At 30.5% G+C, this 72,089-nt stretch overlaps 4 protein-coding genes and 2 non-coding genes across 7 annotated transcripts; 1 reads left to right on the plus strand and 5 right to left on the minus strand.

The window, feature by feature from the left end:
* Window positions 1–13,948: 13,948 nt before the first annotated feature.
* LOC124938587 (homeobox-leucine zipper protein ROC1-like) lies at window positions 13,949–17,947 on the plus strand. The gene is made up of 10 exons (XM_047479059.1): window positions 13,949–13,987; window positions 14,453–14,928; window positions 15,038–15,155; window positions 15,449–15,646; window positions 15,714–15,742; window positions 15,835–16,426; window positions 16,502–16,603; window positions 16,676–17,320; window positions 17,408–17,506; window positions 17,591–17,947. Exons 1-10 carry the CDS (start codon window positions 13,949–13,951, stop codon window positions 17,945–17,947), a joined length of 2,655 nt encoding a protein of 884 aa, XP_047335015.1.
* A 26,462-nt stretch (window positions 17,948–44,409) lies between these two features.
* LOC124922594 (spastin-like) lies at window positions 44,410–48,123 on the minus strand. Its single transcript, XM_047463315.1, has 11 exons — window positions 48,108–48,123; window positions 47,651–47,861; window positions 47,476–47,571; window positions 47,276–47,391; window positions 47,119–47,199; window positions 46,465–46,588; window positions 45,957–46,006; window positions 45,776–45,866; window positions 45,177–45,212; window positions 44,885–44,982; window positions 44,410–44,721 (listed from the first exon to the last, which is right to left on the minus strand). Exons 2-11 carry the CDS (start codon window positions 47,784–47,786, stop codon window positions 44,605–44,607), a joined length of 945 nt encoding a protein of 314 aa, XP_047319271.1. The 5' UTR covers window positions 47,787–47,861; window positions 48,108–48,123; the 3' UTR covers window positions 44,410–44,604.
* A 12-nt stretch (window positions 48,124–48,135) lies between these two features.
* LOC124922595 lies at window positions 48,136–48,580 on the minus strand (the record flags this gene model as incomplete). Its single annotated transcript, XM_047463316.1, has 2 exons — window positions 48,371–48,580; window positions 48,136–48,292 (listed from the first exon to the last, which is right to left on the minus strand). Coding segments are annotated over exons 1-2 (354 nt in total), but the record flags the coding sequence as incomplete, so codon positions are not given.
* A 1,120-nt stretch (window positions 48,581–49,700) lies between these two features.
* On the minus strand, window positions 49,701–56,671 carry LOC124919432 (growth-regulating factor 9). 2 transcript variants are annotated; one of them, XM_047459669.1, is made up of 4 exons: window positions 56,157–56,671; window positions 54,288–54,847; window positions 49,898–50,297; window positions 49,701–49,859 (listed from the first exon to the last, which is right to left on the minus strand). In XM_047459669.1, the coding sequence occupies exons 2-3, from the start codon at window positions 54,796–54,798 to the stop codon at window positions 49,909–49,911; spliced, it is 900 nt and encodes a 299-aa protein (XP_047315625.1). In that variant the 5' UTR covers window positions 54,799–54,847; window positions 56,157–56,671; the 3' UTR covers window positions 49,701–49,859; window positions 49,898–49,908. The 2 variants fall into 2 exon arrangements, with proteins under 2 accessions (XP_047315625.1, XP_047315624.1); XM_047459668.1 differs by having other exon boundaries at window positions 49,701–50,297.
* TRNAT-UGU lies at window positions 52,745–52,816 on the minus strand. Its single transcript has one exon. It is a non-coding gene; the product is annotated as a tRNA-Thr (tRNA).
* TRNAT-UGU lies at window positions 53,672–53,743 on the minus strand. The gene has a single exon. It is a non-coding gene; the product is annotated as a tRNA-Thr (tRNA).
* Window positions 56,672–72,089: the final 15,418 nt, after the last annotated feature.

The raw sequence follows: 72,089 nt of genomic DNA on the forward strand, positions 1-72,089 counted from the left end.
GGAAAAGAATCTTTACCTTTCCAAGTTGCATGGGGAAGCGGCAGATTGCGAAGCCCGAGGTAGGTGTTAGTTGGGAAGTAACCAGGTTAGTTGGATATTAAATGTTTAGGTGGTTGGGGATTATCTCATTAATTAGGGATGCACTTAAACATAACCGAGATTAATTAGATGAGACCGAAAATAACATAGAACAATGCCGAAATGGCATGAATAACAATGAGGGGGAACATGAAATCAAAAGAAACATAACTGAAACCGAAGGAAACACGGATGAAGCCGAAACGATCAAACATGAGTTGGATAAAGATGCACCCGGTGCATGAAGCAAAACGACCGGGTGCAAGGAGTGACTTAGTGTGCATAGGAGTTGACGACACCGTTGTGGCGGTTTCTCCTCCTCCAAGCTCTCTCGAACCGCTCATAAAAGGAGTCGGTTACTTCTTTAGTCAGCACCTGGGCTTGGTTTAAACCTTCTCCTGGACAGGTTGGAACACCAAGCTCCACAAGGAGACAACTTAGTTGGGGAATGAAACTGACTGATCGAATGCCAACCATCCAGATAAGGATGTCAAACAGCACCCTGGACCAGTTCACTGGTGTGCCGGTGATTATAGCCGCCATCATGTTAAAGTTCGAGGTACAGTAGTTATTTGTGACATCCTTTCCGAAGATGCTCTTACCGATCACATCATTTAGGAGCTGATATTCAGCTCTCAGGCGTGATTTCGAACCGTGATCCTCAACCGGATCGTCAGAACGTGCGAAGGCGATGGAGATCTCGGCTTTTATGTCGGCTGGAACTTCTAGATCTGTTATCCCGTGCTTTGGCAGGCTAAAGCACCGCGCAAAGTCCCTTTCGGTGAAGTCAAAGACAATACCTCCCACTTTCGATTGAATGTGAGTTTCAAAGTGGGGGTGCCTCTAAACACCCTGGCATGATAGAAGAACTCTAGAATGGATTCAGGATAGATGGTGTGTTTGTCGTCTAGGAAGTTCTGAAGACCGGTTTCCTCTAGAGATTTGATTATCTTGTAAATCTCATAGTGCTCTGTGTTTGAACAGGATTGAAAATCGATCTGAAGGATGTTGGGAAACTGAGACATTTTTGTCTTAGTGAGAGGATAATATTTTGTCTTGTGAGTGTTGTGGTGAATGGTTACTTCACTTAAATACTAGTTTAGGGGCTATCCTATTGTCCAGGTATTAAATGAGATGACATCTATTAACTGCAGGATAAGAGATTTTGCATGAAATAGGCAGGTTTGCAGTTTAGGATGTTGGTCATAGGCCTGGACTGTGAAAGATATCAAAAGATCTTCACGTCTTTTTAGGCGCGACCATTTTACTTTGAAAGGGCAATGTTGCAGAACAAACATCTATAAACACTGATAATTATTCCACTTCTGTTTGAATTTCAAATAATCTAAGATGACCTGCTTCCGAACCGGTCAGTCATCAGTTGTTCATCCCGATGCGGTTATTTGATGCATGCACCAAGTAGCCGGTCGGTTTACTCAGTCTGATGAGCTGGGCGGTTCTTCCATAGGTAACTCGAAAATTTGAAGTCCAACAGTTTAGGAGGAATTACCGGTTTTGTCTGTCTGAACCGATTTCCTTTTAAGCATCCTTAGGAAGGATCTGGCTAATGTCGGTTAAGCCGAGAGTAAGTCTGAATTGAGAGAACTTAGCTTCCTGTAGAGGCTTAGTGAAGATATCGGCCACTTGTTGATCTGTCGATACGTATTCCAGCCGGATATGCTTCAGCGTGACATGTTCCCGGATGAAGTGGTGCCGTATGTCGATATGCTTGGTTTTGGAGTGGAGAACCGGGTTGTAGGTGATTGCAATGGCACTTGTATTGTCACAGAAGATCGGGGATTCTTCGGCAATGATTCTGAAGTCCTTTAGTTGTTGTTGGATCCAAAGTAATTGTGAACAGCAGCTTCCGGCCGCCAGATATTCAGCTTCTGTAGTGGATGTGGCCACCGATGTCTGTTTCTTGCTGTGCCATGAAACAAGTCGGTCACCTAGGAATTGGCATGTACCGCTTGTACTCTTTCTGTCAATCTTACATCATGCATAGTCTGCGTCTGAGTAACTTGTTAGATTAAAGGACGAGTCCTTTGGGTACCACAGACCGACATCAGGTGTGCCCTTTAGATACTTCAGTATCCTCTTTGCGGCTGTGTAGTGGGATTGTTTTGGATTTGCTTGGAATCTCCCACACACACCAACTGCAAACAGGATGTCCGGTCTACTTGCTGTCAGGTATAGTAGAGATCCGATCATCCCCCAGTATGCAATCTGGTCTACCGATTGGCCCTCATCATCCCTGTCCAATTTAATCGATGAGCTCATTGGAGTAGCTGCCGAGGAGCAGGTGTCCATCCCGAACTTCTTTAGTAGCTCCTTGGTGTATTTAGGTTGGCTAATGAATGTTCCTTCTTTAAGTTGTTTAACCTGAAGACCTAAGAAGAAACTTAATTCTCCCATCATACTCATTTCAAACTTGTCAGTCATCATTTTTGAAAATTTATCACATAACTTAGGATCGGTTGAGCCAAAAATGATATCATCTACATAGATTTGAACAAGTAGGATATGTTCCTTCTTTTCAAATTTAAACAACGTTTTATCCACCGAACCGATGGTGAATTCATGTTGTACTAGAAATGCGGTTAGTGTATCATACCAGGCTCTAGGTGCTTGCTTTAGACCGTATAAAGCTTTATTTAGCCGGTATACATGGTTTGGAAATGCAGCGTTTTTGAAACCGGGTGGTTGTTCAACATACACTTCCTCACGTAGATCACCGTTCAGAAATGCACTTTTGACATCCATTTGAAAAACTTTAAAGTTTTTGAAAGCAGCAAAGGCTAGAAAAATCCTAATGGCTTCAATCCTAGCTACAGGAGCAAATGACTCTTCAAAATCAATGCCTTCTTCCTGTTTGTAGCCTTGAGCCACTAATCTGGCTTTGTTCCTCGTGACCAAACCATCCTCATTGAGTTTGTTTCTAAATACCCATCTTGTTCCTATGACCGATTGATCTTTCGGTCTAGGGACTAGGTACCAGACCTTACTACTCTCGAACTGGTTTAGCTCTTCTTGCATTCCCAAGATCCAATCCGGATCTGACAATGCTTCATCTATTCTTTTCGGTTCAATCTGGGATATGAAAGCGGAATTGAAATATCCTTCCAGAAGTTGACCCCTAGTTCGAACAGGTTCTGAAGGGTCACCTATAATTTGCTCAGGAGGATGTTTACTGTTTCTTCTGAGATTCAGTTCAGGGAAGTCTACCAAATTATCGTTTACTTGATCAAGGCTAGACATGTCGGTAGGCTGAACAGGATTGTCAGACCGACCGACTTCCTCGGATTGGACCGAAGTGTCAGCTTCCTGTTGTGGAACAGCTTGATCCGGCTGGGCTTCAATGTTACCCATTTGGTCATGGACAAACCGCCTGAAGACTGGAGTCTCATCTTCACTGTCAGAATGAATATCGTTATTTTCCAATCTGTTGTGTAGATCAAAGCATGAAGCAGTATTGCTCTCAACCGATTCATCGAAAACAACGTGAATTGTTTCCTCCATGGTTGCGGTTCTATTATTGTATACTCTATATGCTTTACTTACTGCTGAGTATCCTAGCATGATCCTGGTATCGGTTTTTACATCAAAAGCAGTGAGTTGGGTTTTACCATTTATGTGTATATAACACTTACAACCGAAAATCCTGAGGTACTTGAGTTTGGGAACCCTGTTAAAATAAACCTCATACGGTGTTTTGTTGTGAAATTTGTTTATTAAAGACCGGTTTTGTGTGTAACATGCAGTGTTGATAGCCTCAGCCCAAAATTTCTGAGCAATGCCGGAATCGGCTATCATGGACCGTGCAGCTTCCTTGAGAGTCTGGTTTCTTCTCTCGGCCAGGCCATTTTGTTGAGGAGTCCTAGCACTAGACAACTCGTGTCTAATGCCGAATTCATCAAGATATGCAGTTAATGTACTGTTGGTAAATTCGGTACCTCGATCACTTCGAATACTATTAATGCGAGTTGATTTTTCGTTTTGTAGGCGCTTAAGAAGTGTAATCAGGTTTGATACGGTTTCACGTTTAGATGGTAAAAATATTACCCATGTAAATCTAGAGTAATCATCAATAACTACCATGGTGTAAAGCATACCTCCTAGGCTAATTACCTGAATCGGTCCAAATAAATCCATGTGAAGAAGATCTAAGCATCGGCTAGATTGAATATTTCCTTTACTCTTAAAAGATGACATAGTCTGTTTACCCATTTGACATGCTGAGCAAACCTTATCCTGGTTAAATACTATATCAGGAATGTCCTCAACTAGCTTTTTACCACGAATGTAGTCTCTTATGCCACAACCAGGTTTGATCAGTCTTAGCTATCATGCATATAGGATATTCTACTCTAGTTTTCCAATCTACCTTGTAAATGTTACCTATCCTATTTCCGGTTAGCAGTACAATACCTTGAGAGTTCTTAACTAAGCATGCATGTTTAAAAAATTCTACCGTGTATCCAGCATCACACATCTGACTAATGCTAAGTAGATTAAAACGTAGGTTTTCCACTAGAAGTATATTATCAATAGTTAGGTTACCATGGACAATCTTACCCTTGCCCACAGTTTTACCTTTTGAGTTGTCACCAAAAGTGATTAAAGCACCGGTTGCAGCTTTGATGTCAGTTAACATATTGATGTTTCTGGTCATGTGCCTGGAGCAGCCACTGTCCAAGAACCATTCAGAGTTTCCTAGTCGTTTCTTTGGGTCCTGCAAAATGTACATATTTACAACTATTTGGTACCCACATTTACTTGGGTCCACATGCGATTAGTCCCTTGGGTACCCAAACCTTAATAAACCGGACGGTTTTCTTTGCTAGGGTTTTAACTGTCCTTTTGGCACTCGGTCTCGTGTATCTCGGCTTTCCTACAAAGGTCTTAAATGGTGATGGTTTGTAGTTTGACCTACGTGGTTCAGGGAAGGCTTTCTTATGTCTGAGGATTTCGGCTTTTCTTTTCACAGGGTCAAGCCATGATTCGGTTGGACCAACATAGTCGTATTTTAGCTTTTCTTCCCTATAGTATGCGGTCTCCTCTTCTTCAGCGGTCCAGGAGCTTTTAAGAAATTTTATAAAGGGAAGGTTTCCTCTTGTAAGCCTTGCTTTCTCTATGGGTTTTCGGTCTTTGGAGCTATCTTCTGTGTATCCTAGGCCACGCTTACAACGAGGATGCCTGTAGTGTCTATTCAAGTTCTTTACTATATCGCTAGATCTTTTATATGCGGACATCTTATATTGAAGTCGGGCATTTTCTTCCTCGGTTAATTCTCTAGTCGGTTCACTAGATTGTTCGGTCTTAGGATCTAATTCGGTCTCTAAAGTGTGGGTATCATCAGGTTGTACGACCTCCGGTTCGGTTATGATGAGTACCTCTGGTTCTGTCGGAATGGGTACTATGGGATCGGTTCTAAAGTTGAGATGCTTAGGTAGCATAGTTAGTAGGTTCTTATATTCTTCTACCATGTCATTCAATGCATTGTATAATTCATCTTTAGTAAATTCCTCACAAGGAGAGTCAAATACCTGTTCTTCATTTACCATGAGACATGTGAGTTCATCATCACTGTCACTGTGAGCCCATAGACTTCCTCCATCGTCGGCTATCAGTGCTTTTGGTACCTCACTTCCTTCACCGATTTGTTGATAATTGTTTCTGTCATTTTGATAGTCCGGTTTCTGGGTATCTCTTCTTGGTTTCCTGCATTCCCACTTAAAATGTCCCAAACAGTTACAGTTATAACATCTTACATTGGATTTGTCACCATAGTAGTTGTTCGTCGGTTGGCTTCTTTTCATGAACCTTCCGAACTTCTGTGCAAGCATTGCCATGGCATCCTCGGTGAACTGTTCGGCGGTTCTGATCGGTACGGGTGTAGGAACCGGTGCTGGTGCAGGTGCAACCGGTTCTGCAGATGTGATTAGTGCTCTGGTTGATGTTGAGGCCGAGACTTCCTCTTCAGTTCTAGATCTCATTTCGAACTCATATGCCTTAAGATCTTCGAATACATCGTGTAGTTTCATCTTACGTAGGCTCTTTGATTCCCTCATTACCATTGTTTTTATGTCCCAAGCACTTGGAAGAGATCTCAAGGCTTTCATAATGACCTCTTTGTTCTCATACTTCTTGCCCAGAGTTGCTAATTCATCCAACACACCATTGAACCGGTCACTGTATTCCTTCATAGTTTCTCCTGGTTTCATTTTGATTCTCTCAAACTTCTGTGTGGCTACCATTATTTTGTTCTCCCTTGTTCTTTCATTTCCCTCAAAAATCTGGATGACCGTGTTCCATGTCTCCTTCGCAGTTTTGCAGTCTCTGATCTTGCAGTATGTGTTTCTGTCCACACTGTTGGAGATCCGGTTTCTAGCATGATTATCCAGGTTGTTTCTTCTCCTATCTTCAGCCGTCCATTCCTTTCTGTCCTTATCAATGAATATCGGTCCTTCGGTCAGAATGGACTCCATTTCATCATCCAACGTGACTAGGTGCAGGTGCATGCGTGCCTTCCAGTTGGCAAAGTCATCACCTTCTAGAATTGGAGGCCTATCCTGATACATGCTTGCTTGAGTATTGAAACTAATTGCTCTGATACCAATTGTTAGGATCTAGGTTGCCGCTAGAGGACCGGGGGTTGGACCGGTTAGCGGTTCTCACTCGAAGGGTGGTGGTTAATCCGGTTAGAGATTAACACCGGGGTTTCAATACTACACAACCTGTCACAAACCCTTGAACTAGGTTCAAGCGCGGAAGAGGTTTGCTTTCAGGTTGAAGCAGCACACTTGTTTGATGGACAAGGCCGGTTTTGGATGATGGAGATTTGAAAATGGTGGGTCGGTTTCGGTAATCTGGAAATTCGGTATGGTTAGTATAGAGTAGGTTTAGAGCGGTGTAGTTAAGTTAGTCGGTTAGACAATGGAGCCGGCAGAGAGTAAATAACAAGACATATTTTATGGATGTTCGGAGATAAAACTCCTACGTCACCCCTTCCTCTCGAAACCGCGAGAAGGATATTCACTAAGAAATACACGTACAATCCGATCGAGACTTATTTCTGCTCGATAACACTCTTACAATTTACACCGAAATTGTAAGACACACTTTAACTCTAGCACTTAGGCTTTCTTAGAATAACACAATCTTATCACTTGTAGAATAAATGCTCTTAGAGTTTCTCACTTGTCCACTGTGTCGCTTGTTGTTGTCCCGCATTTACTCTTCTTCAACTGCCCCTTTTATAGGTGAAATATGCCAACGGTCATATTTCACTGCCTTGAATCTGATTGGCTGAACAGGGTGCAGTGATTCAGTGTTTTCAGAGATTCAGACCTGCGGTCGTTTCCTCAGACCTGATGGTCAACCTCAGACCTGATGTTCTGTCTCAGACCTGGCGGTCTGTTCTTCCGGTATGTAAGACAAACCTGCTGGGTTTGTCTTTTACTTGATGTAGACACTGTCTGTTGGACAGTTGTCTGTACTAGGAAGATCTTCTTTCTGACTTATCCCGAAGTAGAAAGATCCGGTAGTACTGTCTTCTGCAGCCTACAGTCTTTCCTCAGACTTGCATGGATATGGAAGTGTTCAGTCTGTTCCTTTGATATCATTCTCAACAAATACCCGAATTTTCTCCTTGTTCTGGTCGGCTGCTTGACTTAACCGAATGGCTTTTGGTATGAGTGATGTAACCGGACTTCTTCCGGTTATTCCTCTGCCTTGTGGATGATCGGCTGTTTGATGATTCCGGTTTTAAGCTTTGGCCGATCCTTTCTTTGTGCGGTCATGTTCCGAGTTTTCTTGATCGGTTTGGTAGCTTGACCGGTCCGGTTCCTTGTTCCTGCATGGGAAGTTTATTTAAGTTAAGTTTATTTGAACCGGTCTTATTTTATCTAACAGTTTATCTAATATTTTTATTCTCTATTTCTCATCATATTATAATCCTTCAATAAACATACATTATTATAAACATATTAGTAGTGTGTTACTTTTTTTTTGGGTTAATAATTGCATTTTTTTTAATAATTGCATTATATTTTAAAAAAATAGTTATTATGAAAAAGAGAAAAAATGATAAAATGAGGTGATTCAGAACAACAACAATGCACGTCAAGACTCATCATCAAGTTTAAAAGGGTTGACAAGTTTAAAATATATATGAATTCTCCTGAAATCGGAATGACATTTTCATCCGAAGATGAAGTGCGTGATTTTTATAAATTTTATTCGGAGAATATTGGTTTTGGTATTTCTAAATTAAGTGATAAAAATAGAGTCGATGGAAAACAAAATTATTTTTTTATTGGATGCGCTAAGAGTCATAACAAAGTATATATGCATCCTCTTGAAGGATTCACGGAAGGAAAACCAACCAGGTTTGTCGTCTCTCTAAAAGTCTTTATGGTTTAAAACAAGCCTCGAGACAATGGAATTTTCAATTTTCTAATCGTTTACTTGAATATGGATTTATACAGTCGGTTAACGATAATTATTTTTTCATACTAAAAACATAAACAATGTTACTGCATTATTAGTTTATGTTGATGACATATTAATTGCAGGAGATAGTATGAAAATCATTCAAGATATTAAATGTTTTCTAAATCAAAAGTTTTCAATTAAAGATTTATGAACTACAAAATATTTCTTGGGTCTTGAATTAAAACGAACTTGCGATGGTTTATATGTAAATCAACGCAAATATGTTCTCGATATTTTGGCTGACACAAGCTTAACTGGTTGTAAACCAGCAGATGTTCCTATGTCAAAAGGGATTAAACTTAACGATCAAAATAGTCATACTATGTCGGAACCATAAAAAATCAGAAAATTGGTTGGATAACTAATATATTTGAATTTTTCTCGTCCTGATATTGGATTTAGCGTATAACAGCTAAGCCAATACATGCAAAAACACCTTTTAATACATTGGGAGGCTGCCCTTCAGGTTGTTCGATACTTGAAAGATACTCCTTCACTAGGGTTGTTTTACTCTTGTGCTTCTAATGGTTTACTTGAGAGTTTTTCAGATGCTGATTAGGCAATTTGCTCCGATAGTCGACGATCCGTTACAGGATATTGTGTTAAATACAAAGATGATCTAATTTCCTGAAAAACTAAGAAACAAAATACTGTGTCTAGATCTTCTGCTGAATCTGAATATCGAAGCACGACTACTATAGTTTGTGAACTCAAATGTCTAATATATTTGCTAAGAGACTTTCATATTCTTGTTAAGTTGTCAATTCCTTTAAGATGTGACAATCAAGCTGCAATTCATATTGCCGAAAATCTTGTCTTTCACGAAAGAACGAAGCATTTGGATATTGATTGTCACCTTGTTCGCGACAACTTCAAACAAGGATATTTTACCACAACACATCTATTCTAAATCATAAAAGGTTTACATTTTTACAAAACCTTTGGATCGTGGACTATTTTATAATCTTCGAGACAAGATGAATCTTAAAGATGTTCATATTGAAGAAAGGATGTAAAAATATAGAATTAATTAGATGTATTAAAAGCTAAAGGAATTAGTAACTAATGAGTTTATTAAGGACTAAAATTAATTGTAATTTGACCTATATAAAAGGGTTCATGATCTTAGTAATTAATAATTAATAATGATTTTTTCTTAACTTATTGTTTGGTTTTCTCTCAAGAAACCGATTTCAGTTTTTCAAATTATATAATTGATCAATTTAAAAATATATGTAAACATTAAAATTGGATTAAACTTAATTTTTATTTATTAAAACTAATTCAAATATTTGAATAATATTATTTTTATTTTAAAAAATTTATATAAATAATATTATTTTATATCTTTACTCGTTTATAAGATCTCTAAGTTATATAATATATATATATATATATATATATATATATATATATATATATATATATATATATATATATATATATATATATATATATATATAATAGTCTTATTATATTTAATTTATAAGGTAAATGCATTATAAAAGAAAATTGTTTATATATATATATATATATAATAAATAAATATGTAATATGATATATAAATATAAAAATTATTTTTTTATTAAATATATATTTTATATAATGAGAAAAAAAATTAATTCAGAAATTTATAAATATATATAAAAAGGGATAAAATATATTTATATAAAATTAATAATAAAAATTAAATAGAATAGAGAGAAAAAATTAATATATATGAGAGAAAAAATATTATGCGAGAAAAATTCAAATGATTTAGGGCATGCTTGGTACTTGGTTTTTTTACTCAGGAATGGGATTGGTTGGTGGTTTTGATTTCATGATATTGATTTGATTCCCGGATACTCAGGAATCATCCAATCCTCTCTATATTGGGAGGAATGAATCCCATTCCGGAGCGATACACTTTCTCTCCCATTATCTCCACTCTCCTATTTTCTCTCTCATAATTATAATTATAATTTTAATATCATATATATTTTATAATTATATTATACGTTATTTTATAATTAACATAATAATAAATTTTTATTTATTTATGAATAAATAATTTCAATTATTTAAATAATATTAAAGAATTATTTAAAATAAAATTTTAGTGATAATTACAATAACTAATAATAATATAATTAATTTTAAATATTATATATTAATAATAAAATTAAAATAAATTAATTAAAATATAAAAATATAAAACTAAAAATAAAATAACAATTTATATAAAAAATATTAAAAAATTAAATATGAAATATTTTAATAAAAATTATTATTAAAAAAATTATACCATGTTATAATATATTATTAAATAAAATATTATATTTAATTTAAAATATATAATATTTGAAAGACCTTTTCTTATATTTATTTATATTTAATAGATAATTATTTATTTATAATTAGTAAAAAATTGAATCATTCAACATTTTTTTGTTATAAGTATTTTTTATTTTTATTTTGAAAAAATATAATTAATATAAAAAAATATTAGATGTTTATATTTTATTAAATTATGTCACTTAAATATTTTATATATTTTAAACGTTACAAAAATAATAATATTTTATTTTTTTAATTTAATAAAATAAAATTAAAATTAATCATAATTTTAATAACAAAATTATATTTATAATTTTTCTCTTATAAATCCAAACGTTATCAATGGGAATGGGAATGATTAAAACTCTTAACCAAACACTACACTTCTATCAATCATACCCATTCCCATTCCACACATCTATCAATCCCAATCTTATTCCCATTCCCTTATTTGAACCAAGCACCCAGTGTTTTATAGATCTCCAAACTTTTAAATTAAATGTTAATATTTATATATATATATATATTAAAAAATAACAATCTATATGCAAGTGAATATGGGCCGTATCTTTATGATAATTTACCCAGATAAAAATGATAATTTATCCAGTTAAAAATGATAAGAAATGAATGGTCAAAAACATATTGCTATTAATTAGTATTAATTAGATAAGATTTATACATATCCAAATTTAATGTTTAAATAAATTATATAAATAATTCAACCTACTTTTAATGATAAATTAAAAATTAAATCAATTTAAGACATAAAATTAATGATAGCATAAAATAATTAGAATCAATTATCTACATTTGTTATTTTCCTTTTTTAAATTATAGAAGAAATAAAAATAAATTGTAATATATATAAGAGAGAAAGTAAATTATGCCAGATAATATCTAGCTTTTTATGTTTTATAAACCTCCAAATTTTTAAATTAAATTAATGTTATTGTTATATATATATTAAAAAATAATAATCTATATACAAGTGAATATGGTTGTCTTTATTTAATGATATTTTACGCGCGTTAAAAATTATAAGAAATGAATGGCCAAAAACATATTACTAATAATTAGTATTAATTAGATAAGATTTTATAGATATACAAATTTAATGTTTAAATAAATATTATAAATAATTCAACCTACTTTTGATGGTAAATTAAAAATTAAATCAATTTAAGACATAAAATTAATGATAGCATAAAATAATTAGAATCAATTATCTCCATTTGCTATTTTTGTTTTTCAAATTAAGGTCTCATGCTTTAAGAAAAAAAAATTAATTCTTCAATTATTTTTTTAATATAGAATTAATTTATTTTTTATTGCAGAAAATTAATCATTTTAGATAAAGAAAATATTAAAAATAGTTAACTAAGAAAACAAAATAAAATAAAGTTTAAATTTGTTAATTACTTTCCTACACAATAATATTCAAATTTTTATCCTTTGCATTATTATTATTAAAACCTTAAGAATATATCAAAATTTCAAAAATATTTTATCATAAGACAAAAATATATTAAAAATACATTTTAAAAAAGACTCAATAATATTTATACATATATATGGTTCTTATAAAAATTAAATATCATAATTATTTTACAACAATATAATAACTATAGTTTTAAGTATCTAGTATTGATTTAAAATTTAAATATAATTTAAAATTAATTCAAGCACAATATTAAACACTTAATTGTTCAAATATTAATGAATATATAAGGAATCATATTTCAACGTTTATATATAAATGTTTAACCTATATAAAATTTCAAATGTGAGATCGAAATAAGAAGTAAGTCGCGTTTATTCCTAGCATTTACGAATATACGAGTTAGGGAGATGATTTGTTAAAAAAGTTTATTGGCGTTCTTAGTTTAAACCTAATCATTTAATTTTTAAATTATATCTTAATTTAACAACATTCATTTTTTTTTAAATAAAACGCGCGCTAAACAAATCTTAATACAACGTTTATATATTTTTTGAATTATTTTTGTATATGATAAGAACTCAAATAAAAAATGTCAAACATTGTTTATTACAATTTTTTGTATTAGCTTCTATTTGATTTGTTTTAGAAAAAAAATACATTTTACATTTTCATTCAATGTTTTTTACCTATTTTTCAATGATTATTCTCCACCAATATTTTTATTTTTATTATTGTTTTACAGTTGTTTTTTTATTTTCTTTCCCAGCCAATTATTTTTTAATGTGTTTTTCTGATCCTATCCACCAGTATAAAATGCATACCATTCCACCATTTTCTAATCACAGTTAAATTTTCTAATCCAGTATAAACAAGTTTTCATAGTGAAATTTTATTTTTGTGAGTTTCTCTAATCTCTCTCAACTATTTGACTTAGCTCTCTCTATTATATATATATGCAATGCTTCTGTTTATGTTTATTTCTTTTATTTTGAAATCTTTGAATCATTATATATACATAACATAGCTAAGCTATATATCAAAATAGGGATCTATATAAAAACAATTTATATAGATACTTATTCTGACTTTTATATATGAGAGATTTTTTTGTTATAGATTTACTCCATTTATTCATTTTGTATCACTTTATATATATATATATATATATATACATTTATGTAATAGATTATTATTTTTAGGTCTGAGGGATCTCTTTTATAGATTTACTCAGATTAATTTTGTATGACCATAAATTATATGTGTCATATCTATATATTGAAATAGAGATAAAAATATGATTATATATCTTATATATATCTATATCTTTATACATATTTGTATTGATTTTTAGATAGAAATAGTCTTAGATCTGAGTTCTTTCATCGATTTACTAATTTTGTATCATTTTAATTATATATAGTTTTACATATATATATGGCTATATATTGAAAAAAAGATGTAGATAAAAAAACTTTGTATATATACTTATATTAATTTTTAGATCTGAACGATGTTTATGATAATCCATTTACTTTATGAGCAGGTCATTCTAAGTGAAGATTATTATCAAAGTGAGTTGATATGTCTTTTCAGACTAATTCCAACCCAAACATGAAGGCCAAATCTGCGAGACTTGTTGAACTTGAAAAGGTATACAATGTCTTATCTTAATTCTTCTACATCGTTATATTTTGTTGATTATATGTGATAAAAGTAAAATGTACACCAAAATCAATTATCTGTACTGACTATAAAACTTAAATCTTCTTTAATGTTTTTGGATCGCTGGTTAATTGTTATATATGCTTATGTTTTATTTGTTTCTTCTTCTTATTAGGTTTATTGTTTAATTATTGTAATTAAGAATCTTTGTATAAAAAGTCATATTAAAGGTCTTAGTTAAAACATTTGATTTTTGTATATATTAAAATTCATCTCATTTTTTCACTTAATTTTAAACTTATGAGTAAATAAAGCTGGTAAGTTATTATATTTAATTTATGTTTTGAAAAGCTAACTATGAAAATTAAAATTGAAGCTTAACTAAACATATTTTAGTTATTTGTTATATATAATGTTGTGACAAAAAATTGACATAAAATTTCGAACTTGTAGATACAGATGAACATCTACATGAAGATGAAGTTTTATGGTGAACAAATGAATATGAACACGCTGATGAACGAGGAACATCATAATCTGAATTTGCTAATGGGTGAATTCGAACAAGCTCCTCCGAATATGAACATGTTCATGAATGAGGTGGACTTGAATTTGAATATCCAAAGAAATTTGAACACGATGGAACAACCAAGCAGGTTTGATGAACCGAATGCATTTGTGTTTGAGGAACCGAATCCACACATTATAGGGGAGAATCTTAACATAGAGGCAGCAATTGGAGAAAACAATAACATGTCAGGAAGTGAAAACCGTGTTCTAGAGGCAGTGGAAGCCTTAGGTGAAGATGAAGAGGGCGAGGGTGAAGGAGAAGACGACAAGGCCGAAGCCGAGGAGGGCGAGAGCTCTAACAGGAGGAGGAGGACAACTTACCATCGCCACACCCAAGCACAGATTCATGAAATGGAGAAGTATATTATTTTCTTTTCTGAAAATTATATTTCTTTACAGTACACATTCTTAGAACATTAAATTAATTATTCATCATATTATTATATTTTTTATTGTATGAATTTGCAGATTTTTTAAGAACTGTCCATGCCCTGACGGCAAACAAAGACAGATGTTAAGCCTTCAATTGGGTATGGATCTGGTGCAGGTTAAGTGCTGGTTTCAAAACAAACGGGCTCAATTGAAGGTATAGTTTTTTTTATAAATATTTTTCTTACTTTTTGAAAGATCTATTATTATTGTGATTCTTGTAATATAAATCAATTTGGTAAAAAAATTAATATTAATAAATTTTAAGACAATTAATTAATTTTATCTTATAATATATTTTTTTTAAAGAAAGATAATTACTCATTTTATTACTGATTAGGAGGCTATATTTTAATTGGAGTCTTTATTTTTTTATATATCTATCTTTTTTATACCTATGTGTTTTGTTTATTGTATTATTATAAAACCATTGTGATTTCTTAAATGCAGGCGCGTCAGGAACGTGAGGAGAATTATCAACTGCGTGATGAAAATGAGAAACTTAAGGCGGATAACTTGAGGTACAAAAATTCCATAGAGAATTTCTTATGTCATAAATGCGGCGGGTCAATCAATAAACACGGAGAGATCTCAACAGAGGAAGAGGAGCAGCGTTTGATCGCGGAGAATGAGCGCATAAGGGAAGAAGTAAGAAGAATTTATTAGAATTGAATTCATATATTCTTCTTTAATTTGATCAATTCATTGGTTGCAGGTTGCTAGAGTTTCTAATATAGCTTCTGGGTAAGTATTAATTAATTGAATTAATAATTGACATTCAGTTTGTTTATATATATCTTATTATAAATAAATAAAAATTGCAAAATATGTGACAGAAGTAAGAACATGGGTACTCGGCCTAACAACAATTACATGATCCAAGGGGAGTCATCAAGAATGGGATCAGAACAAAACCAGATAAGAGCAGCAGTAGTGATGCCGGGACAAGGTGGTAGCAGCATGTCTAGGGCCTCGGCCTCGATAAATCATCAGCAGCCGCCGCTGCCACAGCAGCAGCATCTTCAGCAGCAGCCACAGCATCAGCATCTTCAGCAGCAGCCGCCGCAGCCACAGCATCAGCATCTTCAGCAGCCACAGCAGCATCAGCATCTTCAGCAGCCACAGCAGCATCAGCATCTTCAGCAGCAGCCGCCGCTTCCAGGGGATCTAATAGATAGGGATATGATTTGGCAGATCGCAATGATATCCCTGGAAGAGGTTGTTAAAATGGCGGAAATGGAGGAACCTCTTTGGATCCCAAATCGTTCTGATTGCGGTATCGGGTTCAAGTTGAATGAGGAGGAGTATTTTCGGGTTTTCCCCATAGGATTCAGGCCTCGCCCTGAAAATCTTTACTGCGAGTCCTCTCGCCACTCCACCACCCTTACCATTAGTTCCCATTCTCTTATAAAGGTTTTCATGAGTCAGGTAAGTACTTACTAGAATGTATTAATTAATTAAATAAATAAAAACTGTACTGATGATGATAATGATGATGATCAGACTCATTGGAAGAGCTTCTTCAGTGCCATTGTGTCAAAAGCGTCGTGTTTGGAAATCTTGTCAAGTGGGTCTCCAGAAAATTATAACGGTGCATTGCAAGTGGTAATTAATTAAGTGTTTTGTTTAATATTATAATATAGTTTAGAATGAATGAATGAAACTGAGTGCTTGCAGATCTCTATAGAGACACATGCGCAGACTCCTTTTGTTCCAATCCGTGACAACATGTTGGCAAGGTACTGCAAGCAAGTGGGTGAAAAGAAGTGGGCAGTGGTGGACGTTTCTTTGGACATATTCCGGGCAATCCATCTAGTGAAGTCGAGGAAAAGGCCTTCCGGGTGCATAATTGAAGATGTGGCCGATGGATTCACAAAGGTGACTTGGATAGAGCACGTTGAAGCAGAAGAAGTGCCTGGTGTGCATCCAATCTACAAGGCTCTGGTCAGTTCGGGCCTGGCTTTTGGGGCCAAACGTTGGGTTGGTATTCTCCAGAGCAAAACCGATCGTCTGGTCAGTGTCATGTCCAACACTACCCTGCCCTTTTCTGACATAACGGTGGAAAGTAAGAGGAGCCATACTCTGTTGTCTGAGAGGATGGTAGGGATCTTTAACAAGGGAGTGAGTGTGGCTACAGGGCATCCTTGGAGTATAATTCCACACAGAGCCCCAAATCAAATTAGAGTTCTCATGATCAGGAACACAGATAATATTCAAGGTCATCCCGTAGGGGTAATCCTTGCCGCTACATATTCCTTTTGGCTCAATGCCATGCCCATCACTGTCTTTCAATATCTCCAAAAGCAACAAACAAGGAGTCAGGTATATTATATTTCAATTCTTTCTTTCTTTCTTTGTATATGTATATATATAATTAATCAATTAATCTTGTCTTAAATAATTAAACAGTGGGATTATCTTACATCTTCTTTTCAACCAATTCAAGAAATCTCCCGTATTGTGATTGGCCGAGATTCTGCTAGCAGCATATCTGTGCTACGACTTAATGTAACAAAATCTTCTTCTTCTGTTGCTGGCTGCTTATATTATAAATTGTGAATTAATAGATAAAAATGCATGCATGCTGTGCAGCCTGATATGCTGGTCCTGCAAGAGGAAAATTGGGATCCAATGGCAGCGTACATTGTATATGCCCCGGTTGACAGCACGACGGTGAACCTGACTTTGGTCGGAGGGGATTCCGACTACGACTACGTGACAATGCTTCCTACCGGTTTTGTGATAAGTCCCGACGGTCTGGGCAATGGAAGTACTGATGGGGCCGGCGGATCATTGGTAACTTTATCCTTGCAGATTTTGGTTGATTCTAATCCCAATGTTGTGGTTCAACCTCCATCTGTCGACCATCTTACTACTTTGCTCAACAACACCGTCAATAGTCTCAAGATTGCCTTAATGAACCAGAAAGATAATCTTTTCTTTACCTAGCTAGCTTGCCTGCTTTTTCAAAATCTAGTTCTCTGTTTCTTTCAGGAATATTATTGTCTTCTAGATCATGACTTTTTTTTTTTTTTAAGATCTAGCTCTTTGTTTTTAATAATTGAATTCAGTTCCTATGTTTGATTGGCAGCCTTCATTTCTATCTTATTTGAGAGTTTTTAATCTTTTTTTTTCTAGTTTCTTTAGCATTTAAATATCATTTTTATTATAACGTCTCTATCATTTGCTAAGGGTTTTCCAACAAGTTTATAATTTGATTATGAAATAATGGTCTATAAATTAAGATTTTAACTGTTCTACTTTATCTTTCTCGGTTTCAATTCTAGAAAAACAAGTTTCAACTGTAAATAAAGTCAAAGTAGTATAAGTAGACGTGACCGAGTCCATCGTTCTCGTTTGGTTCCTTGTCTCACACGACAAGAATCGAGAGAAAGGTCTAATGTCCATCAAACAAATGAATTATTTTTAACATAGGTTATGAAACATTTGTAACGAATTGCTTAGACACAATTCTTCTTTAATACATATACAACATATTTAGGTCCAATAATATTTATAATTTTATATAATTTAAAAAACTCGTATTTCAAATATAAAAATGTTTCGTGATTCTAAACAAACTACGCTTTGATTTGATTTTTTAAAATGATACATGCGCAAACCTATTTAAACCTATTTTATGTCCCGTTATAATTATTATAATTTTTCTATTTATCAATCTATTTTCTTACCATAAAAAGAAAATATTGTTGTGGTTTTATCGGTTACATTTGATTCTTCAAAAAGAAGTGCAAACAATCTATTTTAGATTCGGTTCTAATTATTATATTTTTATAATTATTATTCTTTTATTCAGAAATTGTGAAAAAATATTAAACATTGATATCTTTTAAAAAAGAAAAAGAAAAATAAGATATTATAAGACAAGTAGAGACAAGAACGAGATCCATACACATCAGTAGAATCCGAAGTATTTAAAAAAATAAAAAGGAAAAGAGAAACTGAAAGATATTTGATTGGTTCTATCCTCTTATACTATGATGGTTCAAAAAGGTTGAAATCTCAAAAAAAAAAATATATATATATATATATATATAACATCCAGGCTAGATTGATAACCACATGTCTAAAAAGAATTATTTATTTATAGTTTTAGAAGCATCAAATCAAGAAAGATTAAAAACTTTAGGTTTCCATAGTAGTTGAGACATTGAAACCATCAGTGGTTCACCTAGACCTAGTCTTGATTGTGAAAAATAAGAACGCAAGTGTACCGATTCTTTGAAATACACCCTAGTCGTTAAAAAAAGACAAAAAGAGAAGAAAAAATATGATGAATGAAAATATTCATAGTGGGTGAAATATTGAAATCACTATTTTGTTCATCTAGCTTATTGACGTGAGATATTGAAATCACTATTTTGTTCATTAACTTATTGATGAGCCCCTTTGGGCAACAATTGAAGTGTACTGATTCCGTCAGAGCCGGCCTCGAGGTATGGACTGCCCTAACCTCGGTAGAAAAAGTTCGATATACTTTTTGTTGCCATAGGTCTAGTTTTAAAAATTTATTAAAAAAATTCATTTTTAGTGAGATTTGAACTCATAACCACATAAAAACTTTAAATGTATATCTTCAACCACAAAGCTACAACTATTTATGTTTAAAATTATTATGAATATAACTAAACATTTTGATATTTTTCACAAATGGGCTGCCCTGGAGAGTAGGCTGCCCTAGCCCGAGGGCTTGCCGGGCGTCAGATACACCATAACTGGTTGAGATATTTAAATCATCACTCAAACTTGTCAATTTATAACCATGATTGCCACTAAAGCAAGAATGATAATATAATGATTCTATCAGATATTCACTAAATATATTTCTCTTTTAAAATTCAAAAGCTTAAAGTTTATTTTCGATAAATGAAAGTGTAATAAATTTTTTGAAACATGTGATAGAAAATCAAAACCTAAAGATAAAATCTTAAATCATGAAAGCATGATAATTTTTTTTAGAAAGATTTGAACAACTTGAAGCAATCGTTTATACATGAGGTTATATCATGATTGATGACCAAAGTTTCGAAAAAGAAAAGAGAAAGAAAAGATTAAAAGGGAGAGAACTAAAACTCGAATTATATAAACGGTTAAAAGTGAGTCGATCAAGAGAACCTTAAAAATGTTTTGAATCATTAACCTATAAACAATAAAAAAAATCATTAGAGGGATCATGTTAAGTCTTAACCCATGATTTTAATAAGGAGAACCATATGTAACACTAACTAAAATCATATAGTGTGACATTTATGAGAAAAATAAAACGTCGTTAATTTAAAAATAAATAAATAACACAAAATCCCATGTCAACAAAATGAGCATTTTTAGAAAAAAAATTCTTAAACGACGTGTAAACCCTAAATTAAATGTAATTTTAGTTAAGATATACTATTTTATGTAACCTAAGTACTTGGATTAAATTAATCAAGTTAATATGATTAATATGATGTGAAAATTTTGAGATTGCTAAAAAAGAATTATTTTTGTTAGTTCTAAGATAACCTAGTAATTTGATTGAACTAATTAAATTATTATCATGAAAATTTTGAGATTGTTGAAAGAGTATGATTTTTGTTGGTTATAATATTTTTGATTGATAGTTGAAAATTATTTCAAGAGATTAAGGTATTTGGAACAATAATTATGTTATTACCTCATTAGTTCTTCAGTTTTTTTTTTCTACTAATTAAAAACAAACGACAAATTATCTTCTAAGTTATATACTTTAATTTTCAATGCTCAAAAGATTCAATTTCCATTTAAAATTGATTTTTGGTATTTTTTTTTTATAAATTTTTAATGTTTAATTTTTTGTATTTTATTTAGGTAAATTGTTCATACTTGGTCGCATTGTATGTTAAATATTGTTTAGAGATTTTCTTTCAATTTCTTGCCTAATTGCCTAAGTTCAGTTATATGTGAGAAGAAACTAATTTATTGTTTAAAATATTCTAATTTATTTTCACTATCAAATATTGACTATAATATATAATGATTCCTTAAGCAACTCATAAGTAAGTGAATATTTTTCGTTTTAATGATTTTTTATTTTAAATTATTTTATTTATCTTTTTATATAAAGATGGTTAAAGGAGTATAACTTCTGTTGTAATTTGTTAACGTCAACGTATTAGTAAGATTCAACTGATCAAATTAATATCTTAAAAGATTATGATTTATGTTGATAAACCTTTGTAGTTTATAGTTGAAATTGTTTCAAAATATTAAAGTGTTTACGACAATGAACTATTTTATTGCCTCTTTACTTCTTCTAGTTTCATTTTTGGTTAATTAGTTCGAAACAAACTGCAATTTCTCTTTCATTTCTGTGTCGCTTTCAGGAATATTATTGTCGTCTAGATCATGACTTTTTTTTTAATGATCTAGCTCTTTGTTTTAATAATTGAATTCAGTTACAATGTATTGCAGCCTTCATTTCTATCTTATTTACGAGTTTTCAATCTTCTTTCTAGTTTCTTTAGCTTTTAAGTATCATTTTTTATTATTATAATGTCTCTATCATTTGTTAAGGATTTTTCAACAAATTTATAATTTGACTATGAAATAATTCTCTATACATTAAGTTTTCTACCGCTCTACTTTATCTTTATCCGTTTCAATTTTAGAAAAACAAGTTTCAATTCTAAACAAAGTCAGAGTAGTCTAAGTAGACATGATCGAGTCCGTCGTCGTTTGGTTCCTTATCTCACGCGACAAGAATCGAAAAAAATGTCTAACATCCATCAAACAAATGAATTATTTTTAACATAGGTTATGAAACATTTGTAACGAATTGCTTAGACACAATTCTTCTTTGAAAGAGATACATATGCAACATATTTAGGTCCAGTAATATTTATTATTTTATATAAATTAAACATCTCGTATTTCAAATATAAAAATGTTTGTGATTCTAACCTAACTACACTTTGATTGATTTTTTAAAAAGATACATATGCAAACCTATTTAAACCTACTTTATGTCCCGTTATAATTATTATAAATTTTCTATTTATCGATCTATTTTCTTACCATAAAAAGAAAATATTATTGTGGTTTTATTAGATTACGGTTAGATTTGATTCTTCAAAAAGAAGTGTAGACAATCTATTTTAGATTCGGTTCTAATTATTATATTTTTTATAATTATTATTCTTTTATTCAGAAATTTTGGAAAAAAATTGAACGTTGATCTTTTAAAAAAGAAAAAGAAAAATAAGGATATTATAAAACAAGTAGAAACAAGAACGATCAATACACAAACATCAGTAGAATCCGAAGTATTTAAAAAAATAAAAGGAAAAATAGAAACTGAAAGATATTTGATTGGTTCTATCCTCGTGTACTATGATTGTTCAAAAAGGTTGAAATCTATATATATATATATATATATATATCTATATATATATATATCTATATATATATATATCTATATATATATATATATATATAACATCAAGGCTAGGTTGATAACCACATGTCTAAAAAGAATTATTTATTTATAGTTTTAGAAGAATCAAATCAAGAAAGATTAAAAACTTTGAGTTTTGAAAAAAAAATGTTTCCATAATAGTTGAGACATTGAAATCATTAGTGGTTCACCTGGACCTAGTCTTGATTGTGAAAAATAAGAACGCAAGTGTACCAATTCTTTGAAATACACCCTAATCGTTAAAAAAGACAAAAAGAGAAGAAAAAATATGATGAATGAAAATATTCATAGTGGGTAAGATATTGAAATCACTATTTTGTTCATCTAGCTTATTAGCTTATTGATGAGTGCCTTTGGGCAACAATTGAAGTGTATTGATTCCGTCAAATACACCATAACTGGTTGAGATGTTTAAATCATCACTCAAACTTATCAATTTGTTGCCATGATTGCCATTAAAGAAAGATTGATAATATAATGATTCTATCAGATATTCACTAAATATTTTTCTCTTTTAAAATTCAAAAGCTTAAAGTTTATTTTCGATAAATTGAAGTGTAATAAATTTTTGAAACATGTGATAGAAAATCAAAACCTAAAGATAAAATCTTAAATCATGAAAGTATGACAATTTGTTTTAGAAAGATTTGAACAACTTGAAGCAATCGTTTATACATGAGGTTATATCATGATTGATGACCAAAGTTTCGAAAAAGAAAACAGAAATAAAAGAGAAAAAGGGAGAGAACTAAAACTCGAATTAAAAGTGAGTCGATCAAGAGAACCTTAAAAATGTTTTGATTCATTAACCTTTAAACAATAAAAAAATCATTAGAGGGATTATGTTAAGTCTCAACCCATGATTTTAATAAGGAAAACCATATGTCAACAGTAAGGGAATTTTTGGAAAAGCAATAATTAATAAGGATGAGTATACCTTAAAATCTTATAGTGTGACATTTGTGAGAAAAATAAAACGTCGTTAATTTAAAAATAAATAAATAACACAAAATCCTATATCAACAAAATGAGCATTTTTAGAAATAAAAATTCTTAAACGACGTGTAAACCCTAAATTAAATGTAATTTTATTTAAGACATACTATTTTATGTAACCTAAGTACTTGGATTAAATTAATCAAGTTAATATGATTAATATGATGTGAAAATTTTGAGATTGCTAAAAAAGAATTATTTTTGTTAGTTCTAAGATAACTTAGTAATTTGATTGAACTAATTAAATTATCATCATGAAAATTTTGAGATTGTTTAAAGAGTGTGATTTTTGTTGGTTATAATATTTTTGATTGATAGTTGAAAATTATTTCAAGAGATTAAGATTTTTGGAACAATAATTATGTAATTACCTCATTATTTCTTCAGTTTTTTTTCTACTAATTAAAAACAAACGACAATTTCTCTTATAAGTTATATACTATATTTTTAAATGCTCAAAAGATTGTTCAACTCAATCAATTTCCATTTAAAATTGATGTTTGGTATTTTTTTTATAAATTTTTAATGTTTAATTTTTTGCATTTTATTTAGGTAAATTGTTCATACTTGGAAGCATTGTATGTTAAATATTGTTTAGAAATTTCTTTCAATTTCTAGAATAAGTTCAGTTATATGTGAGAAAAAACTAATTTCTTGTTTAAGATATTCTAATTTATCTTTACTATCAAATATTGACTATAATATATAATTATTCCTTAAGCAACTCAAGTAAGTGAATATTATTCATCTTAATGATTCTTTATTTTAAATTATTTTATTTTACTCTTTATATATATAAAGATTATTATAAGAGTATAATTTCTGTTGTAATTTGTTAACGCAACCTAATAGTAAGATTCAACTTATCAAATTAATATCTTAAAAGATTATGATTAATGTTGTTTATAACCTTTGTAGTTGATAGTTGAAAATTGTTTCAAAATATTAAGATGTTTGCGACAATGAACTATTTTATTGCCTCTTTACTTCTTCAAGTTTCATTTTTGGTTAATTAGTTCGAAACAATCTGCAATTTCTCTTTCATTTCCGTGTCGCTTTCAGGAATATTATTGTCTTCTAGATCATGACTTTTTTTTTAATTATCTAGATCTTTGTTTTTAATAATTGAATTCAGTTACTTTGTATGGAAGCCTTCATTTCAATCTTATTTTGCGAGTTTTCAATCTTTTTTCTAGTTTCTTTAGCTTTTAAATATCAGTTTTATTATAATGTCTCTATCAAGAGTTTTCCAACAAATTTATAATTTGATTATGAAATAATGCTCTACTTTATCTTTATCGGTTTCAATTTTATAAAAACAAGTTTCAACTCTAAACAAAGTCAAAGTAGTCATGATCGAGTCCATCGTCGTTTGGTTTCTTATCTCACATGACAAGAATCGAGAGAAAGGCCTAATGTCCATCAAACAAATGAATTTTTTTTAACATAGGTTAAGAAACGTTTGTAATGAATTACGCTTAGACACAATTCTTCTAAGATACATATGCAACATATCTAGGTCCAGTAATATTTATAATTTTATATAAATTAAATATCTCGTTTTTCAAATATAAAAATGTTTGATTTGATTTTTTTTAGAAAGATACATATGCAAACCTATTTTATGTCAGGTTATAATTATTATAATTTTCTATTTATCAATCTATTTCTTAGCATAAAAGAAAATGTTATTGTGATTTTATTAGACTATGGTCAGATTTGATTTTGAAGCCTAGACAACCTATATTAGATTCAGTTGTAGTTATCATATGTTTTATAATTATTATTTTATTCTTCGAAATTGTGAGAAAAGATTAAACGTTGATCTCATTTTAAAAAGAAAAAAGAAAAATAAGGATATTATAAAACAAGTAGAGATAATAACGAGATTTAGACACCAACCTATTTAAAAAAAGAAAAAAAAATAGAGAAAGTGAAAGATATTTGATTATTTCTATCCTCATATCCTATGATCTTTAAAGAGGTTGAAATAATGATAAAATGATAAAATGAAACAGTATAAAGCATTAAGGCTAGGTTGATAACCACATGTCTAAAAAGAAGTATTCATTCTAGTTTTAGTAGCATGAAATCAAGAACGATTAAAAACCATTGGGTTTTGAAAAATAAAGTTTCCATATTGGTCAAGACATTAAAATTATCACTTGTTGTTCACCTAGACCTAGTCTTGATTGTAAAAAATAAGAACGCAAGTGTATCGATTCTGTCAGACACACCCTAGTTGTTAAAAAATGAGAAGACAAAAAGAGAAGAAAAAAAATATGATAAAAGAAAATACATATAGTGGGTGAGATATTGAAATCACTGTTTTGTTCAGTTATCTAATAGAGTGCTTTTGGGTCAAAAATCAAGTGTACTGATTCCGCCAGATACACCGTTACTGATTGAGATGTTAAAATCATCATTCAAACTTGTCAATTTATAGCTATGATTGCCACCAATGGAAGAACTAGAATAACTGATTCTATCATATATTCACTTAGTATATTTCTCTTTCTAGATTCAAAAGTTTAAAGTTTATAGTTTATTTTTGATAAATATAAGTGTAATGAACTTATTAAAATATATGGTAGAAAATCAAAACCTAAAGAAGAAATCTTAAGTCATGTAAACATGACAATTATTTTTAGAAAGATTTGAACAGCTTGAAGCAATCTTTTGTACATTAGGTTGATGACCAAAGTTTCGTAAAAAAAAAACAGAAAAATTGAGAGAACTAAAACCTGAATTTTTTTAACGGTTAAAAGTGAGTCGATCAAGAGAAAATCTTGAAAATGTTTTTGATTCATTCATCTTTAAACAATAAAAAAAAACATTAGAGGGATCATGTTAAGTTTAATAAGGAGAATTTTTTAAAAATAAATAATTAACAAGAATGAGTATACCCTAAATCATACAGCGTGACATTTGTGAAGAAAATGAATCGTCGTTAATTTAAAAATAAATAAATAAATAAACACAAAACCCTATGTCAGCAAAATGATCATTTTTAGAAATAAAAGTTCTTAAACAAGGTGTAAACTCTAAATTAAATATAATTTTAGTTAAGACATACTATTTTATAGTAACCTAGTATTTTGATTAAATTGATTAAGTTAATATGATTAATATGATGTGAAAATTTTGAGATTGCTAAAGAAGAATGATTTTTGTTAGTTCTAAGATAACCTAGTAATTTGATTGAACTAATTAAATTATATCATCATGTGAAAATTTTGAGATTATTGAAATAATATGATTTTTGTTGGTTATAATATGTTTAATTGATAGTTGAAAAGTATTTCAAGAGATTAAGATATTTGGAAGAATAATTATGTTATTACCTCATTAGTTCTTCAGTTTTTTGCTACTAAATTAAAAACAAACGACAAATTCTCTTCTAGGTTATATACTATAATTTTCAATACTCAAAAGATTGTTCAACTAAATTGATTTCCATTTAAAATTGATGTTTGGTATTTTTTTTTTATAAGTTTTTGATGTTTAATTTACCACTGCTTTCTCAAAAATTGTGCATTCTTGGTCACATTGTATGTTAAATATTGTTTAGAGATTTTGTTTTAATTTCTAGCATAAGTTCAGTAATATGCGAGAATTTAATTCAATGCTAAAACTATTTTTTTATTTAAAATATTCTAATTTATCTTCACAATGAAATATTGACTATAATATATAATGATTCCTTAAGCGATTCAAAAGTCATTGAATATTATTCGTCTTAATGATTCTTTATTTTAAATTATTTCATTTACCTCTTTATATATAGAGATTGTTTAAAAATTATAATTTCTGTTGTAATTTATTAACGTTACCTAATAGTAAGATTAACGCAACTTTGTAGTAAGATTGAACTAATCAAATTAATATCTTAAGAGTATGATTTATGTTGGTTATAACCTTTGTAGTTGATAATTAAAAATTATTTCAAAAGATTAAAGTGTTTGCGACAATGAATTATTTTATTGCCTCTTTACTTCTAGTTTCATTTTTTTTTGTTAATCAATTGGAAATAAATTGTAATTTCTCTCCTAGGTTATAGTGTCTTTTCCAATGATTAAAAGATTATTATAATTGTTAGATTATGGTGATCCAGATGAGTTTTAATCGGGGCCTGAGCCTATGCTCGCGATAAATAAAATAATATAAAATAAAATTATATATGTTTGATATTGGGCCTATTAGGCCCAATTATGTGACTATAAATATATGGTCTTAGTTAGAATTTTATTCACTCAGCACAATTTGACCCATATAATATTTTTCATTATTTTTCTACTCTATAAGTTGTAATCTTCTACATTAATCATAGTAATTTTTCCTTCTTTGTCATTAGTTTTTCACGTCTTGGGTTTCCACATAAATCTTATTTTATTTATCGTACTTTCTTGGTTGATATTTCATATCTTCTTTATCACGATTAGTCTCAAATTTATATCATGTTTTTCAACAATTGGTATTAGATCCTTGAGCTTTTTTATTTTAAGACTATATCTATTTTTGGAGATGTCAAGTATGAAGTACGACATTCCATTATTGGATCACAACACTAAATTTTCTTTATGGAAGATAACGATGCGAGGTTTGCTCACTCAGATGGATTTGGATGAAACTCTACTAGGGTTTGATAAGATGCCTACTTCGTGGATAATAGAAGAGAAAAAGAGAAATAATTATAAGGCATTGTCTCATATACATCTACATTTTTTTTAGAACGCTGGGTTCTGCTGCTCCTATGGAGTGCAACTAATCCCTTTGGGTTAAGCACATAGCCCGCAAACACACTTAACCAATAACTATGCACAAAACTTATCGCCTGATAGGCTTAAACCCAGGACCTCATGGAGGCTTGGGGGATATCCACCTCTTGTTGCTGCTAGGCTATAAGAGGGGATTCACATCTATATTTATTGAACAATATTCTATAAGATGTTCTGAATGAGACGAGTGTTGTTGGATTATTGCTGAAGCTAGAACAATTATGGATTACAAAAAGTCTTATTAGTAAACTGCATTTGAAGTAGCGATTATATTTTCATCGTATGTCAGAAGGTACGCCTCTACAAGAGCATATATCGACATTTACAGAAATTATTGATGATTTGGAAGCCTTAGAAGTCAAGTATGACGATGAAGATTTAGCCTTGATTCTTTTGTGTTCATTGCCCCCATCATATACCAATTTCTGGGATACAATTATATTTAGTCGTGATGTAGTCACTAATACTGATGTTTATGATACATTATTCTCTAGGAAAAGATGAAATATCTTGTTAGTCATTCCGATGGTTCGACAGTGGATCTTACTGCTACAAGAAGAACCCAAGAAAAGGGTTCAAAAAGTAATTAGAGAGATAGATCGAAGTCAAGAAAACCTTAGAAGACTTGCAATTACTGCAAGAAAGGAGGCCACATAAAATCTGAGTGTTGGAAATACAAAATTAAGGTAAGAAAGAGGGTAGTAATTCGACTGAAAAGTATGCTGGAAATTTTGGTGAATCTAGTATTACCGAAGCTGAAGATAGTGAACTCCTCATGGCTTCTATTTGCAACGTAAGATCGCAAGAAGAATGTAACTCGATTTTGGTTGTACTCATATGTGTATCAATCGGGACTGATTTTCAACATAGGATACAATTTCCAAATGTCTTGTATTAATGATAAATAGTTCATCTTGTAAGGTTGTGGGTACATGAACAATCAAAATCAAGATGTTTGATAGAGCTACACGGGCACTTGGTGATATAAGACATGTTCCTGATTTAAAAAAAATCTAACTTCTCTTAGTACTCTCGATTTAAAAGGGTACAAGTACACTACTGAAGGTGGAGTGATGAAGATTAATAAAGGTATTCTCGTCGTGATGAATGGTGAAAGAAAATCTAACATGTTATATGTTTTGAAAGGCTCTATCATTTTAGGTGATGTTGTTTTCGCCACATCTTCCTTATCTAATGATGTTGTCATAAAGTTTTAGAATATGCGACTTGGTCATATGAGTGAAAATGACATGATCGAATTAAGAAAATGAGGACCTCTTGATGGGCAGAGTATTAGTTAATTGAATTTTTGTGAGCATTGTGTCATCGACAAACAAAGTAGAGTTAAATTCTCTAAAGGCATCCACAATACTAAAGGAACACTTGATTATATTCAGTTTAATCTTTGGGGACTGTCTAAGGTGCCTTATATGGGAGGTTCTAATTTTATGCTTATGATTATTGATAATTTCTCTAGAAAAGTATGAGATTTTTTCTTAAAGAAAAATAGTGATGTGTTCTCTAAGTTTAAGGAGTGGAAGACTATGATTTAGAAACAGATAGGGAAACTAACAAAATGTTTACGTACTGATAATGGTTTGAAGTTCTATTTTGAAGAATTTAATGTTTTATGCAGAACTGAAGGAATTGTAAGGCACCACATAGTTCCTAAGAATCCACAACAGAATGGTGTGGTAGAGAGGATGAATAGAACTTTGATGGAGAAGGTGCGTTGTATGCTCCTTAATGTTGATTTATCAAAGTCTGTTTAGGCTGAAGCTTCAATTTTAGCATACTTCCTCATCAATCTTTCTTTGTCAACTATAATTAATTAATAGACTCCGCAAGAAGTATGGTATGATATTCCTTCTAGTTATTCTGTTTTGAGAATTTTCGATTGTTCTGCGTATGCTAATGTTAATCAAGGAAAATTAGAAGCTCGATCTGTGAAGTGTATTTTCATAGGTTATAAATCTGGTGTAAAGGGATACATGCTATGGTTTCTAGAAACTAGAAAGGTAATAATTAATCGAGATGTTACTTTCGATGGAACACCTATGTTACATGCTACATCCTCTATATCTTTTCTAGATAAAATTCAGCAAAATTTAGCAAGCAGGTGGAGTTTGAGAGAATATCAGAAATTAAACCTGCAACACTACCGTTAACTACACTAGAGTTATTAGATACTTCACCTCTTGCACCACAATATCATATTGTTGCAGATAAGCCCATATATGAAATAAGACCTACTCGAAGACTCAATGATGAATGTTATAGTCAAATTCTAGAGATTGATTTTACTGACGTGTTTTCTCCGGTTATAAAACATATTTTGATTCGAGTATTACTTAGTATTGTGGCGATATATTTTGAAGCTTGAGTAGTTAGATGTGAAGACCATGTTTCTATATGGAGTTTTAGATGAAGAAATATATATGCATCAACCTAAAAGATTTACAATTTTAAAAGAAGATCGAATGTATTTGTTATTTGAAGAAATTCTTTTATGGTTTAAAGCAATCACCAAGGTGGTGGTATAAAAGTTTTGACTCTTTAATAACCACTCATGATTTCAAGAGAAGTGATTTTGATAGTTGCATCTACCTCAAAATCCTTTATATGTTCAATATTTTTTATGCTAGTCATGTGAGTTCTCCATTAATAACTCATTTTAAACTCTCTTCAACTATGTCACCACAGTCTGATGAGGATATTGAGTATTTAATAAATTGGATTGGTTAATACGAGTTGATTTTTTGTTACGAGCTCCATATTTCACTACAATTGGTTCACTTATGTATGCAATGGTTTGTACTCGTTAGATTTGACATATTTAGTAAGTGAAATTAGTTGATATCTAGAAAATCCAGGTAAGTGTATTGGAGAACAGTTTAGTGGATCTTACGTTCTTTGAAAGGTTCAACGGATGTTCACCTACAGTTTGGTAGAACTAGAGATGGATTTGCCGGTTATGTTGACTCTGATGATGCTGGCAATCTTGATAGAAAAAGGTTGCTTACAAGTTTTGTTTTCTATTGGCGATTTTGCAATTAGTTGGAAAGCTACTCTACAGAGTGTAGTCGTGTTGTCTACTATTGAGGTAAAATATATGACCATTATAGAAGTTTATAAAGATGATATTTGGCTGAAAGGCCTATTCGGTAATTTAAGAAGGATTTATAGATGACGACAGTATTTTTTTGATAGTCAAAATGATATTTATCTGATAAAGCACATTGATGTGTGATATCATTTTGTACGTGATGTAATTGCTCGTAGTGATATTTATGTGAGCAAAATTAGTACGTTTGATAATCTTGGTGATATGATGATGAAGACGCTCCCCATTATTAAGTTTGAGCATTGCTCGAACTTAGTTGGTCTTGGTTGTTGAAGCTCATAGGGCTTTTGGAAGAGGTGGAGACTACTATGGTTATTGTTTATATTTTGAAGATCAAATTATCTTTTGACATACTAGATCCGTGTTAAAGTGGAGATTGTTAGATTATGGTGACCCATACGGGTTTTGATCGGGACTTGTGCCTAGGCTTGCGATATAATAAAATAATATAAAATAAAATTATAACTGTTTGATATTTGGTCCACTAGACTCAATTATGTGACTATAGATATGTGGTCTTAGCTAGAATTTTATTCACTCAACACAATTTGACACACAAAATATTTGTTATTATTCTTCTTCTCTCTAAGTTGTAATCTTTTAGTTTAACTATAGTGAATTTTCCTCCTCTGCCCGTAGTTTTCTCGTCTTCGGTTTTCATGTAGATCTTGTGTTATTTATCGTGCTTTCTTGGTTGATACTTTATCTCTTTTTTATCACGATTAGTCTCAGATTCATATCATGTTTTTCAACAAATAATAGCTTTTCAAATAATATTGAACTTTAATAGTATTTTTTATTATTGTGGAGTTTATCTGTTTTCTTGTTATTTAGTTATTTATGAGAAATTTGGAACTAATTTCACAGAAGTGTTAAGAGAGTATGGTATAGGTATAAGATTAGTTATATGTGAGACATTAGATAATGCTGAAATTATTTTATGATTTTAGGAATTCTAATTTATCCTCAATATGAATAATCGACTATAATATATAAAAAATATCTTATTTATCCGACATGTTAAATTTATTACAAAGGAGTGCTATGCGTGTAGCCTTATTGGCATGTCTATTTTTTTTCTTTTAAATTTTATTACTATCATTTGCTAAGGGTTTTCCAATAAGTTTAGGCCTCTTTGCAGGGTTTATATCATTTGCTAAGATATTTATAATTTGATTATGAAATAATGCTCTATAAATTAACCTTTGAAAATGATGATTTGAATAACTTACACTGATGATACAGACAACAAGAAATTGAAATTTAGAAGTTTTATTTAAAAGTGCAATAGAAATTCTTGTTGAATGCTTTGTTATTAACTAAGTTTCTATAGTCTAAAACTTGGTTGAATAATGTTAGGCTTCCATATTATTGAAGCTTTAGAATATAAATTATATTTAGTTCCTGAAAATTTCATTAAAATCTATTTGTAATTCTTATTTTCTATTAAAAATATTTGAAACAGTTCGCAAAGTTTGAAATTGATATTGTATAGTGGTCTTTGCGCAGGTTGAAGAAAAGGCTGCTGTCGAATTTTTAATGTCTCTAGTTTAGAATAATTTAGAAGCATTCACTTTTTTCAAAGCCCTCCATTTTAAGCGAGTGAGTATAAATGGAGAAATCAAAAACTATGATACCAAGTACTAATAAATATTTTCGTATGCTTGTCTTCTAGAACCATGGATGAACTTGAATTGATAGTTCAATAGTTTCAAGTAAGTTAGTTATCTTCTACTTATGAGTTTCAATACTATTTGTTTGCCTTATAAATTTTGTTGCCATACTATAGAATATATGTGCTAAGTTTATATATGTTATCATGTTCGTAGTCACATATATAACCTATTAATGTGTCTTATTAGTAATGACTAGTGAAAATGGGTGTGAAAGCCATCAAACGTGGATGTGTTGAGTACAAGCAACAATCTGGACTTCTGGCAATTCTAGCTATATGTGCTTCATTTCAATGTGATTTTGCTCAAGACAGATTATTGACAATATTCTTCACACAATGTGGTTTTTTTGTGTGTTTTATAACTTGAATAAAAAAATTTGAAAAACATGTAGTATTGATGAAAGTAAATTAACCAAATGTTCATGATTTATTGAAATCTATGCATATAAATTTATGAGAACGAATGTTTAGTCTATTTGATAAGTTTTGTTTTAATCTTTTTCTACTATACATAAAAATAGCTACTTAACTCAGAAATTAGATCAAATAATTGAAAAGTTGTAGAAGGAGGATAAATGTAAATGGAAGGTAATGAAATTGAAATCTAGAAGCTTAATGAAAAATGATATAGAAACACTTGACTAGCTAATAAAATTGAAATCTAGAAGTTCCATACTTATTAAAAGATTATTTTATTTAAATGTTTAGGGGTCATATTATATATATATATATATATATATATATATATATATATATATATATATATATATATATATATATATAATATTAAATGGATAAAGATTCATACATACATGAGCTTTGAAAATTATCTTTATATAATTTGTTTCTTGATATATATATATATATATATATATATATATATATATATATATATATATATATATATATATACAATGATGCTTGATTTTTAAAGTATCTGAATGGCCGGGTCGAGAGTTGTGGTTAATTTAGATATATTTGTGAGAGTAAATAGATACTTTGGTCGGATTCTATGTTGATCCGCCCATAAACTTAAAACGGTTAAAAATAAAATTAAAAATGATATAGGTATGATTTGAACTTGAAAACTAACCAAAACAAGTATAACCTTTAACCAACTAGGCTAATAAAACTTTACATTTTAAATTCAACACCAAATTTGATGAATACAGGATATTTTAACAATATGAGTCAACTTTTAAACTAACTAATCTATATATATATATATATATATATATATATATATATATATATATATATATATATAATGATGCTTAATTTTTAAAATGTCTGAATTGTCGGGTCGAGAGATGTGATTAATTTGGATATATATATGTGAGAGTAAATGGATACTTGAGTCGAATTGTGGGTTGATCCGTCCATAAACTTAAAACGGTTAAAAATAAAATTAAAAATTCTATAAGTATGATTCGAATTTGAAACCTAACAAAATAAGTACAACTCTTTAACCAACTAGGCTAATAACACTTTATATTTTAAATTCAACACCAAATTTAATGAATGCGGAATATTTTAACAATATAAGTTCAACTTTTTAAATAACTAATCTATATATATAATGATGCTTAATTTTTAAAGTGTCCGGATTATTAGGTCGAGAGATGTGGTTAATTTGAATATATATGTGAGAATAAATGGATATTTGGGTCGGATTGTGGGTTGACCCGCCCATAAACTTAAAACGGATAAAAATAAAATTAAAAATGCTATAGGTATGGTTCGAATTTGCAACCTAACAAAACAAGTACAACCCTTTAACCAACTAGTCTAATAACATTTTACATTTTAAATTCAACACCAAATTTGATGAATGCGGTGGTTCATCTATAGTTTTTAATCGGTCATAATTCTCTTTTGACTCTGCGCTATAGATTTCACTATTATTAGTGAGAAATAATGGAAGAATTTTGTCATATGTATAGACATAGGGGACATAATTCATATGGATATAGTAAGTCTTGTCTGGGCTACTTTAATGGTAGTCTTTACATTTTTCCTTTCACTCGTAGTATAGGAAGAAGTGGACTCTAGAGGTCAAACTAATTGAGTTGAGGAATTAAACTATATCAATTGATTTAGAGATCGTTATGCAATGTGATAGTAAATGGATACTTGAGTCGGATTGTGGGTTGACCCGCCCATAGACTTAAAACGGTTAAAAATACTAGAACATTTTTATCGTAATATTTTTTTCACGATTTTTTATATTATTACCCGTGCAAATGCACGAGATACATGTTAGTTATATATAATAATGTAAATGACTATACTTTTCAGAAGCATCAAGATTTACTTGAGGAGTTCATTAAGAATTTTACTTATACTTAAGTATCAAACGTCTCTGTACATGGTGATATTTTTTTCTCACTTACTAATCAACAACATTTCAGTAACGACTGTAACAGATTATTAGATACCTAAAGGTGGATTATAATTTTTTTCGTGTTAAAAACTTGCATATAAAGTTTTTTTTGGTAATTGTTGTTCAAAACGAAGCTTCATTATATTTTTTCTATTAAAAACATGTAAAGGGCAGAACAAATACTTTTATGCACATAATGATCAAAGCCATAAGCACATTGATAGTGAAAAAAATAAAATAATAATATTTAGTACTAAATTAATTTTTTATAAAAATTCCTAATTTGTGATCAATGCAAGAAGTGAAATTATATTAACTAGCATAAATTTCGTGTATTTTCAGAGATAAGAATATAAACAAAATATTATTTATCTATAAATAATTTAGATAAAATTAATATTATCAAATTTAATTAATTTAAAATTGGTTTTAATTTGTAAAAATTAAGTTTAATCTAAACTTAATGTAACATATATTTTATCCCCTCGACACCTACCTAACCCCTCAATTGACCCTCTTCTTGTGACTCACACTTTCTTATATGCCTTTTTTATCCCTTCGGCAAATCACCCACCAATCTTAGTCGACCTCAATTGATGACACATTTCTTATCTCTCGTCAAACTCAACCATTAACCCTCAATTGACCCTCTCATCTTGTGACTCACTTTTTTATATGTCTATTTATTCTCTCGGTAAACCACCCACTAACCTTAATCTTGTGACTCACACTTTTTCATATGTCTTTATATCCCTCGACAAACCACTCACCAATCTTATTCGATCTCTCTTTTACTCTCATTTCAATAAATCAATAACCAATCTCAATTGATCACACGCCTCTTATCCATAATCAAAACCCAAACACTAACCCCCAACTGACCATCATCTTCTAACTCATATTTGTCATGTCTCTTTATCCCCTCGACAAACCATCCACTAATCTTAATCTTGTGACTCACACTTTTTCATATACATCTTTATCCCTCGACAAACAACTCACCAATTTTAGTCGACCTCACTTTTACTCTACTTCAACAAATCTACAATCAATCCCAATTGATCACAGACCTCTTATCCAACGTCAAACCAACCACTAACCGAATTAACCATCATCTTGTGACTCACACTTTTTCATATGTCTTCTTATCTCCCGGCTGACAAACTACCCGCACCACCCGACCTCCATCTCGTGACCTCACACTTTCAAATGCTTTCCAAACCAACTACTAATTCCGACCTCACACTCGATAAACCACTCAACACCCGACCTCCATCTCGTGACCTCAAACTTTCAAATACTTGTCAAACCAACCATTAATTCTGACCTCACACTTTCAGATACTTCGTATCCTTTGTTTAAAAGTTACACCACCATATATTATAGTTAATAATGCATTCTTAAAAATCTAAATTTGCATGTTTTGGGATTCGAACCTTGGTCTTAAACATTAAATATGAACATTTTAACCCTAGACCACTTGAAATTGTTGAAATAAATTTATTATTTTGAGTATGTATATATATTTTGTATTTAATATTTATTACCAATTAGTTAATTTTTATATTTAATAAAAAATTATTTATATTCATAAATAAAATATTATATATATATATATATATGATATTAGAAAAAATGTATGATAAAAGATGAAAATATATATATATATATATATATATATATTTATATAAGATTAATGATGAAAAATAAAATAATATATATATAAGATAACTATGTGACAATATATATTTTATATAATTAATGAGAGAAAAATATAAAATAAAATATATTTATATAAATTAATAATGAAAGAAAATATATATACTCTAGTCTAATATCATGTATTTGTAGATATTTAAACTTAGTTAAATATATAAAGACCATTATAATTATTGTCTCTTTTATATTTATAAATTAATTTATATATAGAATTTCATATTTTAATCAATAATAAGAATTATTTTTTATTATTAAATAAAAAAAATTATATGTCAAGAATTGAATTTGAATAAAACTTCTAACTAATTTCAACATCAGTTTGTATGTTTGGACTCATTTTTTAAATAAAAAAATCATTTTAAATAAATCCTAATAACTTTGAAATTAATTATAAAAATAATTAATTTGGGTTCAAGTTTAAATAATCTTTAATTTTTTTATATTCAAATTAAAATTTAATTTTAAAATTTTATTTAAATTAATTAAAAACAATTTTTATTGATAAGAGTCGCCAATTATTTTTAAAATCAATAAAGATGTACGTATACAAACGTATTTTTACCAGAGTTTTGTTTTAGTTTGAAGTTTGGTGATACTCGGAAAATGACTTTCGCACTTCATCCTCCATACTTGTTTTAAAAATGGTCTCTACTTTATAAAATTATGACTTTTGAAAATTGGTTGTATAACGTTTTATTTAACCAATTATTCTTTCGGTACTAGACATGCAAATATTTTCGTGTATTTAAAATTTGTAATAACAATATTTAAATACTGGTACCTGTTGCTGATGACGTCGAATAGAGAGGAAAATATCTAAAGATATTAGTATTTAAAAGCATTAAGTTTAAACATAAATCCCAAATGAGCCTTTATCAAAATATCTTTTATGGAAAATATTCCAAAAATATTTTGAAATCATTTACTTTTGGGATTTTTAACAAGTGGTCCTAATATTATAAAAATAATTTTGAAATTTTGAAAAATGCAACCAAACAAGCCTTAAGACCGGTGTTCTCGGTCTTAGGTTTGTTTTTAACGGTCAGGGTTCTAAGGCCTCCTAGTCTTTGGCTAGAATTCTTGATCGGGGTGCGAAAGTCACTAGTCTTAGGTTTAGGAATTCTCGGTCGGGTGTGAGATTCCTTAGTCCTAGTCATTTTTAGAGTTTATTGAAGTGTAAGGAGATTCCTAATAACTTCCTTATACATCATATGATTGATTGGTATCAAAACATGAACACTAGTTGTTCATTTGGACCAGTTCAAGAACTTAAAATTTTCGTTTATTTTGAAAATATTGATTCCGAACATCATTAGAAACATGTTGGAAGCTATCTGGACTGTTGTTCTTGAGGATTAGCTAAAGAATAGAGAACCCAATTTTGGATTTTTCCAAATTCAAATATGCGTTTTTTGTTTTAGATCGATTAATCGATTCTAGCTTTCACTAAAACTTGTAAATGATCCTTAAATTAGTTTTCAATCAAGATATCCAACAATCAGACTATATACAAACTTATGAAAACTAAAATATAAAAATTCAATTTAAAAATTGAAAGATTGAATTAAATGATGTTTGGAAACATACCAATGATTGAAGATCACTCCTTAGACCTTTAGGAATCTTTTGGGATACATAGATCCGAGCATTAAGGTTAGGAATAGAATTTTAAAAAATCTAGAAGTTTTGAGCTTCAATGGAGGATTTCCTATAAATTCCGATTTGATGCTTGAGATGGGATATACTGGTTTCAAAATTATCAAGGGAGACTATTTATAGCCTTCTGAAATCGGTTTGAGGATCAAGTTGGCTTGAATCAATCATATACTCATGATTGTGTTTTGGATGTTCTTGATTCAGATTGCCCAATCAGGGCATAATGAAGCCTATGATCGTAAGCAAAATGGTCACCGTGGTATGGTGATCATTTTAGCTTTTGAATTAGTCGAAATGGTGGACTATCGGCATAGTTATATCTTTGAAAACAATGATGGTTGTGGATGTTTATCTATCCGATGATGGAATTGAAGACAAAGATCTTGGCAAAACAATGTCGTTTCGGGCCGATTTGCGAACGCAGAGCGTTCCGTTAGCATTCTTTTAGCGCGCGTGCGTTCCATCCGCATTGGAGGAGACGACGTTGGAGTGACCATTTGATGATCCACTACTTCGCGCACGCGTCTACTTCTACTGCAACAGGTGACATGGGATGCTTCTAGGCGTTGAATGAAAATCCAGCGCCTATTTGAAGGTCACGATTTGGCTGTAGCAATCCTTCTGAATTTTGGCTACACCTGATTGCGAATTTTATTTTTTATTTAAAACCTTAAGGGTTTGTTTGAAATTGATTTTTCTTTTACCTTTTGACTTTATTTTTTAATCTGTAAAATAAAATAAAACATACTTAAAATAAATATGACAAATATTTTGCCAAATTATTTGATTTATTTTTGTATATTTTTGGGTTAAATAAATAATTTATTTGGGATAAAATGGATACAACATTTATCCTAAATTATTTATTTTAATACTTTTAATTTTCTAAAATTAAGTTGAGATAAAATGGGTACAATATTTATCTTAAATTATTTTTATTTTATTGGGCCAATATTCTTAATTAATTAGGTTTTAATGATCAAAATAATTAATCCAATTAATTTATTAATTAGGCTTTGACCTTGGGGTTAATTATTTTGATTTATTTATTCGAAAATAATTAAAATAATTATTTTAATTTTTATAAATTGGGTATGTAGTTTTTTTAGTATTTATAGAGTGTCCCTATCGAATTAAGTTTGAATACTACAAATCGAGTTTGAAAACGTAGATTCGAATATAACATCTAACACTAAGTTTTCTTGTCCAATTTATATTGTTTATGGATATTGAAGGATAGTACCTGTAGCATGCTGTCGTTGAAGTGACATGGTGTTGCAGTGTATAACATTCGTCGATGTGCTTCCAAGCGCTGCTCAGGGATATTTCCTTATTGATTATCCTAACAAGGATAATTTTTGGAATCCTATTTCACATATCTTAATAAAGTATCCGCAAAATACATAAGATAATGTTGTAAAGATAATCATAGGAATTTGAAAAAATATTTCCTCTAAAGCATGAACATCAACAAATTATTCAAGATAATCATGTACAAATGGCTAATGGTTAATGTCGTTCGATAAGACCTAAAAAGGGACATGAAGGTTTTAAAAAATTTCATGTGGGTTATTAACATGTAACATCTTAGAGTGATCATATGTGTATGTATGCGAGACTGTCAACATATAAGTCTTAGTGAAAGATAACGAGCTTATCACAAGGCTTACTAACAAGTAATATTTAGGATGATCATATACAAATGATCATGGTATTATCAACATATAGGTTTATTGTGGGAGTTGACAAATTTGTCATGGAGGTTACCAACAGGTAAGGTTTAAGACGATCATATACATATGATCTTGGTACTATCAACAAATAAATTTTTTGTTTGTGAATTAGAATTTAAACCCCTATCAAGAAATTGGATTTTGAGATACCTATTGAGAGATAGAGTTTGGATACCTATTTAGAGATAGAGTTTGAATACCTATCGAGTGATAGAATTTTATTTTTAGTACTTATTAAGCAATAAAGTTTGGATACCTATTCGAGTAATAGGGTTTTTGTATGGATCATATACATATGATCTCAGGTACTCGCGACATTTAAGATTTTTAACGGATCATGTACAAATGATCCCTGCACTTGTCAACTAACAAGGTTTGGATACTTATTCGAGCGATAGGGTTTTAAGATACCTACTAATAAGTAGGAGTTTGTAACGGAATCGTATAAAAACGATGTCTCACATCTATCGACAGATAGGGTTTGGGCGGATCATGTGCGAATGATCTCAGGTTCTTGTCGACAGACAAGGTTTGTAACGGATCATGTACGAATGATCTTTGTACTTTTCAATAGACAAGGTTTTGGAACTTTATCGTATATAAACGATATCTCGTACTTATCGACATATAGGGTTTTGGATTGGATCATGTATAAATGATCTCAAGTTTTTATCATTAGACAAGGGTTTTAACGGATCATGTACGAATGATCTTTATACTTTTCAACATACAAGGTTTTGGAACGAAATTGTATATAAACGATGTCTCGTACCTATCAATAGATAAGGTTTTGGAATGGATCATGTATAAATGATCTGAGGTTCTTGTTAACCTATAAGGTTTTTAACGGATCATGTAAGAATGATCTCTATACTTGTCAACAGACAAGGTTTGGCACCTATCGACATATAGGGATTTTGAAGCTATTAACAAATAGGAGTCTAAAATAGAATCGTGTACGAACGATTTCACATACCTATCAACAAATAAGGTTTAAATGGATCATATGTAAATGATCTCGAATGCTTAACAATAGATAAGGTTTGGGAACAGAATCATCTATAAACGATGTCTCTATCGACAAATAGGATTTGGGTTACCTACTAACGAATAGGGTTTTTAGACAGAATCGTGTACAAATAATTTCTCATACCTATCAATAAATAGAGTTTAAGTTACCTACTAACAAATAGGGTTTCGAACTAAACTGTGTACGAACGATCTCTCGTACCTATCGACATATAGGGTTTGGGTTACCTACTAACAAATAGGGTTTTGAACGAAATTGTTTACGAACGATTTCTCGTGCCTATCAACAGATAAGGTTTGGGTTACCTATTAAAAAATAGGGTTTTTAGACAGAATCGTGTAAGAACAATCTCTCGTACCTATTGAAAAATAGGGCTTAGGTTACCTACTAACAAATAGGATTTTAAACAGAATAGTGTACGAACGATCTCTCGTACTTATCAAAAGATATGGTTTGAGTTACCTAGTAATAAATAGGGTTTTGAACGGAATTGTGTACGAATGATTTCTCGTACCTATCAATAGATAGGGTTTGGGTTACCTATTAACTAATAGGATTTTTAGACGGAATCATGTACGAACGATCTCTCGTATCTATCAACAAATAAGGTTTAGGTTACATACTAGCAAATAGAGTTTTGAACGGAATCATGTAAGAATGATCACTTGTACCTATTGACATATTTTATTTGAGTTACCTACTAAAAATAGAGTTTTTAATAGAATTGTGTACGAACGATTTCTCATACCTATCAACAGATAGGAATTGGGTTACCTATTAACAAATATGGTTTTTAGAGAGAATCGTGTACAAAAAATTTCTCGTACCTAATCAACATATATTGTTTATGTTACCTATTAACAAATAGGGTTTTGAATGTAATCGTGTACGGTTGATCTCTCATACCTAACAATAGATAGGGTTTATGTTACTTATCAACAAATAGGGTTTTGAACTGAATTGTGTACAAACAATTTCTCGTACATATCAATAGATAGGGTTTATGTTACCTACTAACAAATAGGGTTTTGAATAGAATCGTGTACAAATTATTTCTTGTACCTATCAATAGATAGGTTTTAGGTTACCTACTAATAAATAATGTTTTGAACAGAATCGTGTACGAATGATTTCTCTTACCTATCAATAGATAGGGTTTAGGTTATCTACTAACAAATAGGGTTTTGAATGGAATCGTGTACGAATGATTTCTCGTACCTATCAACATATAAGGTTTATGTTACCTACTAACAAATAGAAGTTTGAATGGAATTGTCTACGAATGATTTCTCATACCTATCAATAGATAGGGTTTTTGGGATACTTAATTTTCTTGTTTGCTTTTGTAGTATTGGTCATGGCTCTTTTGGCCTTTAAGGAAATATTTCAACAGAATCATTTTCCCTATTTCTTTTCAAAGTGTTTTTTTGCAACTAGTTGAAATCCGGCAATCGGCGGCTTCGAACTTTATTTATGAGTAGACGACTCATGTTTTTGGATAAATGTATAACTTTTTGTTCCTTAATTCCTATCATAGTCTTTTTTTTGTTTTCGAAATTGGAATAAACCTTAATCCTTCTAAATGAATCATGACATTTTTGGATTTGAAACGTGTTCTGGACTTGGATTTGAACATATTTACTATCATTTGTGATGATTATTTTCATCCAGGAATAATATTTATTTTCCCCCAATTTTTGAGATATCAGTTATAAATTTGATCTCGTGTATAAACGATCATCCAAAATCATAATCCTCAAATAAGATAGTCAGAACTTCGATGTTTTGACAAGAGTGTAACTATTTTTGGTTGTTTTGGCCTTGAACCACATTTTTGAAAGTCCACTCATCGTAAAATATCTTTTAGAGAGATTTATCAACTTTCTATTTTAGGGTTTCATATACCATTTTCTCTTATTTTTTTCTTTTGTTGACTTGTGGGTAATATTTTAATAAGTTAATATTTTGAACCAATATTATCTTTTTTGAATTTAGGAAGTTAACATGTTGAATTGACATTTTTTAACTTAAGAAGTTAAAATGTTCATAAGATATATATTTTTCAATTTAAAAATTTAACATCTTAAAAAATTAAAAGAAACTTTTAGTATTTGTAATATAATAATAAATGGTGTCAAATTAATATTTTAATAATATAAATAATATATATTTAAATTATTTTTATTATATTCTTTTCTAAACAAAAAATTTGAATGAAACAATTCTATTCAAACACAAGAATTGAATTAAATTCTATAATTTTTAAACACAATAATAGAATTTTAATTCAATATCAATTTTGATGTAATTGAAAAATTAGAATTCCAATGCGAAACAAAATTAGAACTAAAATGTCAATTCTAAATCTAGTCATCCAAACGAAGGAGGACATGTTAAATCAAAATTTTTCAAAATTTTTACGTGTAAAAATTAAAATTAAATGAAAGTCAATAAATATATATATAAAAGGTTATGTTTAGTTTAGTGATATTAGAATTAATATTGTGCTATTTAATTTTAATTCTTATTTTAAGACCATTTAAGATTAAAAAATTGAATTGAATTTATAATTTTAATGAAATTCAAACAATGTGATTGGAATTCTAATTCGACTCATGATATATATATTTTAATTTATAAAGATACTTGTTTCCTAAACCACTACATTTTCTTCTTAGTGGGAATTGACCCTAGACAAACTTGATATACTCTAATATGTTTGGGTTGATATACTCTAATATGTTGTGTCAATCCAATATCTTAATAATATATATTTTAACTTATTTTTATTAAAAAAAAATTCAAAATTAGAATTCTTAATTTCAATTACTGTCATCCAAACACAACCTAAGAGAAATCAGATCAAACACAATCATTGGAATCGAGATTTGAGCAATGAAGGAAAAACATTACATTTTCTCTTTTCTTTTCAGTTTGTTTTTTAAATAAGAATCAAACATGAGATTTCAGAACAATATGAAAACGCACTCACCTCAGTTTCAGTAGAGATGTTTTCTTTATATGAGAATTGAATTAGGCGCCTTTATTGTTTTCACACTTCAATTTGAACCAAATTCCCGGTTCCATTCTTCAAGTTCTTCCCATTTAGTCTTCTGCAGGCTGGGTCTAATAACTGTTGTTGCTTTATGAAAATCTTCATATCTTAGTGGTCTTACCTGAAAAATGAAATGGTGATCAATGATAATCTTATACAAATTGACAAAACTCCGAAAAATATACATTATAATTATTTTTACTTTTTACTAACAATTTAAAAAATGATTGTGATTGTGACAAAATAACAATATCTAGAACGAAAACCCTAAAGTGATGAAATACCTGATCTGCCCTGACAGTTAGGATGTTTGAACCAAGCTCCCTGATTGGCATCATTGCAGCTTCTTCACACAAGGCCTGAAGATCACTTCCAGAGTATCCTAGGAAGCAGCATTCATGATTGAGAACAAAACCTTAATACAAACATTTCTTAATTCTGCTTCTTTTTTTCCATTTTCATCTTCTGAATAACCAGACAATGGGAACAGAAACAGCTATAATTCTTTTATCAAATTCATTTACAGAATAATAGAAAATTCATTTGAGGTATTGGGGAGAGGAGCTCTCATTGTACCTTCTGTCTCTTGCACTAGTCTTTCAAGATCCACACCTGTTACAAGGGTGAAAAAGTGAAAAACAATAATATATAACCATATTGTCCACAAGAGGATGCGTAAATTCGACATGTCCTACTGAAAACCTCCAGTCAAAGTGATTCATGAGGAACTAGGCATGCCAAAGCTTTAACCATTGCTGAGAAAAGGAAATCAAGTAGACCAAAAGAAATTAACACCCATTTGGAAACACTTTTTATTTTACTTTTTATCTAGATTCAAATGAGAAACAACCAATAAATTGAATTTATTATGTGACTAAGTGCAGTTTCCGAATGTTTATATGTATGGACATAAACATAAGTGTTTCCAAATTGGGAGTGTTTCATTAACAATACAACAACAAAGTTTCATTTTTTCATAAAAGAAAAAACAATACAACAGAAAACGTGTAGGCTCCAATCCAAGGTAATAGACCAAAATATTAAAATGTACTTACGTTATGCAAATAAAATCATTACCTTTAAAAAAAAAGATATGTTTCACTAATCATCAAGAGATAACATCACGCACAGTAAGAATCAGGATTCATTTCTCAGAATTTTAGTCACTTTCTTACCAGGTAAGGAAAAAGCTTGGCCCTTGAGTCTGTGTTTCAGAAGAAGTCTCCTAGCCTGTGGATCTGGTAAAGGGATATATATTCTCTTCACCTGAACAAGGATAACAAAGTTCATAGAAAATATAGATACCACTTAAGTTCCTAAATAAACTAGGAAAATAAATTTGTTATATGAACTGACCAATCTTCTGAGAACTGCATCATCTAATTCCTGTGGCTTATTAGTTGCACCTATATCAACAACAGAATGGATAAATTGACCACACAAAGCACAAACCTTAGTAAGAAAACAATGATAACTATTTAAGATTCTGTGTTGAGTAAAGAAATTTAAGAAAATATAGCAAAACTAATTTATTTAAAGTGCTTTTGGACCGTAATTTCATAATGAATCAAAATATGCATTTTGTTGAAGTGATTTTGGGGAGAATCTAAGATAAAATAAACCAATTTTAAAAGTTGAGGCAAGTTACACTTCAAAAGGATTAGTCAACTGAATTAGGACTTTGGAACCTTTTCCAACTTCATTGTAATGATGGAAAATGAGCTTCATGAAGATTTGGGACATCTAAAGATAGACCACTTGCAGGTAAAAAAGGTACAGCAACCGATATTGAGAGTAACAGGCACAGGGAGCTGAAATTATACAGAAAGGAAACATCCTGGAAATAAGTGGGAATTGAACTTACCAATCACAATAACTAGATCGCTGGAACTAGATGTCACTCCATCAAACTGAACCAGAAATTCTGACTTCAACCTTCTACTTGCATCGTTCTCATTTTCCATTCTTGTTGACATTATACTATCAATCTGTTAACACAATGTCTGGTTGTTAGTGAAAATAGGAATGAAGTGAACTGACATAAATTAAGGCTAGCCCCACCGTCATGGCCCCCCACTTAAATCAGGGCGTTCATAGTGAAAATCGAGAGTTTGAGAAATTTGATATCTTAGGCAATACTCTTTTCAGGAAATGGTTATTTTGGAATAAATCAAACAAGATCTAAATAACCCCTTATCCCATTATCAATCAAATCATCAACCAAATTACTATATTACCCTTAATTTAGTTTTATGATATTTTAAATATTAAATACAAAGGATATTTTAGTCATGCCACTTTTTCATCGAACAAGGTTTTTTACCTACAAATCAGTTTATTTCAAAACATTCCTACATCAAACAAGTTCTAGGCCACATTTTGAACACTCCTCACTTCAAAATTTACTTGCTACTGCATGTAACCCAAATCATAAAAAAAGAAAGGGCTAAGTAAAACAGGAATAGACAACTAAAAATGAATAATCAGAAAATTTGAGAATAGAGCAAAGGCAGCGTACTTCATCAATAAATATTACAGATGGTTGCCTGGATATAGCAACCATGAAGAGAGTTCGGACAAGCTTTTCACCCTCTCCAACCTAATTCATGCATGTATTTGTTAGAATTTAAAGTAGAGTGGATATCACATTGTACCGTGATAAAATAAAGACATACCCACTTTGAGGTTAGGGAAGAAGCAGAAATGTTAAAAAATGTGGCCTCAGACTCCGAAGCTACAGCTTTAGCAAGCATGGTCTTACCGGTACCAGGTGGACCAAAAAGAAGCAGACCTAGTATCCATATAAGTTTGTATGTTAAAGATATACAATTCATAGACTAGTTATTTATCATTCAAGTTTCCACATATGTTTTACCTCTAGCTGGTTTGCGAAGTCCAGTAAACAAGTCTTTTCTCTTTGTTGGCAGGATTACCATTTCAAGTAAAGCCTGTTTCGCCTTTTCAAGTCCAGCTGCAAATAGATTCAGATAAGTAAGAGGCTATCATGGGAGGAGAAACCCAAAGCTAGATCAAGTTATGTCAATTCTAACCTATATCCTCCCACTTAACAGATGGACTCTTGTCTACGATGACAGAACTTATCATTTCCACCAACTTTGCATCTTGGAGATTGCCAGATTCAGTTGCAGGCTTCGAGTTTATATTCCTATTAGCTTGATTATTCATAGTTGAACCATAAGCATGTGCAGGTCTTGCAGAATTCAACAAAGAAGATGATGCGGATTGTGTATGAACTTTGCTCTTTTCATAGTACATAGTAAAGGGGGAGAGTTAGACTATTTACTAAAGAAGCATGAAAATAATGGGATACGATAGAGAATAGGGTATCGACAAGGTGATTAATTTAGTATTAGATTTTCAATATGTAGAATACAATTATCAGGTCAATGGAAGTTATTCTATAGACTCAACCCTATAACTTGACATGTAATGTAATATGTAATCCAATTAAGAACAGCATTATTGAAGATAGCAAAACAACCATACCTTACTTGTGGATGTACCGCCTGGAGAAAAAATAAGTAGAGTTCAAGAAAACTGAGAGATCTCTAATGGCACAAATAAAAATGTGAAACAAACCTGTTGGCCAACCTAGGGTGTGCAGTCTCTCTGAAACTTGATTTTGCCAGTTTGATATCTTTTGACGATAAGATCTGACCTTCTCCTGTTCACTGTTGATAAATACAATGAGAAGAAAATCAAAAGGGGGGAATATAAATATTCATATCCTAGTTAATTTGAAGTTATACCTTGAACTAATGTAAGAAGGAACAGGTGTTGAATTGGCCTCAATAAATATTCTTTGAGCATTCAAGTAATGCTGAATTGCATCATTAGCTAAACTACATTCCTCGGCCTTGATAGCTTTAGCAATCTCTCCCTTAGCTAAATCAAAGTAGCCTTTAAGCTTGTAAGCTACCCGTTCGTTCGATATAACGCCGTCCATAGCTTCCTGTTTTCTGCGAACAACGTGGATATCATATGAATCGATCAAGTTCGTCTATGTCGAAGATTATAGAGCGAAATCGTAGAGAGAAGAGTGGACTTACAATTAGATATGAGGTGAATCTCATTACGGGAAACTTGAAATTGAAGTCGGTTGATAATCGATTAGGAACATGATTGATCGATCAACGAAGAGAGAATGAATTGTAGAAGTTTTAGGACTGGATGAATAACTGAAGAAATGGGGATTAGTTCTTAGCTTACTTAAGCAATACAATTAAAATTTTAAATAAAAACATTTATCTACATATTTTATATTCTTTTTATCAACATTTTTTTTTAAGAAAACATGATTGATTTTAATTTTTAACAAAATAAAAAAAAAAATTGTGTAACAAAATTTCTTATATTTCAAATACACACTACATGCTGAATGACAATGGGCTTATTTCCGAACTCGATTATTATTTTAATATTCGAACCCGACGAGTATCTCTTTATATCCTCATTCTTGATTTACCGAATATTACATTACCCGATTAAATTTTTATAAGATTATATAAGTTGAATAGTAAGAAACATAAATTAATTAAATAATTTTAAAATTAGTAAATTAAAATATTATAAAAATAAATAAAAATTTTACTTATTTTACATAAATCTTTATATTGTAGAGGTGGAAAAATAATAACAATTTTATTGTAAAGTTGAAAAAAAAATTAAAAATAAATAGGAAAAGAATGAGAGAGAAATAACATTTTGTTATTTAAAAAAGTTAAAGATTATAATTAAAAAGTAATAAAGAGAATAATAACTGTTTTGAGAATATATTAAAAAATAAAGTTGAAATTAAGTGTAAATAAGAATAACAATAAATGATCTAAAGATAATGTTTCTCATAATAAGTTTTTAAAAGGTCACATTAATTCTAAATAAAATAAATATTTTATTTTTATTATTATAAAAATGTATAAGTGTTCTATTTCGCACAATCTTCATCCCTGTCCTAAAATATCCAAAATGAGAAACATAAGATAAAATAAAAAGCAAACACATTGATTAAATGTGCATTACATTCAAGATATAAACTATAATACCAGATTTATAAAAACAGCCAAAATGAGAATTATCAGATAAAGTAAAAAACATCAACTTGGATTAAATGTGCATTACATAACATACAAAAGATACTATATTATCAGATTTCATGTTTGAGATGCTAAGAAATCCTGGTCTGTTTTCTTAATTCCTGGTTAACAAAAACATAATAACTTAATAAACAGACTTCTAATATGTAATCTCAAAAAGCACAAAACTTCTAACAAGAAATAACAACCTTCTTCTATGGACAAACACAACCATTCTCATCAGTAATGGTTGTGGCATCGCTACTGCTACCATTACTGTGGGTCGGACTTCTTCTCATTAGTTCGAGATTCATAATTGCAGGCGATATGCACAGCCGCGTGTTCACTCCATTTTCTTCTTCAACTTCGTCTTCTTCTCTTTTTGCCACTGCAACAGGGAAATACACGGTTGATCTTGATCTGACTGACTCTGATGATGACCCATTTGTAATAATTCTTTTAGCTCCTCTGTGCATGTGGCTAGCACAATATTTCTGGTTCGTCATTACTTCTCGGCTACACCTCCATTTCTTTCCATCTGTTCTTCTGCATCTCGTTTCTTCAGTCAATGGGATTTTGTTTCTTTTTATGCTCATTCCTCCAACTACACACAAACATTATCAGAGTCAGAACAGAATCACAATCACAAGAAGATGCATCATATCATTTCAATAATTAAATCACTTAATTTATTAACTAAAATGTCTTTATTTTAATTTTTATAAGGAACCTACTTTTTCATTAAACAAAATTTTGATTTCATAAAAATTATTTTAATTATCCCACATCAAACAAGCTTGTAGTAGTAGGAAAGACAACAAGTCAACAATAGAAACTTTAATTGATGTTCTCTTTTCATGTAAGGGCGAATTCTTTTACATTTTTTTAGATTTCTGTTTGGTTTGGGATCACTTCTTTTGATTTAATCAGAATAATCCTTTTAACTCCAAAACAATCAAATGATTTAAAACCTCAACTACAATACCCTTACTTTAGTATAACATTTTTAAAAATAAAGATATTTTAAACATTTAACCCAATTAATCCACATTTTTTTATCAAACAATACAATTTTCCCAAATAATTCTAAATCAAACAAGCTCTTAGACTTTGTTTGATGAATGTTATTTGCATTTAATCCAAATATTCCCTTATCTATCATCATCAATAAAAGCATAAATATATAGTGAAAATACTAATTTACCCTTCATGCAGGATCGATCGAATTACGGACCTTTTAGTTTATAAGACTAATGCTCTACCACTAAACTATACATGCTTCTATTTTTCAAACAATATTAAACTATTTCCAAATAATCCTACATCAAACCTTGTTTGATACATATCTCTCATCAATAAAAGCATCAATCAAAATACCAATCTACCCTTCATTTCTCTTTATTGATATCTTCTTCATTTCTCTTTATTGATATCTTCTAGGGGTAAAAATTAGCCCACGTGCATGATTGAACTACAGATATTTAGTTTACAACATCGAACTACAAACCTTTAGTTTACAACATCGAACTACAAACCTTTAGTTTACAAGGCTAACACTCTACCAATTAGCTATTCGGGCTTCTATTTTTCAAATAATTCTAAACTATTTCCAAATAATCCTACATCAAACAAGCTCTTAGGTCTTATTTGATGCATGGTTATTTACATTTAATCCAAATATTTCTTTATCTATCATCATCAATAAAAGCACTGATCAACTCTTAAGCCTTGTTTGATGCCCATGGTTATTTGCATTTAATTTAGATATTCACTTATCTCTCATCATCATAAAAGCATCAATCAAAATACCAATCTACCCTTCATTTCTTTTTATTGACTTTTTTTAAAGATAAAAAAAGCCCAAATACAAGATTAAAGTACTTACCTTTAGTTTACAAGACTAACACTCTAACAGTAAGTTAATGACATCTATTTTTCGAATAATCTTAAACTATTTCAAAATAATCATACATCAAACAACCTCTTAGGCCTTGTTTGATACATGATTATTTGCATTATTTTTTTTAGAACGCTGAGTTTCGCTTCTCCTTTAGAGTGCAACTAATCCCCGCGGATTAAGCATATAGCCTGCAAACACACTTGACCATTTAACCAAGCACACAAAACTTGTCGCCTGACGGACTCAAACCCAGGACCTCAAAGAGAATGGGATATCCACCTCTTGTCTCTCATCATCAATAAAAGAATCAATCAAAATATCAATCTTACATTGAACTACAAACCTTTAGTTTACGATACTAACGCTCTACCACTCAAGCTATACATGCTTTCATTTTTCAAATAATCATAAACTATGTCCAAATAATCCTACATCAAAACAAGTAAGCATACATCAAACAAGCTCTTAGAACTGAAAATACCAATTTACCTTTAATGGGTAAAAAATTCCCCCATACAGGATTGAACTACAGACCTTTAGTTAAAGACTAACGATCTACCCATTGAGCTATACAGGCTACTATTATTCAAATAATCCTAAACTTTTTCTAAATAATCATATTTCAAACAAGCTCTTAGACCTTGTTTGATGGGCAGGATCAAACAACATACCTTTAGATGAATCAAAATACTGGAAATACCAATTTACCCTTACCCTTAATGGGTAAACAATACCCCATGCAGGATTGAACTACAGACCTTTGGTTTACAAGACTAATGCTCTACCACCGAACTATACGGGCTACAATTATTCAAATAATCATAAACTTTTTCCAAATAATCATATAACAAACAAGCTCTTAGACATTGTTTGATGGGCAGGATCGAACTACAGACCTTTAGATCAATCAAAATACTGAAAATACCAATTTACCGATATTCAAATAATCCTAAACTATTTCAAATAATCATATAACAAAGAAGCTCTTTTGTTTTTTATTGTTTTGTTTTTTAGTTCCCTTTTGTAACGTTTGAACGCATCTTGCGTTATTTTTTTTTATAAAAGTTGACTTTTTTCAAAAAAAAAAAAGAAGCTCTTAGACCTTGTATCATGCATTCCCTTATCTATCAAAATACTGAGAATACCAAAAATGCCCCCATGCAGGATCGAACTACAGACCTTTAGTTTACAAGACTAACGCTCTACCACTGAGCTATACGGGCTACTAATGTTCAATTATCCTAATTGTTTTCCAATTAATCATATATTAAACAAGCTCTTGGACCTTGTTTGTGGGAACGATCAAACTATAAACCTTTAGATCAATCAAAATATTGATAATACCAATTTACCATTAATGGGTAAAAACATGCCCCTATGCAGGATCGAACTTAAACCTTTAGTTTACAAGACTAAAGCTCCACAACTGAGCTAAAATGGCTACTTTTATTCAAATAATCCTAAACTATTTCCAAATAATCATATATCAAAGAAGCTCTTAGACCTTGTTAAATGCATTCCCTTATCTCGTATCATCAATAAAAGCATCTATCAAAATACAGAAAATACCAATTTACCAATATTTCCTTTTTAATGAGTAAGAAAATCCCCCCATGCAGGATCAAACTACAGACCTTTAGTTTACAAGACTAAAGCTCCACAACTGAGCTAAAAGGGTTACTTTTATTCAAATAATCCTAAACTATTTCCAATAATCATATATCAAAGAAGCTCTTAGACCTTGTTTAACGCATTCCCTTATCTCTTATTATCAATAAAAGCATCTATCAAAATACTGAAAATACCAATTTACCGATATTTCCTTTTTAATGAGTAAAAAAATGCCCCCATGCAGGATCAAACTACAGACCTTTAGTTTACAAGACTAAAGCTCCACAACTGAGCTAAAAGGGTTACTTTTATTCAAATAATCCTAAACTATTTCCAATAATCATATATCAAAGAAGCTCTTAGACCTTGTTTAACGCATTCCCTTATCTCTTATTATCAATAAAAGCATCTATCAAAATACTGAAAATACCAATTTACCGATATTTCCTTTTTAATGAGTAAAAAAATGCCCCCATGCAGGATCGAACTACAGACCTTTAGTTTACAAGACTAACGCTCTACCACTGAGCTATACGGGCTACTATTATTCAAATAATCCTAAACAATTTCCAAATAATCATATATCAAAAAGATCTTAAACCATGTTTGATGCATTTTCTTATCATCAATAAAATCATCAATCAAAATACTGAAAATAACTATTTACCCTTAATTTCTTTTTAATGGGTAGAAAACTATAGACCTGTAGTTTACCCTTAACAAACAAGAATTTTTTCCAGAAAATAAAAATCGGTTTTGAAAATGAATCCTACATCAATAAGTTCTAGTGTGAGATACATTCAAAAATATATTAGTTGTTACATATACAAAAGTGTTTTCCAATAGACATTATAATTTACAACCAGCCATATAAGTGTCTGCACATCTTAGAGTGTAACCAATTTGAAAATAATAATGGTCTATGGAGAATATTTATTGTTTGGGTCATTTGACCCAAACAATATGCAAGAAAATCTTTTTGGTAGAGAAGCAGAACAGAGGCCCCTAGATTTTTCAGTAATAATGGTCATTAGGAAATAAAGTAAATGCAATCAATATCAGATATAAAATTGAGTTACTTACCGTGGAGATTGCTTCTGGGAAGGAAACCAGTTACCAGAGCTTCAACGTTGGTATTACTCTTCTCTCCTTTGTTCATACTTTCTAGATTGAACTTGTTTCTGACAACGTTATTACATTCAGAACTTTTCGCATCACCATATCCATTTTCACCTCTCTTTCTCTTCTCATCGACGTTTTTGTAGTCCAAATTGAAATTTTGACCACTAGCAAACAAGCTTTGAACATTATTATCCTCTTTTCTATCAATGTCGTTGACATTGGCATTTTTCTTTACATTATTAACTAAGAGAGATTCAGAAAGCTTAGTAATTGTATTGGTAACATTAATAGGATGTTTAGTGGAGGTTGCGGTGCTTATAGAATCAAGAGAAACTTCTGAATACTTTCTTGAGCGTTTTCGGCCTCGGTGAATATGACTTTCGCAATATTTCTGTTCTGGAAGTACTTCCTTACTACATCTCCATTTCTTTCCATCGGTCCTTCTGCACCTTCCAGACTCGTGCTCCATCATCAATATTCAAATCTTATCTGATTTTACTTGAAACCTATGACTGCACAGACTGAGACAGATGATGTCAAAATCAAATAGAAACAAAGTTAAATCACATCTCACTTCCAAATCTGAATCCTATCTCTATGGCTAAGTTTGATTCGGCTTAAACGAAGCAATTGCGAATGAACGACCAGTAGTAGTTGGGCCCACACATTTACTCTCTTTCTCTCTTAGCAATAGAGCTCAAGAGTATCAAACAAACACAACGATAGCGATGTAAATAAACTCCGTCACTACCAAATGCACAAGAACGATTAGTGAATAAGTTGGGCCGAATAAGCTGAATCAAACTAAGCCAACAACTCTTCAATATTGGATTTGTACACAAATTTGGTTATAATTGATGCTTAAACTAAAATGAGCCAACAGATTTTACTTTCACAATGCTTTGTGGATAAGAAATGTTGTATAACCTATAAGGAAGAACCCATTGGTTAAGGAGCATTCATTTATTTTTGAAAATTTAGGCTTTTTTGATCTAGGGTTATTTGAATAACCAAGTTATTCTCAATAATCTTTATTGAAATCAAGTTATTTGGATAAAGACGTAAGAGGTATAAATATATAATGATAGAGAAAAGAATAGAGGGTATTTAGGCTGATGATTTGAATGATATGATTGATATTTGGATGATGAGTTGTTTGAAATTAATCTCAAATAACCCACATCAAACAAGGCCTTATAAAGATGGAAATTACCAAAATTTACAAAGGGTCATAGTGAGTTCATTAAGGTAAAATGGTTTTACTAATTTGGAGATGATTGATGTACAATCTGAATAAGTGGGGTGCATGTTAAACTAATTCAGAAATGTTTGTCTGTGAAAGCGGCGAAACTATAAATCGATATGAATCAACTGAACCTTCAATGCAACCCGGGTGGATTGACTAATCATAAGGAACAAAAGGATGATGAAAGTTTTTGGAGGAAAAAGCTTAGTCTGGTAGATAATTTGGGATTAATCAAATAAGCTGAACACTCATGAAGAACATGATGAGTTTTGAGTTTCGTCATAATGAACAAAATGCCTCTGTATATGAAGATTTGTATCATTTTTGCACAAGTTTTAGTAAGGGGGTTTATACCCGTTTCACTAGGGTTTCTATGTTATGTGTTCAGTCTACATCCAAAAATAAAACCTAAAACCCCAAATTCACACTCTAAACAAATCAATCAATCAGATATGCTTCGCCTGAATCATTAACAGAGTGGAAGAAGTTACCTCAAGTTCTAATTTCATGGAAAAATAGAAGCGATCAGAAAACAAACAAACAAAGAAAGAAAAGATACTGTAGAAAGAATCAATAACACTTACCACTTCAAAGCCGGAGAAGGAGAAGGATCTTGAGACGACGCTCTCTCAGATGAGAAGAAGGACACAAGGTAAAGGAAATTAAGGCAGATGAGATGATAAAAGAGAGTATTATGATGTTGACGAAGCGGTTCCAGCTGTGATGCGGTGAATGCAGCAGGCTTTATTTTTTTTTCCTGTTCGCATGGCTCGATTCTCCACAACGGACGCGTATCCCGATGCTAAAGGGGTTTGATCGACGGTTTTGGAGTTTTCAGTCCGATGAAGGTCGGTGAGGCAAGTGTGGATTGTTGATTACTGGTCCAAAATCTGCTTTTCTTTGAGACAAAAAGAAAAAAGAGAGAATATAGAAGAAGGAGAGAGATGAGAATTGAAGAAGAAAAAGGAAAGAGAAAAGCGGTTGCCGTGAAAAATGAAGTGATCGGCAGTCGCCGGCATGCAACCTGGCACTGTGGCCATCCTGTAGTGGAGAAAGGGGGAGAGTGGGGGGTGGATTAAAGTTTTGTCAGAACTTCTGACAATTTTGCAGTCCAAATTCAGCTGCCGGTTGCTACTTGCTACGGTCAAAATACGGCTTGTTTGTTTCTTTCTTTCTTCAATTATTCAATTTCAAATCATATTCTAGACCCTTTTTTTCATTTTTTTTATTATTTAAAATTTACATTTTATAAAAATATAAGATTAAATTTTGATATAAACTTGGAACTTGTTTGTTGTTGTGTTATTTTTATTGAGTTTTTAAAAAAATATATAAAATAATATTTTAATTAATAAATTAAATTATTAAAAATAAATCAAATGTAATAGTCTAATTTTTAATTAAAAAACTTTGAAAAGCTCAATATCAAACCGGCAAGTTCATTTGTTAAAAATATCAAACTATTTTATTAAATTTATTATAATTTTAAAAATAAATGGTTGTGGTTTAATAATTTAAGATAAAAAATTAGAATTTCTATATGTATAGGTTCGATTTTTTTTTGGCATGATATCAAACTAAGGTCTTTTTTCTGTTGATGCTATTAAAATAATTTAGAGAGGAAAAAAATAATAATTGAAGATAATTTTATGGAGGTATTTTTTTTTTAGTAAAAAGAATTTTAAAATATTGATATATATATAAATAAAATAAAATAAAAATAATTTAAAATAAATGATATTTTAGTATTTAATAAATTGATTAATTTGATAAATTAGAGAGAGTGAAGTGATGTTTGATTTTTTTTTAGGTTATTAGAATAATTCAAAACTGAACGAAGCCTTAACTTTTGTTTTGATTTCTTAAAAAAAAAACTTATTCATTTAAAATATATATATATATGAGGAAATTAATAAAAGAATTTTTCTATTTCTTTTTCAATTAATGAGTAATGAGTTGATATTACATAATTCACTCTCCCAAATTCATTGATAATTTAAATTAAACAATATCATAATATTTTGGTTAATTAATTAAGTGATATGATTGGATAAAAAAAAGTGTGATGATATATTCTAGGGGTGACAATTTAGGTAAGTTACATGTTGGCGGGTTTGGGTTGACAAGTTAACGAGTTCAACGATTCTAATCTAAATGTGACTTGTTTAATAATTTAGGTCAAAAATCTCTAACCTAAACATGTCATGTTTAATTTGTATTTGACTTGAACTTGATCCGTCAAACCCGATTTACTTAACTCAACTCAACTCGAACCAAACCCAATTTAATTAATTCATCTCTCTATTTCAAATTAAAATGACATCAATACAAAATAAAATTGAAGTTAAATCACAAATTCACTTATACAAAATTTTACAAAAGAAAATGAGTGAGTGACTAAGAAAAAAAACACAAAACTCAACAAAAGAAACTTGTAAACAGGTTATCAGGTATACTTTGGGTCATGTCAGGTCGACCCAATTTTGACATGTTTATTAATCAGGTTAAACAGGTCGACCTGATTTTGACCTAAACAAAAAAATACATGACCCTAACCTGATTTTTTCATTATCGGTTCGGGTCGTATTTTTGTGTCGTGTCCAAAATTGTCAACCCTAATTTTTTTTAAATTTAGTTATTTAAATAATTCAAACCAAACTAGTTCTAAATTAGTTAAGAAATTTATTTAATAATATATAGATAAATTATTATAATAGTTTTTATTTAAATTTTAAAGATTTTTATTGATAAATTAAATAATTTAATAATGAAATAAAAAATTAAATAAATAATATTTTAGTATTTTAATTAATTAATTAAGTGATATAATATATTTTTTAATTTAGTTATTTAAATAACTAAAATCAAACGGGAAATTTGAAAAATTGACCCTAAGAATTGCCTTAATTGCACAAATGACCAGCGCCTAATAAAAATTCCGCAAATAATTTAATAATGAAATTAAAAATTAAATAAATAATATTTTAGTATTTTAATTAATTAATTAAGTGATATAATATATTTTTTAATTTAGTTATTTAAATAACTAAAATCAAACGGGAAATTTGAAAAATTGACCCTAAGAATTGCCTTAATTGCACAAATGACCAGCGCCTAATAAAAATTCCGCAAATAATCATTTCCTATTTTTCAGACAAAAATACTCATGTCCCGTAACGCGACGCTGTGTCGCGTTACGCGACGGAACCCTAATTCATCGAGTATTTTGGAATAATCCGAGGATATCCAGATGTCGTCGTCGCGTGACGAGCGTGCCGTCGCGAGACGGGATATTTTTGTCCATAAAATAAGAAGAGGTCATTTGCATAATTTTTATTAGGCGTTGATCATCTACGCAATTAAGACAATTATTATGGTCATTTCATCCAATTTTTCAATCAAACTATAGGTAAATTAGTTAAGAACTTTATTTAATAATATATAGATAAAAAAAATTATTTTTATTAATAAATTAAATAATTTAATTATTAAAATATATATATATATATATATATAATGTAATAATAAATTATTAATCATGATGAAACATTCTTTGTCTATATATATAAATTTAAATCTTTAAAATTCTTTAAGTTAAATATTTAAAATATATTTTTTATTTTAATATTAATATTTTATACAAACATGAAATATGATTAATTTGATATTTTAATTCATAAATTAAATAATTTAGTTACTTAAGATAAATAAGATATGATAAGGATCATAATAAATAAAAACAAATTAAAAACTTGTTAAGGTAACTTTTATATAGATAAATGGTTTTTTAAATAAGAACTTATTTTTATTTATTTAAAAAAATAATTGAAATGTATTTTATATTTATTTTGTATGATTCTATATATAATAAAGTAAATATCCATTATTATTTAAAGTATTTAATAAAAATAGAAGTGATAATACTTGTAACCCCTGAAAAACTCATTTGAATATAAATTTTACGGAAAAGTTCGAAATTCGAGAATTTCAACATCGGCTTGCGTATCAGGAATTTTTATTTAAAAAAAATCATTATTTTTAAAAGTTTTTAATGATTCTAAAAGCTTTTGAAATTAATTAAAATAGTTTCGGAGTTAAATTTTAAATAATCTGGGGATTTATAGTAATCAAATTATAGTTTGATTTTTTAAGAAAAATTTTTGTTTAAATTAATTAAACATAATTAATTTAAAAGATTATTTATTTTGATATAGAGTTAGTCGCCAATTGATTTTTTAAATTTAATAAAAGTTGGCATAAATATACAAACGTATTGACCATAATTTTCTTTTAGTTTGTAGTTTGGTGATACTCGAGAAAGGGCTTTCACGCTTTATTCTTCATACCCGTTTTAAAAAAAATCTCTACTTATAAAGTTGGTTTTTAAAAATCGATTGTATAACGTTTGAGTTTTAATCAATTATTTTTTCAGTCCTAGTCAATGTTCTAGGTTTTAGCGTTATTTAAAATATTAAAACACCAATATTTAAATGTTGACCGGTACATGTTGCTAATGATAACTATGAATGATTGCACCTGAAGAACATCAGTCATTTTAAAAGTGTTAGGCTTTATAAATAAAACGAAATAGGCCTTAGTCAATATGTTTTTTATGGAAATTTCCCAAACATATTTTGAAATCATTTTCTAATTTTTTGAGATTTTTAGAAAATAGAATTAGGATCTAAAATTATAAAAATAATTTTGAGATTTAAAAAGTAGAACCAAACAGGCCTAAGGACCGAAGTCCTAGGCCTCGGGTCCGTTTTTATCAGTCGGGGTCTAAAGACCATCGGTTTGGGTGCTAAGGACTCTCGGTCCTTGGCTGAGATTACTAGTATGGGTGATTAAACCCATCAGTCTTAGGTTAGCTTAGGACTAAATTCATTGGTTTTGGAGTATGAACTCACCGGTCCCGGGTTAGCTCTGGGCTAAGTTCATAGGTATGAGTGTATAAACCCACCGGTTCTAGGTTAGCTCTAGGCTAAGTTCATCGGTCATAAGTTCGGGATCCTTGGTCCTAGGTTGAACTTCTCGGTCTTGGATTCAAATCATTAGTCAAACCACTCGGTCCTAGCTCAAGAACATTGGTCGGACCTCTCGGTCATGTTGAAATCCTCGATTCTAGGTCTCGGTCCTATGTTTGAACTTCTCGGTCCTAGGTTTCAGTCCGGACTAAGGATCCTCGGTCGAATCACTCGATCCTCAAGAACACCAAAGTTCATTTTTTTAAATTCGTTTTTTTAGTTGGGATTCTTTTATCAAAAGGTTTGGATACCTTCACAAAGCTCTCAGGAATATGTTGATCACAATCTCAAGATATCAATCAACCTAGATGATGATCAAATCGTTCAAAACAGTTTTTGATCAAATTTCGAGTTTTTGATTTTAAAGTTGTTTTGAGGAGAAATGAGATATCCAATAGCTTCCTTGTATTTCATATACTTGATTGGTAAAAAACAAAAACAATGGCTTCTTATTTTGACCAAATCAAGAACTCAAAATTTTCAATTATTTTGAAAAAAATATTATTTTGACCAAACATGATCTAAACAGTTGTCCAACATCATTACAATCATATTTGGATATTTTTGGGGATGTGATTCAACAGAATTAACCTAAGAACAACAAATATGTTTTTTTTTTATTTTGAAAATTCAAATTTAATTTTTTCTATTTTAGGTTGATTAATTGTTTCTAACATATTCAGAAAGTTCATAAATCATTTAAGATGGATTTCCAATCATAAAACACAATAAACAGCAAGCATACAAGTTTATGCAATTTGAAATATAAAAATTTCAAATTCAAACTATAAATAAGAATTAGAGGGTGATTAGAATTTTATTAGGGATTGAAGAACACTCCTTGATCCTTAGGGAAATTTTTTGGATGCTCAGATCCAAGTTTTAAGGCCTTATACGAAATTTTCAAAAAATCAGAAGTTTTGAGCTTCATGGCGGATTTTTGAAAACCTTTGATTCAAATCTTGAGATTTTCTTCCTTGCATTCGAAATGACTCAAGGGATGTATTTATACTATCCCTGAGTTGTGGAGGCTACAAGTGGACTGAATCAGCCAAAAGTCATTAATGGCGTTTTGGCTATTCTTCCGGCCACTCGATGATATAGGGATGAATCATCCCATAGTTGTAGGAGAAATGATCATCGTGGTAGGGTGATCATTTCAGCCTTTAAATTGGCCGAAATGGTTGACTGTAGGCTGAGTTCCAAAAATAGAAGATAAAACACGGGTCTTTGATCTTGTCTTCTCCGGCGTCGCATTGGAGACGAAAATGGCGCATGAAATGACGTCCTTTCATTTGCTTTAGCGCATTACATTGGCGTTCTGTCAAGGCACCGTTGTGTTTGGGCATTCTGTTAGCGGCTGGGCTAACGGGCGTTACCCAATCAGATGCGGTGCGGGCGCGCGTACCTTCCGTTGCAGCAGGCTATACGGGCGCGCTTGGGTCGTTTGATGAGATCCCAACGCTCATTTGATGGCCCTGTCTTTGGATCTAGTTTTCGTCCTCTAGTTTCGGTGACACCCAATCACGATTTTATTTTTTATTAAATCTTTAAGAGTTTGTTTGAAATTGTTTTTTCTTTCACCTTTTTGGTTTTAATTTTAATCTTTTAAATATATAAAATATTAAAATAAATATGACAAATATTTTACCAATTTATTTTATTTTATTTTCATATTTCTATGGTTAAATAAATATATTTGGGAGATAAAATGGGTACCTCATTTCATTCTAAATCATTTATTTTAATTCCTGATTTTTTCTACAATTATTTTAAGATAAATAAATACAATATTTATCCAAATAATTTTATTTTTTATTATTTTTACTATTTTTCTTAATTAATTAGACTTTAATTATCAAAATAATTAGCCTAATTAATTATTTTAATTGAGTTTCGGCCATAGGTTAATTATTTTGATTTTATTTATTCAAAAATAAATCAAAATAATTATTTTAATTTTATAAATTGGTATGTAGATTCTTAGGGCTTAAAGAGTGCCCCTCTCGAATTGAGTTAGAATACAACAAACAGGTTTTTGAAAACGTTAATTCAAGTATGACATTTAACACTAGGTCATCTAGTCCAATTTATAAATGAGGAGGTTTAGAAAGGTAGAACATATAGTGTGCTGATTATTGGAGTGACTTTGTGATGTTGTGTATAACAGTTCATCGAGGTGCTTTCAAGCGTTGCTGTAGGGATCTTTCTTTGATGATTATCCTAATAAGGATAATTCTTGGAGAATCCTATTTTATTGAACTTAACAAAGTACCCGTAAAATCTATAGAATAGGGATACTCTTAGGCATTGAAACATCAATTCATGTCTAGTATGAATATCAACATATTATTCATATTTGGTCATGTATAAATGGTTAAGGTTATGGTCATGAGATATGTTGGGAATATGAAAGTTTTAGTAACGTTTCACGTGGGTTACTAATAATTAACATCTCCAGGATGATCATAAACATATTATCATTAAACCATCAACAAATGAGTCTATGTAAGGAAGCTAACCAACTTTCCTATGAGTTTTACTATCGTTTGATCATGTATATATGATCATGGTATCGTCAATGTTTATCGCAGGAGTTAACAATCTTTTCTATGAAGATCATCCACGGGTGAGGTTGAGAATGATCATATATAAATGATCATGGTGTTATTAACAGATAGGCTTTCGTGTTGTTGTAAATTGGGAATAGAACATTTATCGAAGGACGATACTTTATTGGAGAACGAGACTTTATCAAAGTACGGGATTTTATCTAGTACCTATCGATAGATAGGATTTGAACAAGATCATGTATGAAAGATCACTATGCTTGTCGAAAAATAAGGTTTGGATACCTATCGAGCGATAGGATTTGGGATGCTTATTCGGATGATAGGGTTTGTGTTATCTATCGAGTGATCATGTATAAATGATCATGGTGTTTATTAATAAACAATGCTTGAATACATATCAAGAGATAGTGTTTTTATTTTGAGATATTCAATTTGATGTTGTGAAAGCGATTCCTATCGAGAGACAGGGTTTTAGCCGAATCATATATAAACGATGTCTCGACCTATTGACAAATAGGGATTTTGGGCGTAATTGTGTACGGACGATTGACGCACCTATCAACGGATAGGAATTCTAACGGAACCATATACAAATGATGTATCGACCTATAAATAGGATTTAGTCATGGAGTCGTGTACGAACAATGTCTCGACCTATCAATAAATATGATTTAGGGTACATAATTACAATTAGGATTTTCAACTAGATCATGTACGTATGATCTAAGGTCCATATCGACGGACAAGATTGTTAACGGATCATCTTACAAATGATTTATATGTTTGTTAACAAACAAAGCTATTAATAATGAAATCGTGTACAAACAATTTTTCGTACCTATCAACAAATAGGATTTGGGGTACCTAACTACAATTAGGGTTTTTAGCGGAATCGTATAAAAATGATCTATCGCACCTATTAATAGATAGGGTTTAAACGAGATTGTGTACGAACGTTCTCACATACCTATCAACATATAGGATTTTGGATACCTAATAACAATTAGGGTTTAAACGGGATCATATACAAATGATCTCACATACCTATCAACAAATAGGGTTTAGATACCCACTACAACAAAATAGACCTACGGCGACGCTTAAAAAGACTTCTGCCAACCAATAAAAGCGTCGCTAAAAATATCACCGACACTTATTCTTGCGTCGCCATAAGCAGGGTGGGCGCATGTTATAACGACGCTTATTTAAGCGTCGGTAACATCAATTTAAACGTCGCCAAAAGTCCATAATTTTTTTAAACGATTTTTATTTTATTTTTGATTTATTTTATCAATTTTATCCGAATTTTTATTTTTGAAATTAAATATTCATTGAAAACATCATTTAAAAATAATTGCATACTATTAGTGACATTTTTAATAAAAACAAAATTAACATAAGTTTTTACAACTTCAAAATATTTCAAACAAAAAATAGTTTTGTTCAATAGAGAAGTTTTTATCTACTTAATCTTTTTCTTGACATCAGCTTCTTCTTGGACCCACATCTGTAAATATATGAAAGAGATTATTTTTAAGATAAGAAAGAAAAAATGTATATTGATGTGAATTAAATCGACACAAAATTTAAAAAACAAAACCTGGTTGCTTCTTCATGCAATTGACAGTTCAAGGATGAAAGACGATATAACACCTGAATTATTCATTCTTCACAATTAAACCGCTAAAAAAGAAATGAATTGATCTTCAATTATTGGAATCTAGATATATATCCTCTCACTATGCAAATTTGTTTCCTCCATTTCTGTCTGGATATCTTCTTAATGATCTTATAAAATTAGCAAAAACAATTATAAAATATTTAAGTAGATATGATTATTAGTAAAAAAAATTCAAGTTAATTTCACCTGGTGGTGGTACTACATTTGTATTCTTCTTCTTCCTAGGACATATAATCTTGAATAATCTTGACAAGTGATCACTGAATGGTGTCCGGAACTGGGATCATTTTCCCAACTATTGCAAGTGGCCAACTATTGCATTGCATGCATTGACCTACCAGATAAGTTTAATTATATTTCATTTCACCTACTAACAACAAATTAATTAATCAATAATACAACTCACCTCACAAATTCAATTACAACAGATACAAGCCACAAGCCACAGTTTCCAGCTAAGCTAACAATTGAGAAGAACTTCCCAAGGAAGAATATTATGATCACCTATCATCAACATAAACAACACATTATTATTATTATATCATCATTCATGCATTCATGCATGCAAATTTAAAATAAAAAAAGACAACATATCGATTAGAGTCGAACCTGGAGCACAATAGTTAGTCCAACTATCAACATGAAGAGACGGTTCTTAGTCACAACCTTAAACACATTCATCTCATCTGGCTTCCTTGCGTTCACCTCATTGAATATCTGCACAAATTAACCATTTTCTCTTTATTTTCTTTCTCTTTTTTTTTTTACCTAGGGTATATATATATATTAATATCATACATACCTGACAAATAACAAAAGCATTCAATATGAGTGTGTTCTTCAGCATGACCGGGATTATCATGCTTCAAGTTGAGGATATTTTCCATTTGGAAGTTCAGAACGAGCATGACGCTCACTTGATAAGTTGACTACAGTTGTACGTGTGTTTCAAAAAAATTACCCAACCAAAATATTTTTATTTCATTTCTTGTCCTAACTAGCTAGCTAGAAATTGTAAGTTATCAAACAACAACTTACACATGCTTCCCAATAATAATAATATATACCTTAATTAGCAAGTTCCTCCACATTATATTTGTTATCAATGGTTCCTTAATCAAGGTACAAAAACAACAACAATACTCATACAACCAACCATTCAACAATATTATTAATATGAACAAAAATGGTTGAATCAATTAAATTTTCAAACTCACCTCTGACCAACCGGAGGTCGATGCATTAGGTGATCAGTAGGTGGTTCAGTGGTCAATGCCAAAGCTCCAAGTGTATCCATTATGAGATTAACCCACCGTAATTTTTTCCCAAACAAAACAAAATAAAAAGAACCCATTAATTACCTACTATTTGTTTCTTTATCTTTTTTCTCATGTCAAGTGCGTGCATAGATTATTAATTATATTTACCTGCACTACATTCAGAGGGACATCACCAGAAGTAAACTAGTGATATACAAATGTAGGTATATAATTCTATCAATAATGTGTCCTCTATTTCCTATCTTTTCAGAGATCAAGCTAATATGATTAAATTGAAAATATGACATCTGGTTACATAAATTATAGTAGACTAGATGCACACCAGTAGTGAATAATACCTCAGGCTAACAATGGCTAGCAATACAAGGTCATCATCAGGTATTTGCCAAGTAGATAGTTTCTCCTCAGCATGTGGGATGTTTTCGAAATTTTCAGGTCTGTATGCAATCGCAACACAACGCAAACTTCTGGAAGCCATATCTTCAATGGCTCTTCTGAAAACTTCTGACTGTAGGCAACAGAAATTTCCACAAGATGGGAGTTAAATTTGAAATATGGAAGGCATCAGTAACATCTTACTTAAGTCCACAAATTTTCTTTGTATCAATTTGGAGTTGAGAGGAATAGAATTAAGATCACACAATGACATAATTGATCGACAATAAATAAAATGCCTACCTAATTAGTTATACAATCCAAAAAAAACAATTATTGAAAATAAAAAATCCAGCAAGGATGATCCATGGGGATTCTTAGATGCTTCCGTAAGTTTTAAAATATAGAAATGCAAATGAAGAAAAATAAAATTCTAATATACCTTGTCTTCATTTATCGGTACCAAGAGATTATCTTCATTGATATATCTGGTGCAGGAAGCTAAAACTATTTTAGCAGCACCCTTCTAATGGACATGAATCTCAGCATCATCAGACTGCACACATATGAGCATATATTATTTAGAAGCAAAATATTTGGATGCATGAATAACAAATGAAAAGGTTATCATCCTCATGTGTAAAAATAATGTTAATAGTAAGCTTCAAGTCCCTATATATCTATAGTTTCATAAGACAACATCAAAACCCTAAGGGATACTTAGAATGATTCAAAGGAATGCGTGTAATAATGAAAGTTTAATACTTTGTAGTTTTAACAAATTATTATCTGTAAATACATTATATTGTATTACCAGCTTCTTCCAAATGTATCACTTTTCTTCCTTTTAACTAATCTTACATCTTTAGTGTCTACGCAAAGAACACTCATGCAGGACAATCGAGCAGCTATGTATTTCATAAAAACAAATACAATTAAAGGAAATCACTATCGATTAAACGTTGATCATGAAACAATTAGAAGATAATTTATTTCTATAGCTAATATAAACCCTAATTAATCGGAAGATATAGTATAATTCATTCATTCATTGATTCAATCAATTCATTAGATAAAAAGAAACTCGAATTTCTTTTTAAGTAGTAATTGCTGACAAAAAAAGGGAAATTGATACATACTGACGAGATTTCTTCGATCAATTTTCGCCGATCATGTATTCTCAAACCATTAGAAGAAGATAAACAAAAGTGATGATTACTTATCGTAGGAATATTATTGGTTGACATTTTCGGTATCGGTTCACCTTTCTCAAGCTTCCATGTGTTCAATTGCACTATCCCCCATCTTTGAACATGTTCGGGTTCAATCGAAGACCACCCGAATTGTAGTAAACAATCTAAAAAAGTATTTTTTAAAAGGAACATATTAGTATAAGTACTCTAACATCCAAAAAAATAAATATATGAACGATTACAAACATAATTAAAAGTTGATGACTTCTATTTTCTTATAATGTTTTATCGTAGTGTGATTAAATAACTTTTAATGTGATTATGTATCGACTCTTTCTAAAAACTAAACTAAAGATAAACACTAAACCCTAGACCCATTTACATACCGGGAGTACATCTGGATATGAAGGAGGGAAGGCGAGATCAAAGACAAAGAGACCATCATGATATGGGGTTCCAGCAGATCCCACTATGACAGCCTGAATAAGATCCATTCTTGCTTTCACATGCTTTAACATTTATGGACTCTGCAAAAGATGAATATTTAACTTATGATTAAATCTTTAACAAACCAAGTTAATGGAGATAAAGTTGATTAATATATTCATGATAAAATCATTTAAAATCTTTATGATACAAGGTATAACATAAATAGTTATAACTATAAGTCATGTAAAATTCAAAAAATTACTGTTAGAAAAATAGTTAGCTCAACAAAAAGAGAAAGTAATAATCCAATTCAAGGCAAACACGAGTCAACACATATTCTATACTTCGAAAAAAATGTAAGATATGTAGGAAGGAAAATCGAACTAGATATGCACAAATTTTAATAATAATTTCCAAAAATTTTAAACCCAAATCACATTCCAAATCAAAAAGAAAAATAAACATCATAAAAAAGGACAAGTCAATAAATTAAATGTTACAATTATTATTATTTTAAATTTATTTAAACGAGTTACGAAAACACAAAGTCACTTAGGCACATTTGAAACACAAAATCACTTAAGGACATTTGAAACACTTTCTGAAACTAGATATGGACATTTTCCATATTGATTGAGGCAATCAAGTACAACTTTATCTATACCTTTAAACCTTTAAGACGCTCAAAGGCAATCACAATCACATTTAAGTCTAGGAGGAATAGATTAATAGAAATATCTAAAACACATTTGATCTTTTAGATGAAAAAGATGAATTTGATTTCGATGAAAAAAGTGTAGAATAGAATGATGTTGAGCATTATGCAATTTCAAATGAAGAAAATGATCTTGATCTTGATAAAGAAAAAGATGATAATGAATTTTAGATTATGTTTTGAACTTTTTATAGTTTAAGAATTGATGGTTTATGTTTTTAACTTTTATTTTTGTTATGTTTTTATTTTTGATATTTATATATTTTTTACGCTTTATTTTCATATAGCCCTCGCTATGTTATTCGCTTTACGCTACAGCCATGAGGAGCTTTTGACGCTATTGATGACAACTATACACTAAGGTATGAAAAAAATACACTGGTAAAAAAATGACTTTTACCGACAGAAATTACCGAAGGTTTTATAAAACTCTCCTAATTGATCCCGAAAGGAACAAATCTTTCGTTATTGAAAATAGATTCCGAGAGGTGTGTAAAACTTTCGGTTTTACTAATTAGTACCGAAAGTTATGCAAATAACTCTCGGTTTTGACATTCCCAAAAAATCAAAAAAAATTCTAAGTGTTGGGAGTTGGTTAATTTCGAAGGTTATTACAAAAACTTTCGGTTTTACCTTCCTGAAATGTTTAAATACGAAGGTTTTCCATTAAACTGTCGGAATTGACTCATCCCAAAAAATTGAAAAAATATTCTAAGTTGGAGAATGATTAATTGCGAAGGTTATTTAAAGAACTTTCGTTTTTACCTTTTCCAGAAATTGTTAATTGCGAAGGTTTATTCTATAAACCTTCGGTTTTGACTCATCCAAAAAAAGACAAAAAAAAATTAAATCTCGTGATTCTTATTACCGAAGGTTTATTGGAAAACCTTCGGTTTTAAGGGTGGTCAAAACCGAAAGTAATATTAAAACCTTCGGTAAATACCTTTATAAATATAAACCTTAACCCTTCTCTTTTTCATTCGTCTCTCTCCTTTCTCTCCCTCCCGCGCAGCCTCCTCCGCCGCTTCTCTTCTTCTTCTCCGTTCCAGGTTAGTTTTTTTTTTTGTTCTTCTTTGCCGTGGTTTATTTGTTTTTTTTTTTGTTTTTGTAAATTATTAGATTTAGATTTGTTATCATTTAGTTTATATTATCTAGATTTATGCTAGTTTAGATTTTTGTTTGGTAGTTTGATTTGGATTTGTTATTGTTTAGATTAGATTTATGTTAGTTTGTTAAATATATATGATTTTGTTAGATTTTGTTAGATTTTGTTAAATGAATGATATATTTTGGTTATTATGTTTGATATATATATATATATGAAATGCGTTTAGGATGGGTGAGTCATAGATGAGTATTCGGCGTACACCAAAGAAACTGTCCTGGTTATACCAGAATTTGCTAGCAGCATCAAAAACTGCGGCACGTGAGGAAGAGGTGAGAAAAAAGACGTTGTAATTGGAGGAAATTCGATTGAGAGATGCAGAAAGAGGTCAATTGCTTACTGAAATTAAAGCGGACAGGACTGAAATGACGCAAAAATTGGAGAATCTCGAACAACAAATTGAACTGTTGAAGAGGTAGAATCAACCACCCCCTCCTCCCCCCACATATACTAATTTCTAGATTATATTGTTTGATTAGTTATGTGTTATCTTTTCCGTACGAATGATGACATTTTGATGTGTTTTGTTTTCATAATTAAGAATTATTATTATTGTCCTTTGGTTTTGGTTTATTAACGTTGTTTATGAATTCTTTTCCTTTATTTTCCAAAAAAATAGGGTAATTGCGAAGGTTTATTAGAAAACCTTCATTTTTTGACCCGAAATTCTAAGTGTTGGAAAGGGTCAAAACCGAAGGTTTTGACCCTTGTTTAAAAAAAGCAAAAAAAGTTGTAAGTGTTGGGAAGGGTCAAAACTGAAGGTTTTCAAATAAACCTTCGGTTTTGACCCTTGTTTAAAAAAAGCAGAAAAAGTTTTAAGTGTTGGGAAGGGTAAAAACCGAAGGTTTTTCAAATAAACCTTCAGTTTTGTCCATTGTTTAAAAAAAAGTAGAAAAAGTTCTAAGTATTGGGAAGGGTAAAAACCGAAGGTTTTCAAATAAACCTTCGGTTTTGTCCCTTGTTTAAAAAAGTAGAAAAAATTCTAAGTGTTGGGAAGGGTCAAAACCGAAGGTTTTCAAATAAACCTTCGGTTTTGTCCATTGTTTAAAAAAAGTAGAAAATTTTCTAAGTGTTGGGAAGGGTCAAAACCGAAGGTTTTCAAATAAACCTTCGGTTTTTTCCCTTGTTTAAAAAAAGTAGAAAAAATTCTAAGTGTTGGGAAGGGTCAAAACCGAAGGTTTTCAAATAAACCTTCGGTTTTGTCCATTGTTTTAAAAAAGTAGAAAAAATTCTAAGTGTTGGGAAGGGTCAAAACCGAAGGTTTTCAAATAAACCTTTGGTTTTGTCCCTTTTTAAAAAAAGTAGAAAAAATTCTAAGTGTTGGGAAGGGTCAAAACCGAAGGTTTTCAAATAAACCTTCGGTTTTGACCCTTGTTTAAAAAAAGTAGAAAAAGTTCTAAGTGTTGGGAAGGGTCAAAACCGAAGGTTTTCAAATAAACCTTCGGTTTTGTCCTTTGTTTAAAAAAGTAGAAAAAATTCTAAGTGTTGGGAAGGGTCAAAACCGATGGTTTTCAAATAAACCTTCGGTTTTGACCCTTGTTTAAAAAAAGCAGAAAAAGTTCTAAGTGTTGGGAAGGGTCAAAACCGAAGGTTTTCAAATAAACCTTCGGTTTTGTCCCTTGTTTAAAAAGAGTAGAAAAAATTCTAAGTGTTGGGAAGGGTCAAAACCGAAGGTTTTCAAATAAACCTTCGGTTTTAAGCCTTCCCAAAACATTCGGTTTAAGGTCAGGACCGAGAGTTTTATGTATAACTTTCGGAAATAATAATCAAAACCGAAAGTTATATATACAACTGTCGGTTATACCATTTTATAATTTGTAAAATTCTTTGGTTTTTTACTTTCCACTCTAGACTTCTAACTAATATAATCAAGTGTGTGTTGTTTTTTAAAAATTAAGATTGTGTTTAATGTTAAAATGTTTATGATTGTGTTTGATTATATAAAGAAGTGTATATGTATGTTTGTGTTTGATGATCACATGTGTATAAAGTTTGATCATATGAATTGAGTAATGTTTTAAAGTTACCAAATGTGTTAAATTAATGTTGTTCAAGGTCATTAGAAAATTAAAAACCAAT

This window comes from Impatiens glandulifera, chromosome 1, assembly GCF_907164915.1.
Source record: "Impatiens glandulifera chromosome 1, dImpGla2.1, whole genome shotgun sequence".
Classification (NCBI taxonomy): Eukaryota; Viridiplantae; Streptophyta; class Magnoliopsida; order Ericales; family Balsaminaceae; genus Impatiens; species Impatiens glandulifera.

What these genes read in the sequence shown, in the direction of transcription:
- LOC124938587 (XM_047479059.1), top strand. Translation starts at nt 13,949, where the DNA reads ATGAAGGCCAAATCTGCGAGACTTGTTGAACTTGAAAAG. An exon ending in CAGATTCATGAAATGGAGAA is followed by an intron (nt 14,929 to 15,037) that starts GTATATTATTTT and finishes ATGAATTTGCAG; the next exon opens with ATTTTTTAAGAACTGTCCAT. An exon ending in TAAAGGTTTTCATGAGTCAG is followed by an intron (nt 16,427 to 16,501) that starts GTAAGTACTTAC and finishes GATGATGATCAG; the next exon opens with ACTCATTGGAAGAGCTTCTT.
- LOC124922594 (XM_047463315.1), bottom strand. Translation starts at nt 47,786, where the DNA reads ATGAATAATCAAGCTAATAGGAATATAAACTCGAAGCCTGCAACTGAA. An exon ending in CTGTAATATTTATTGATGAA is followed by an intron (nt 46,589 to 47,118) that starts GTACGCTGCCTT and finishes TTGTGTTAACAG; the next exon opens with ATTGATAGTATAATGTCAAC. An exon ending in CGATCTAGTTATTGTGATTG is followed by an intron (nt 46,007 to 46,464) that starts GTAAGTTCAATT and finishes TTGTTGATATAG; the next exon opens with GTGCAACTAATAAGCCACAG.
- LOC124919432 (XM_047459669.1), bottom strand. Translation starts at nt 54,798, where the DNA reads ATGATGGAGCACGAGTCTGGAAGGTGCAGAAGGACCGATGGAAAGAAA. An exon ending in TCCCAGAAGCAATCTCCACG is followed by an intron (nt 50,298 to 54,287) that starts GTAAGTAACTCA and finishes GTTTGTGTGTAG; the next exon opens with TTGGAGGAATGAGCATAAAA.